The sequence below is a fragment of the Myxocyprinus asiaticus genome, chromosome 50 (assembly GCF_019703515.2).
Source record: "Myxocyprinus asiaticus isolate MX2 ecotype Aquarium Trade chromosome 50, UBuf_Myxa_2, whole genome shotgun sequence".
In the NCBI taxonomy this organism is placed as follows: Eukaryota; Metazoa; Chordata; class Actinopteri; order Cypriniformes; family Catostomidae; genus Myxocyprinus; species Myxocyprinus asiaticus.
In genome coordinates this window covers 11,229,389-11,298,889 of record NC_059393.1, presented here as the reverse complement: position 1 = coordinate 11,298,889, position 69,501 = coordinate 11,229,389, and the positions used below count along the sequence as shown (strand labels likewise).

General features: G+C 40.4%; 2 protein-coding genes and 1 pseudogene across 3 annotated transcripts; 2 read left to right on the top strand and 1 right to left on the bottom strand.

Annotated features, from left to right (window-relative positions):
* The first annotated feature begins 11,659 nt into the window (after positions 1 to 11,659).
* LOC127438887 (atrial natriuretic peptide receptor 2-like) lies at positions 11,660 to 30,770 on the top strand. The gene is made up of 24 exons (XM_051694798.1): positions 11,660 to 11,756; positions 11,876 to 11,895; positions 13,072 to 13,168; positions 13,467 to 13,599; positions 14,175 to 14,302; positions 16,965 to 17,065; positions 17,786 to 17,888; positions 18,145 to 18,290; positions 20,748 to 20,820; positions 20,954 to 21,098; positions 21,175 to 21,261; positions 21,535 to 21,678; positions 21,765 to 21,886; positions 22,640 to 22,772; positions 24,515 to 24,563; positions 24,669 to 24,770; positions 24,955 to 25,074; positions 25,278 to 25,371; positions 25,739 to 25,826; positions 25,935 to 26,074; positions 26,814 to 26,966; positions 27,438 to 27,536; positions 28,927 to 29,018; positions 30,191 to 30,770. Exons 1-24 carry the CDS (start codon positions 11,660 to 11,662, stop codon positions 30,299 to 30,301), a joined length of 2,577 nt encoding a protein of 858 aa, XP_051550758.1. The 3' UTR covers positions 30,302 to 30,770.
* A 624-nt stretch (positions 30,771 to 31,394) lies between these two features.
* On the top strand, positions 31,395 to 42,681 carry LOC127438658 (afadin- and alpha-actinin-binding protein-like). 2 transcript variants are annotated; one of them, XM_051694378.1, is made up of 12 exons: positions 31,395 to 31,663; positions 32,337 to 32,495; positions 34,282 to 34,485; positions 37,355 to 37,465; positions 37,576 to 37,711; positions 38,343 to 38,418; positions 38,530 to 38,710; positions 38,805 to 38,943; positions 39,104 to 39,234; positions 41,537 to 41,710; positions 41,824 to 41,935; positions 42,032 to 42,681. In XM_051694378.1, exons 2-12 carry the CDS (start codon positions 32,373 to 32,375, stop codon positions 42,091 to 42,093), a joined length of 1,449 nt encoding a protein of 482 aa, XP_051550338.1. In that variant the 5' UTR covers positions 31,395 to 31,663; positions 32,337 to 32,372; the 3' UTR covers positions 42,094 to 42,681. The 2 variants fall into 2 exon arrangements, with proteins under 2 accessions (XP_051550338.1, XP_051550337.1); XM_051694377.1 differs by having other exon boundaries at positions 38,802 to 38,943; positions 42,032 to 42,677.
* Positions 42,682 to 45,735: 3,054 nt separating this feature from the next.
* On the bottom strand, positions 45,736 to 57,631 carry LOC127438657 (vitellogenin-like; annotated as a pseudogene).
* Positions 57,632 to 69,501: the final 11,870 nt, after the last annotated feature.

The window sequence follows — 69,501 nt, the reverse complement described above, 5'->3', positions numbered from 1 at the left end:
GGCACGATCATATTTGTTTTAGATGACATGTCAATTTAAAAAGAACTTGCATTCTGCGGCTCTTTTTTAGTGCCTCACGCAGTGTGGCCACGGTGTGCCACGTTTTTGAGGCTCCGTGTCAATAAAAAAAAAACATCAACTTTTAAAAGCATAGCTCGAGACACCTGTGTTCTGTTCTGTTTGTTGCGCTCGTCTAGCTTTTTTTAGCACCTCGTACAGGGACACCATGTTTTTTTAGACGCTGTGTCAATTTAAAAAAAAACACAAACTTTTAAAATCGCAATTCGAGACACCTGCGTTCTGTTCTATTCGTTGCGCTGCGTCCAGCTTTGTTAAGAGTCTTGCACAGGAGAGCCACGTTTTTAGACGCTGGGTTAATTAAAAAAAAAACTTTTTAAAGTGTGTCTCAACACACCTGCATTCTGTTCTCTTTGTTGCGTAGCATCTCGATTTTTTTAGTGCCTTGTGTAGGAGCGCCACATTTTTTAAAACGTCATGCCAGTGTCCATGTCTTGATACGCCTGCATTCTGTTCTATTCGTTGCACTGCTTCTAGCTTTTTTTTTATTGCAAGAAAGCGTTCGGTCTAAACGGCCCCCTTCAAGTGCTTTTGCATTTACATTCTTCCAAATGTAAATTAAATTAACTGTATATATAAATTTACTGTATTCTTGGACTAAAATACAAACATATTTAAAAATATATTATGCCACTTTCCGTATGTACAATTTATTATAGACAGAAAAAAAGGAAAATAGTAAATGCCCCCTAAGTGTTAACTAATTCCCCTGATTAACATTTGTAGGGCCCTTGTAGGACCTGCATATTGTACAGGTTATCATTATATCTAAATAACTTCTCCCTATATGCATTGAACCAATAGGCTGAAAAACAAACCAGTATGTCACATTTACAAACTGGTTTCTTCTCTTTATGTCTTTGAATGGCCGGATACACCCCCACCCCATCTCACCTGAGTTCCGCAGGCGTGCTTTTGGAGTTGCGACACAGGTTAATTCCAAGCGTGCCTGCAGCAATATGATGAAACAACTACAGTCTTAGTTCTGATGGTGTATCCTGGGAAACCGGCATTTCCTGTTAACTCTGGCAAAAGTGTTACATACAAGATGCCTCTAAATGACCTGTAGGTTAATTGATCCTCACGTAAAGCGTTTGATCGGCATTGAAATGTCACGTATTTGTGCATAAACAGGATGATTGATACATCCGTTGTGGGCACTATTTCTGCACAGATAAATGTTCACTGCAGAGGGAGAACAGGCTCCAGGCAAACATTGGGATCATGTCACTTCAGCACAGTAAATAGGAAATGTACACATTGCCCATACAAGTGCCTTTTGTTTGAATAGCTTGTACTGATCTAGTGTGATTGATATGTCATGAGTTTCTAGAGGTTTTCAATGGGGTTCAGGTCTGGAGATTGGGCTGGCCATGACAGGTCTTGATTTGGTGGTCATCCATCCACACCTTGATTGAACTCTCTGTGTGGTAGGGAGCATTGTCCTGCTGGAAAAACCAATCCTCAGAGTTGGGGAACATCGTCAGAGCAGAAGGAAGCAAGTTTTCTTCCAGGATAACCTTGTACGTGGCTTGATTCATGCATCCTTCACAAAGATGAATCTGCCCGATTCCAGCCTTGCTGAAACATCCCCAGATCATTCCACCTGGTCATCTAATGGTTAGACGCAGACCTGGAGAGGCCTTCAAGCCACAGTCTCTCGCACCCACTGTGAAATTTGGTGGAGGATCAGTGATGATCTGAGGGTGCTTCAGAAAGGCTAGAATTGGGCAGATTTGCCTCCTGAATTACCTTCAATTATTTGATCATTGTGGTATTGTTCTTGGATTATTTCTCCTAGTTTGTTTGAGCTTGTTTTGTTTTGTTTCATTAAACTCCCAGCAGTTGGGTTCTGTTATCTCCTCTGGTCCTCTTCTTCAATTATATATACAGGTGCATCTCAATAAATTAGAATGTCATGGAAAAGTTCATTTATTTCAGTAATTCAACTCAAATTGTGAAACTCGTGTATTAAATAAATTCAATGCACACAGACTGAAGTAGTTTAAGTCTTTGGTTCTTTTAATTGTGATGATTTTGGCTCACATTTAACAAAAACCCACCAATCCACTATCTCAACAAATTAGAATACATCATAAGACCAATTAAAAAAACATTTTTAGTGAATTGTTGGCCTTCTGGAAAGTATGTTCATTTACTCTATATGTTCTCAATACTTGGTAGGGGCTCCTTTTGCTTTAATTACTGCCTCAATTCGGAGTGGCATGGAGGTGATCAGTTTGTGGCACTGCTGAGGTGGTATGGAAGCCCAGGTTTCTTTGACAGTGGCCTTCAGCTCATCTGCATTTTTTGGTCTCTTGTTTCTCATTTTCCTCTTGACAATACCCCATAGATTCTCTATGGGGTTCAGGTCTGGTGAGTTTGCTGGCCAGTCAAGCACACCAACACCATGGTCATTTAACCAACTTTTGGTGCTTTTGGCAGTGTGGGCAGGTGCCAAATCCTGCTGGAAAATGAAATCAGCATCTTTAAAAAGCTGGTCAGCAGAAGGAAGCATGAAGTGCCCCAAAATTTCTTGGTAAACGGGTGCAGTGACTTTGGTTTTCAAAAAACACAATGGACCAACACCAGCAGATGACATTGCACCCCAAGTCATCACAGACTGTGGAAACTTAACACTGGACTTCAAGCAACTTGGGCTATGAGCTTCTCCACCCTTCCTCCAGACTCTAGTACCTTGGTTTCCAGATGAAATACAAAACTTGCTCTCATCTGAAAAGAGGACTTTGGACCACTGGGCAACAGTCCAGTTCTTCTTCTCCTTAGCCCAGGTAAGACGCCTCTGTCATTGTCTGTGGTTCAGGAGTGGCTTAACAAGAGGAATACGACAACTGTAGCCAAATTCCTTGACACGTCTGTGTGTTGTGGCTCTTGATGCCTTGACCCCAGCCTCAGTCCATTCCTTGTGAAGTTCACCCAGATTCTTGAATCGATTTTGCTTGACCATCCTCATAAGGCTGCGGTTCTCTCGGTTGTTGTGCATCTTTTTCTTCCACACTTTTTCCTTCTACTCAACATTCTGTTAACATGCTTGGATACAGCACTCTGTGAACAGCCAGCTTCTTTGGCAATGAATGTTTGTGGCTTACCCTCCTTGTGAAGGGTGTCAATGATTGTCTTCTGGACAACTGTCAGATCAGCAGTCTTCCCCATGATTGTGTAGCCTAGTGAACCAAACTGAGAGACCATTTTGAAGGCTCAGGAAACCTTTGCAGGTGTTTTGAGTTGATTAGCTGATTGGCATGTCACCATATTCTAATTTTTTGAGATAGTGGATTGGTGGGTTTTTGTTAAATGTGAGCCAAAATCATCACAATTAAAAGAACCAAAAACTTAAACTACTTCAGTCTGTGTGCATTGAATTTATTAATACACGAGTTTCACAATTTGAGTTGAATTACTTAAATAAATGAACTTTTCCACGACATTCTAATTTATTGAGATGCACCTGTATATATATATATATATATATATATATATATATATATATATATATATATACATACACACTACTGGTCAAAAGTTTTGAAACACTTATTCTTTATTATAATTATTTTTTTCACATTTTAGAATAATAGTAAAGTCATCAAAACTATGGAATAACATAAATGGAACTATGGGAATTATGTTGTGACTAAACAATATCCAAAATACTTAAAAACTGTGTTATATTTTAGCATCTTCAAAGTAGTCACCCTTTGCCTAGAATTTGCAGACATGTACTCTTGACATTTTCTCAACCAACTTCTTGAGGTATCACCCTGGGATGCTTTTTAAACATTATTGAAGGAGATCCCATCAATGTTGGGCACTTATTGGCTGCTTTTCTTTTTTTTTATTACATTTTAGTTTTATAATGAAATAAATTAATATGGTGGCACAATTATATTTTTGTCTACAAAACTAATTTCAAACATTTAAGCATACGCCTTCAGATCAAAAGATTTTTAAGACCATGAGAAACATTTCAGTCAAGTGTTACAAAACTTTTGACCTGTAGTGTGTGTGTATATATATATATATATATATATATATATATATATATATACAGTTGTGCTCAAAAGTTTGCATACCCTTGGAGAATTGGTAATATACAGGTGCATCTCAATAAATTAGAATATCATGGAAAAGTTCATTTATTTCAGTAATTCAACTCAAATTGTGAAACTCGTGTATTAAATAAATTCAATGCACACAGACTGAAGTAGTTTAAGTTTTTGGTTCTTTTAATTGTGATGATTTTGGCTCACATTTAACAAAAACCCACCAATTCACCATCTCAAAAAATTAGAATATGGTGACATGCCAATCAGCTAATCAACTCAAAACACCTGCAAAGGTTTCCTGAGCCTTCAAAATGGTCTCTCAGTTTGGTTCACTAGGCTACACAATCATGGGGAAGACTGCTGATCTGACAGTTGTCCAGAAGACAATCATTGACACCCTTCACAAGGAGGGTAAGCCACAAACATTCATTGCCAAAGAAGCTGGCTGTTCACAGAGTGTTGTATCCAAGCATGTTAACAGAAAGTTGAGTGGAAGGAAAAAGTGTGGAAGAAAAAGATGCACAACCAACCGAGAGAACCGCAGCCTTATGAGGATTGTCAAGCAAAATCGATTCAAGAATTTGGGTGAACTTCACAAGGAATGGACTGAGGCTGGGGTCAAGGCATCAAGAGCCACCACACACAGACATGTCAAGGAATTTGGCTACAGTTGTCGTATTCCTCTTGTTAAGCCACTCTTGAACCACAGACAACGTCAGAGGCATCTTACCTGGGCTAAGGAGAAGAAGAACTGGACTGTTGCCCAGTGGTCCAAAGTCCTCTTTTCAGATGAGAGCAAGTTTTGTATTTCATTTGGAAACCAAGGTACTAGAGTCTGGAGGAAGGGTGGAGAAGCTCATAGCCCAAGTTGCTTGAAGTCCAGTGTTAAGTTTCCACAGTCTGTGATGACTTGGGGTGCAATGTCATCTGCTGGTGTTGGTCCATTGTGTTTTTTGAAAACCAAAGTCACTGCACCCGTTTACCAAGACATTTTGGAGCACTTCATGCTTCCTTCTGCTGACCAGCTTTTTAAAGATGCTGATTTCATTTTCCAGCAGGATTTGGCACCTGCCCACACTGCCAAAAGCACCAAAAGTTGGTTAAATGACCATGGTGTTGGTGTGCTTGACTGGCCAGCAAACTCACCAGACCTGAACCCCATAGAGAATCTATGGGGTATTGTCAAGAGGAAAATGAGAAACAAGAGACCAAAAAATGCAGATGAGCTGAAGGCCACTGTCAAAGAAACCTGGGCTTCCATACCACCTCAGCAGTGCCACAAACTGATCACCTCCATGCCATGCCGAATTGAGGCAGTAATTAAAGCAAAAGGAGCCCCTACCAAGTATTGAGTACATATACAGTAAATGAACATACTTTCCAGAAGGCCAACAATTCACTAAAAACATTTTTTTATTGGTCTTATGATGTATTCTAATTTTTTGAGATAGTGAATTGGTGGGTTTTTGTTAAATGTGAGCCAAAATCATCACAATTAAAAGAACCAAAGACTTAAACTACTTCAGTCTGTGTGCATTGAATTTATTTAATACACGAGTTTCACAATTTGAGTTGAATTACTGAAATAAATGAACTTTTCCACGACATTCTAATTTATTGAGATGCACCTGTATGTACCATTTTTAAAGAAAACATGAGTGAGCAGGCAAAACACATTTCTTTTATTTCTCATGGGATTCATATTCAATTTTAGGTTATAACAGAATCATAACACAAAACATGGCAACAAAGAAAGAAATGACGCCTGTTTAAAAGTCTGCATACCCTTAGTTCTTAATACTGTGTATTGCCACCTTTAGCATCAATGACAGCATGCAGTCTTTTGTAATAGTTGTCTATGAGGCCCCAAATGGTGGTATAGCTGCCCATTCGTCTTGGAAAAATGCCTCCAGGTCATGCAAAGTCTTTGGTCGTCTTGCATGAACCGCACATTTGAGATCTCCCCAGAGTGGCTCGATGATATTAAGGTCAGGAGACTGTGATGGCCACTCCAGAACCTTCACCTTTTTCTGCTGTAACCACTGGAGGGTCAACTTGGCCTTGTGCTTAGGGTCATTGTCGTGCTGGAAAGTCCAAGAGCGTCCCATGCGCAGCTTTCGTGCAGAAGAATGCAAATTGTCTGCCAGTATTTTCTGATAACATGCTGCATTCATCTTGCCATCAATTTTCACAAGATTCCCCATGCCTTTAGAGCTCACACACCCCCAAAACATCAGTGAGCCATCACCGTGCTTCACAGTGGGGATGGTATTCTTTTCACTATAAGCCTTGTTGACCCCTCTCCAAACATAGCGCTTATGGTTGTGACCATAAAGCTCTATTTTGGTCTCGTCACTCCAAATTACAGTGTGCCAGAAGCTGTGAGGCGTGTCAAGGTGTTGTCAGGCATATTGTAACCGGGCTTTTTTGTTGCATTGGCGCAGTAAAGGCTTCTTTCTGGCAACTCGACCATGCAGCTCATTTTTGTTCAAGTATCGTCATATTGTGCTCCTTGAAACAACCACACCGTCTTTTTCCATTGCAGCCTGTATTTCTCCTGAGGTTACCTGTGGGTTTTTCTTTGTATCCCGAACAATTCTTCTGGCAGTTATGCCAGACCTTGGTCAGACTGATCTCTGATCTTGGCTTGGTATCAAGAGATCCCCGAATTTTCCACTTCTTAATAAGTGATTGAACAGTACTGACTGGCATTTTCAAGGCTTTGGATATCTTTTTATATCCTTTTCCATCTTTATAAAGTTCCATTACCTTGTTACGCAGGTCTTTTGACAGTTCTTTTCTGCTCCCCATGGCTCAGTATCTAGCCTGTTCAGTGCATCCACATGAGAGTTAACGAACTCATTGATTATTTATACAGAGACACTAATTGCAGTTTTAAAAGCCACAGGTGTGGGAAATTAACCTTTAATTGCCATTGAAACCTGTGTTTGTCACCTTGTGTGTCTGTAACAAGGCCAAACATTCAAGGGTATGTAATCTTTTGATCAGGGCCATTTGGGTGATTTCTGTTATCATTATAATTTAAAAAGGAGCCATACAACTATGTGATAATAAATGGCTTCATATGATCACTATCCTTAAATAAAATATTTTTTTTTTTTGCATGATCAGTCATATTTTCAAAATCAATGCCAAAATTTGTGCCATATATATATATATATATATATATATATACTGTGTGTGTGTGTGTATATATATATATATATATATATATATATATATATATATATATATATATATATACATTTTTTTTATATAAAAGGAGTACTTATCTGTGAAGCATTTTTTTACCCATTTTCTTTTCCATTTCTCAGTCAGTAATATTTGTAAACATTACAAAATATGACCATTTTAGTTCTGTTTTAAAGCTGAAGGTGGTTAATATTTGTATTAAAATAGCAGAGCTAGCCTATAATGTTAAACTCTTTATATATGTGTAACTGTATAAAGGGAAATTAAGGTTACGGATGAGCCTGTATTTTTTTTTCCCTAGGGAACAAGTCACTCAATCTGAAACTTTTTTTTTTGTAAACTCTCACTCCTCTTATATTTAATCTCACAAATGCTCTGTAAATCCGTGCACTATAATTTAAATGTAGTAAAGTTTCCTATAAAAACACAGATGGGAGTGAATAAGGTCCCTGTTTGTTGTAAAGTTTTTCATCATCTGAAACTCAATTGCATGTAAACACCTTTTTCAGTGTTTGTATTGGCTTATCCAATGTTCGCAAGTGTTGTGGGTTTCTTGTGCACTTGGGTTTCTTTTTTTTTATTTTCTTTTTTTAAAACAGATTTTTGATTATTATCAGCTTATTGCTGTGCATGTAAACAGGCTCACTGTCATCTCAGTCAAATTCTCTCTCTGACAGTGGTAACAATTCAATAGATGGAGATTAAATTTACAACCCCAATACTGAAAAATTTGGAAAATGCTTATAAAACAAAAAGGAGTGATTTGTAAATTCTGTTCACCCTGTGCTATATCAAATCACATCACTTTTTATTGTCACACAACCATATACACAAGTGCAATAGTGTGTGAAATTCTTGGGTGCAGTTCCGAGCAACATAGCAGTCATGAGAGTGATGAGACATATACCAATTTACAATAAACTTCAGATTTACACAACACAATTTAAAATCTAATATACACATAATTACACACAACACAATATACAAATAATAATGTACAATGTACAGTATACAATACACACAATATAGAATACACATTATACAATAAAAAATAGTATATATAGTATATATCAAATGTACAGTAGGTTGTATTGTACTGTATTGACATTCAGGCTGTCGGTTGATAGTCAGTTGCCAGAGTGTTGTTAAGAGAGAATATAATTTATGACTGTCCAGTGTGAGATAATAAGATTAATAAAGTGCAGTGCAGATGTAGTATATTGATCGTGAGAGATCAAGAGTTCAAAAGTCTGATTGCTTGGGGGAAGAAGCTGTCATGAAGTCGGCTGGTGCGGGTCCTGATGCTGCGATACCGCCTGCCTGATGGTAGCAGTAAGAGCAGCCCATGGCTCGGGTGGCTGGAGTCTCTGATGATCCTCCGAGCATTTTTCACACACCGCCTGGTATATATGTCCTGGAGGAAGGGAAGCTCACCTCCGATGATGTGTCTGGCAGTTCACACCACCCATTGCAGGGCTTTGCGGTTGTGGGCGGTGCTATTGCCGTACCAGGCGGAGATGCAGCCAGTCAGGATGCTCTCTACAGTGCTGGTGTAGAACCGTGTGAGGATGTGGCAGTTCATTCCAAACTTCCTCAGCCGTCTCAGGAAGAAGAAGCGCTGATGAGCCTTCTTCACAACGACTTCAGTGTGGATGGACCATGTGAGTTCCTCAGTGATGTGGACACCCAGGAACTTGAAGCTTCTGACTCTCTCCACTGGTGCTCCATTGATGGTGATGGGGCTGTGTTCTCTTTCTCTTCTCCTGAAGTCCACCACAAGCTCCTTTGTCTTGCTGACGTTGAGGGAGAGGTTGTGCTCCAGACACCAGCGTGTCAGAGTGTGCACCTCCTCTCTGTAGGCTGTTTCCTCATTGTCAGTGATCAGACCTACCACCGTCGTATCATCAGCAAACTTAATGATGGCATTGGAGCTACTGTATGTGTTGCCACACAGTTATGTGTGTACAGGGAATACAGGAGTGGGCTGAGAACATAGCCCTGTGGGGCTCCAGTGTTGAGGGTCAGTGATGAGGATATGTTACTGCCCATTCTAACCACCTGGCATCTGCTTGACAGGAAGTCCAGGATCCAGCTGCACAGCGAGCTGTTTAAGCCCAGAGCCCGGAGTTTCCTATCAAGCTTGGAGGGCACTATGGTGTTGAATGCTGAGCTGTAGTCTACAAACAGCATTCTTACATAAGTGTTCCTTTTTTCCAGGTGGGAGAAAGCAGTGTGTAGTGTAGATGCAATGGCATCATCAGTGGAGCAGTTGTTGCGGTAAGCAAACTGCAATGGGTCCAGTGAGGGAGGCAGCACAGAGCAGATGTAATTTCTGATTAGTCTCTCAAAGCATTTGCTGATGATGGGGGTCAGAGCAACAGGACGCCAGTCATTTAAGCAAGTGATTTTGGTTTGCTTTGGTACAGGCACAATGGTGGACGTTTTGAAGCATGTGGGGACCACAGACAAGGAGAGGGATAGGTTGAAAATGTCCGTTAAAAACACCATCCAGTTGGTTCGCGCACACTCTGATGACATGGCCCGGAATGCCGTCTGGACCCGCGGCTTTGCGGATATTCACCCGTCAGAAGGATCGGGTTACATCCGCTACAGAGACGGAGAGTGAACCAACCTCTATAGCTTCGGCCGCGAGAGCTCTCTCTGCGAGGGCGGTGTTATTTCCCTCAAAACGAGCATAAAAAGTATTTAGCTCATCCGGGAGAGAGGCAGCGGTGTTCACGGCGGAGTTTTTATTCCCTTTAAAGTCCATGATGATATTAATTCCCTGCCACATGCTTCTAGAGTTGGCAGTGTTAAACTGTCCTTCAATCTTGTTCCTGTACTGGTGTTTTGCTGCTCTGATAGTTTTGCAGAGGGCATAACTGGCTTGTTATGCTCCTCCACGTTCCCGGAATTAAAAGCAGAGGTCCGCGCATCAAGTGCTGTGCAAACATCGCTATTAATCCAAGGTTTCTGGTTCGGGTAGATCCATATTGTTTTGGTCAGAACAACATCCTCTATGCACTTTCTGATGAAACATGTTACGCTATCAGCATAAAGCTCGATGTCATCATCAGAGGCGGACCGGAACATCTCCCAGTCCGTGTGATCAAAACAGTCTTGTAGCATAGAGTCTGATTGGTCCGACCAGCACTGGATCGTTCTGAGGGTGGGTGCTTCCTGTTTCAGTTTCTGCCTGTAAGCGGGAAGAAGCAGAATGGAAGAGTGGTCCGATTTGCCAAATGTTGGGCGGGTGAGGGATTTGTAGCCATCCCGGAAGGGAGAGTAGCAATGGTCCAAAACCCGGTCCCCTCGTGTGTTGAAACTGATGTGTTGGCGGTATTTTGGTGAGACTGATTTGAGATTGACTTTGTTAAAGTCCCCGGTCACAATGAACGTGGCCTCAGGGTGTGCAGTTTCACATTGTAAGCACTACAACAACACATTATTTGGCCTTGTGAATTTAACTATTTTTTCTTTTTTAAATATACACTCATTCCAAATCAGATGACATGCTCCAAAAAATTTGGGACAGTTGAGTGTTTACCAGTGTTGCATCACCATTTCTCCTAATAACACTTATTATGCGTTTGGGCACTGAAGACACAAGTTTGTTTTGTTAAGCAAGCGGAACATTATGCAGGTCTTCAGCTGTACAATTGTACGGGGCTTTCCTTGCCATATTTTGCGCTTCATAATGTGCCACACATTCTCAATTAGAGACAGGTCAGGACTGCAGGCAGGTCAATCTAGCACCCGCACTCTGTTTACGCAGCCATGCACATGTAATCCGTGCAGTATGTGTTTTGCCGTTTTCCTACTGGAAAACCACTTCAAAGAGCACGTGATCTCAGATTCCCTCAAACGTCACTGTTATAAAAACCATCATTCATCTGTAATGGATATCATGATGTGGGCTCCAGAATCCTTCGGTAAACCTTTGTCAGTAACACTATTCACTGCTGAATCCACAGATGCAATTTAAGGCTTTACTGTGCAAAGGAGAAGCTATACATCAACACTGTCCAGAAGCGCCACTGACTTCTCTGGGCTCGGGCTCATCTGAGATGGAAAGTGGAACAGTGGAATCATATTTTGTGATCCGTCGAGTCCACACTTAAAATAGTTTTTGGAAAAAACACAAGTCACTTTCTGTTATCAGCATCAGGTCCAAAAGCCAGTGTCTGTCATGGTATGGGGGTGTCAGTGCCCATGGCATGGGTAACTTGCACATCTGTGAGGACACCATTAATACAGAAAGGATATGTACAAATCTTGGAGCGCCATATATTGTCATCTAGATGCCGTCTTTCCAGGGACGTCCCTGCATTTTGCAGCAGGAAAATGGCAAACCACATAATGCCGAATTACAAGTGCATGGTTGTGTAAGCGGAGAGTGTGGGTGCTAAATTGACCTGCCTGCAGTCCTGCCCCATCTCCAATTGAGAATGTGTATACAGTATATCAAGAATCAGTGATTTGTTTTTGCATTTCTATGTACTGTCAACATTCTGTAGGTTTCAAGTGGAGGCTGAAGGTGAGTTGGATCTCCTTGGGAGAGTGGCAGGGCAGAAAGTCATCATGTTCATGATTAGAGAGGGCTCTCTGGCTGATTGAATAATTAGGGGGCTATTGAAGCCACAAGGAAAGAAGAAAAAAAAATAGAGGACAAGAGGCAGCCCCCTCTTATCAAATCAGTCTGCACAGGGCATCCAAACGGACAAGCAGGACAATATGAGTCTGTGTGAAGCCTGGGTTGTTTCTTTCCTAATGGTAGGCACAAACGTTTCTGATTTTATATTAAGTTAATGAAAATTGTAATTATTCGATTTCAATATTGTTTTTACCACTTTGAAGGCTTTTGGTTAAAATTGTTGGTGTTTTTTTGTGTAAGATGTAATGTTTTATGGGGATAGAAATAGTATAAGTAATCAATTCCTCGTCAGCTTTCATGCCAAGAAAGTGTCTGTAAATGGACTGTATCGGACAGTGTCGTGCTTTGCTTTTGTGACTATGTCAAAAACACTTGTCAGCAGTCAGAATAAGGCAAGCCTTAATTGGTGAGCAAAGCTTTGAGAGTATCAACAGACCTGAATTCACCAAAATGATGGATGTATGAGTTTGATTTTTACTTACAAAGGTGTACCATGGTATTACCATGCTTTTTGGACATGGTACCATGGTAATATAATGTTTTATTTGAACACACCATGATAAAACCATGGTATTCACTAAAGTACTTAGGAGTGCCATGTAAATACCATGGTAAATACCAATCAGTGCCATGGTATATCTTAAAGAACCATAGTAGTACCATCATTATGCAAGGGTACGGCCACAGTACTTTTTTGTAAGGGTTCCTTTGCTTCTCCTGGCTGGCCCCTTCACTTCCAATGTAAGTGCCTTACTGCAACCAAGTTTTTTGCTTAAAAAAAAAAAAAAAAAAGGGACGAGTCGAAAGTATTTCTTGTGATAATCAACATTATGTCACAAATGCTGTTGATTAAGATAAACTTGTTGTTTTGAGCCCCAAAAATTTCTATAATATTATGTGCTGCCAAACATAAAGGTTGTGGTTTGATTTCGTTTTGAAATTTTTTGGTGGGGGGGGGGTTCAACCTTAGTTTGTTCCTGAGAAACCTCCCTTACAGTATTCAGTTTGTCACCTGGTAAAGCTCATTGCCGACTAACCGAAAATATGAAATGATTCCAGATCCTGATTGTTGAAGGTTGGCATGATCTGGACAACACTGAATATGACTGCTGGCCCATAACAGAGCCAAACGATTACAACATGATCAGCTGTGGCGGTAAGTGCATCTTTTGACTATTGAGTCTAATCAGCTAAGGTCAATTGATTTAATGGCAGTAGAATTTGCATTTTTGGGTGAACTATCCCTTTAAAAATTTAGAAAGAGAGGCTAAAAGGAAGAAAAGGAAAGGGAAGAGAGAATATTTGGTCAAGGTTTAAATTTTGAAACCAACAAATTTATATTTGCATAGGGGGATTTTGTTCAAAAAGATAAACATTTGCTTTGGTAGATTCACTTAGATGTTGGATATTTCCTTTTTCGACTTCCTCAAGGTACGCACATTATGTTTTCACAGGTTTAGAAATGGCTTGGGTTCAACGTCCACCTGAAAAGGTTACTGATGGGGAGGAGTTCAATGTTGCCTATTCTGTTGCTGCTTCCGATTCCTTTTATGAATACGCCGTTAAAAACAAGATTTTCCAGTTCAGGTGAGAGCAACTAACAAAGCTGGCTTTCTCAAGTTTATCATCCCTTGAGCTGTACTATTATTAGGATCCTTACAACACCATCACATTGCAACAATGAAATCCTCTAATTTAAAAATACATACAAAGGGGAGACCGGGCTAGTAGTCCCACTTGTTGCTCCAGTGAACGTGTTGTTTTTTTTTTCATTCAGTTTCTGCCTAGACACCAGTGATAAGAATTACTGGGAACCCAGGGCAACAATGCCACTAAAAGTGACAAAAAGGCCATCAAATTTAAAATGTGGGAGCAAAAAATGCCCCTTACATTGAACATAGTTGCACCGTGAACCTACTTGCTTCAAAGGGACTTTGTATGTGTCTACTGACACATTCTTCAAATAATTGCTAGCCCTGATCTCCCCTGCATGGAATATACTTACATATGTACAGAACCTGCATACAATCTACAAATATTCTGCACTTTCACCCCCAATATAGCACATTCTGGATTTCTGCTTGGATGTAATATGTTCACAGTGAATGTAGGAATCCTGTTTTACATAACAGTGGTTACAGTTTACATTTCTCCCATTGCAGCAACGCCTCAGATGCTAAAAGATTCTGCCTCGAGCACGAGTGTCCCGCTAACTGGAACAATGCCAACGAGCACAACTGCTGCGTGTACCACGCCAACATTCACTCCTGTCCCCTTGCACTCATGGTTAGTATTATTGTGCCAGTGTGAATCCTACAACCAATACTATCTTATTTAATCACATGCATTGGCGCTTTAAAAATAAAAAGTAGGATAAACATGATATATTTTGGCACAACATCAAAGGCCACGTAATGACAGTACTGCAGTGTAGTATATTGACCAATGACTGTCTTTATATCTGCCCTGTGGCGATTGCGTGTAGTAGTATGAGTACATTTAAATGAATTTGAGCATTTCTAATAAATGATATACTTTAGCATCATATTTGCTTAAAGGTGCAGTATGTAAGATTCAGAAACCCTTGTTATTAATGACACCTTTGACCATTAAGTGAACTGCAGCCAGCTGCCTGTTGCTCGTGATCACGCGCACACACTCCATAGGGACACGAGCATCGACCAAAACAATGACGTAACGTACAAAGAGACTGAACGTGATTCACCGGCATCATGCTGACAGATGAGGCAGCATAATTAAAATGAACACAGTTATGATTGTTTTACTACAAACTTTGAGACTGTGTATTATATTTGACTCTCCAGTGCTGGAACAGGGCTAAAACAAAGTGTGGATATAGGTCTGACTATGCGAGACTGTAGTTTGAAGTAATCACTTTTCTTTGCATGATACATTGACTGCATTTATACGATAGCCTATGTCGGCGTTAGCTAGCTAGCCAGCTTTATCAATAGCTGTTAGCTCAATTTGGTGGATGATGACAGTAGCTGTTTATAACTGTACATTATAAATATGTTGACACAATTCAGTATTGATGTGATTCCATCACAACTGTCATTTTGATATATCGATGCGCTATTGTTTTATAATAATAGAATGTATATATTTTCTGTATAACCAAGTTACGTTACACTAATGAATGGGTCTTTTTGCATTATCTTGAACATTGTCTAGCATTCATTTCATGTGTTATTGTAGTTTACCTTGCTGAATAATTACAGATTAACATTGACATTAACCTGACATTTAGCATAAAGAGAAGATCGTTTAAATTATTTTAAAGTTACAAAGCAAGGTAGCTTGCAATTCGTCAGCGTTAGCAGGCAAGATCAAGTTAGCTAAAATTACACAGATCAATCCTTATGGCACTATATTTCACATGCTTTGCAGTTATGTAAGCTTACCTGTCCAATAAGAAGAACGCCTATTCAGGGTCGGCTTTCATCCCCAAAACCGAACGAATGTCCCTCCAGGAATCAAATGCCCTGCCGATGTTCACTCTAGTTTTCGCTTGACCACGATCATGTTCCCGCTTAGCCAGATGGGATTCAGTAGATAAATGTTTTTTTGGTTTTTTTTTTGGTTTAGATTGTGTAGGAGTCAGTGTTGTGCTGGGAGCCGGACGTTTTCTGGATTCCATCTCTAAGATAACTTTACCTAGTGTTGCAGACTGTCTGTTGATGCTGTTATGACGCACATAAACGTCACATCCTTTGGATTTTCCTGGCAAAAGCGACCCGCTCCCTTCGCATGAAAATCAGTCAACAGGCTTTAATAGGCAACCTAGGAAGTCCGGGAAGGGCTCAATTTTAAGTTGTGTTACAAGCCGTTCACACATTGGCAAAAAAAATATATTGAAAAATTTTATATATTGCACCTTCAAAATGTGTAGATTTTTTTTTTTTTTTTTTTTTTAAGGAATGTCCTCAAAAGGGAAAAGTAGTTTATAATTTTATAACTATTTATTATTATTATTAGAAAATGCAAAAAGTTTTCTTTTAGGGGCAGGGTTTGAGTTGGTCTTTAATAATTACAGTCAGCCTCATTTTATACCACCCAATAGTGGTTAAATGTGTTTGTGTTTACATATTTAGCTATAGTTTGGGGAAAAAACTGTAAAAATCAATTCATAAAAAAGCAAATACTATTTTAATAGAATTTTTTAATATAAAGTTTTTTTTTAAGGGAGTAGGTTAGCTCTACACAAAAAGTCTTTGGTATGTGCCCATGTAAAATCTTAGTAAATGTGTGGGTCAGGTTTTATTTACATTGTTGTAACCAAATGATGACTAAGTGAACATTGAAAAATGCCAAAAAGAGGTTTGTGTGAGTGTCAGGTTTAGGGGTAATATCATTAGCTCTGAATCAAAACAATAGAAATCAAAAAGAAAAAAGTCCCCAACTTAGCTGCTTTTCCACCATCAGGCTGAACAGTTCTGAGCACAGTACGGAACAGTTATAGCAGCATTTCCACAACTCGGTGTGGCACGGCACAACTATAAACCGTTCTCGGACCAGAATTCTCGGCATGGCTAACCTTACACAACCGTTCCAAACCGTACTGGTGGAATGGCTTTAGTAACCTACGTGGCGACTCATGATAGTCAATTTGCCAATGCCAAGGTAATATATAGTTCTTTGAGTTGTTTCTAGAAAAAAAAACAAAAAAAAACATTAGAAAAACTAATATATGTGTGTGTGTGTGTGTGGGGGGGGGGTGGATGTGGAAGCTAATCAGTGAAAGTGGGCCAGCCTTGATGAGCACTTTTCCAGGTTCCACTTTAACTAGTTTTATACAGTACATTTCAGTGTTGTAACCTGTTATTATAATTTGTACATGATGTTTGACAGTGAATATTAGTCGTGATTGCTCCATAACTTATTTAACCTTTTAAAACAGTATGAGTGATTATATTTTTCTGTTTAGAGAGGTGGAGGGATTTGTGGTCCTTGGATTCCAGACGATGGTGAAATTGTAACCCACACTGTCTCTAAAGCGGGCAAGATGAGCCAACTGCTCTGGACTTCAAAGGTTACAAGCAAAGCAATATAGTCAAATTCTTGTTTCACTTTCTAAGAAAAACATTCTGGCAATTATGACTAGTGGTGCTTTCTAAGGCCAGCATCACTTTTATTATAGGGTAGAGATTTGTTCTAATCGCACAACTTGTCCTGCACCATTTGTGCTATGGACATGTGCTACATCATCAAATCATGTGACTTAGTGAGCAGAGGTGAGCTCTTCTTTTTCTAAATTAATTGAACTTATAATTTTACCTGGCTGATGATAAAATGATAGAAACATCCCATATACTTATGGTATATTGAAGGATGTGCCCAAGCCCCTCTAGAGACCAGAATAGACCTTATTCATACTAGCGCCATCAATGATTTTTAATGGGAATGACAATGAGTCTGTGAGGGGCAGACTTAAAGTCTCTTCAATGGGCTGTACACCTAACAACCACATAGCAATGTCCTGACAACCAACCAAGACAACATGTTATCATGGTGGAGGTTTTTGCACAGGCAATCACCATTCACATTTTGTTTTTCTTCAGAAGATAATATAACTGATATTTGACTGTTGTGGCTATTATAATGCCTCTACAATGTAATTCGTTTGTATAATGTATTTAACAATAATATTAATAAAAAAAGCAAATTAATAATGGTATTTTTCAAATCAAGATAAAGGTATGGAAGGAAATAATGGCATTTTTTAATGGTAATTTTGATTCTTCTTATACAGGTGGTACTGGTCCATTTAGGAGTTACATCTGTCATTGCTCATATTAAAGTGGGACAGATGCATGCAGCATTAGAGTCAAAGGTGCTGGTAGTCAGCGCTCAAGGTTAGTAGTCTATTGTTTGTTATATACATTATATACATATATATTTTTGCGAAAAAGATAACTTATAATTAGTACATCAGGAATATAGGTGTTGGACAAAATATACCTATGTAAAACAAAGTGTTTGGTTAAATAATGTTATTTAGATATTGCAATACTAGTCCATGAAATCATTCGTGTTTTCTCAAAAGAGAACAGAATTAACATTGTTTGTCTTGGGTTGCACTTTCAATTGCGTGTGTGTGTTTTGTGTCAGTGTGTGGAGATGCTATGTGCGAGCTGGAGGAGAGCTGTCTGACGTGTCCCGCTGACTGTGGGGTCTGTCCTATGGCCACATCCATCAAAGTGGCCATTGGTCTTCCTGTGGCCTTGTTCTGCAGTGGCTTCATCTTAACATTAGTGGTGAGACTGCCTGCACAATACTTGACAGATATTTGCTAATATGACTCAGTAAAAGGATACATCAAGGATTTGTTTAGGTATTTCACAACTGGAGGAGGATTGAGCTTTCAAATTTTCAACAGATACAGCATTTGCACACTTAAAGTGATAGTTCACCCTAAAATTTTAATTCTGGTATAATTAACTCACTCCACGTCATTCCAAACTTTCAGTCTTCCGTGGAATACCAAAAGTAGTCCATACAAAGAAACCTAAATTGAACTCGTTATTCACTTCATATCTTGCTTGACAGCTGTGGTCACCATTCACTTTCATTGTATGGAAAAGAGCAGCTTGGACATTCTGCTATAAATTGCTCCTTTAGTGGAGTTTAGCTCCAATCCACAGAGGAAAGAAATTGTATTTTATATTGTTACAATCAATATAGTTATATTGATTTTGAAAGTGTGGCTTAAGTGTCCAAATATTTTGTGGCTACATGTGAATATGATCCCTTTTGGTTTTACAGGAATGTTCTGGGTTCAATACAAGTTAAGCTCAATCAACAGCATTTGTGGCTTAGGCTTATGCTGATTACCACAAAAACAATTTTCATTTGTTTCTCCTTCTCTCTCTTTAAAAAAGCAAATATCTAGATTTCAGTGAGGCACTTACAATGGAAGTGAATGGGGCCAATCTGTAAATGTTAAAAAGTATAGCCACAAGACATAAACAAGATAAATGTAAACATTTTAGTGTTATAAAATAACTTACTAACCTTTTCTGTGTAAAGTTACTTAGCCAGTTTTACAACTTCGTTGCCATGACGATGTAATGTCAACAAACCCTAAAATGACTGTAAAAATTACAATTTAAACAACTTTAATGCTCAAATTATACGTTTTACATTATACAATTATACAAGTTTTAACAGAAGATTTAATGTAACTGCATTTATAAAATTATTTCGCTTCACATTTCTGCTTTTAACCTCCCGAGACCCCCGCATGACTGCTGTGTGCATTTTTCATTTCACTTTTTGATTTGTAACTAGTAGCACCTAATAAACAAGCAAAAAAATTTATAAAATAAAAAATACAAATTCTAGAGCAAATAGTTTTCCTAAAAATTGATGTCCACATATGTGGACAGCGGGACTAAATTGTGAAATTTTAAGTAATACCAAGCTATAGCAAGTCAGATTTTTATTTATCAAATAGTTTATTATGTGTCCAGGATTGTTGGTTATCCATGTTTTTGAGACGTTATAGACATTACAGCTGATTTTCTATAAAGCTGAATTAATAATTCTGATTAAAAGTATTGGCCAGCATCATCAAATCACTGTCAACTATGTTAAAATTAAATTTTGCATTTTAGAATTCTGAACTATGTACTGATTATCATTGTCCCAAACATGCTGAATGGTCCAAACATCATCTGCAGCCTGAAACTGAACTTTTGGTTGGATTTTAGGAGTGAATGCACTTAGCTGCATAGAAAACTATAGGATGCACCCTTGCTCCCTTGCTCCCGATTTAGTGAATGACTTTTCTGTCTGCACTGGTTTCAGAACAGTTAGAAATCCACCTTATTTTCATCCTAACTCCATATAAAGCTTCTGAAAGCAACATTTTTCAGCTTTTGCATGAACACATTTATTCTCAATGTGAAAATGCATAGTAAATATATAGGAATGCCTTTACTTAATGTTAATGTTAATAAATAGAACAGTATTGTACAGTGCTAATTTTTTTATATTAAAATGAAACAATGTTAATATTGAAACATATTCAAAATAACTAACATGTTTTTTCAACTTTTGAGGGAACGCAGTCCTAATTTCCACATATGTGGACTTCATGTTTATCAGTGCGCTGACGCACGAAAAATTAATGGATTTTTTAAAGTGACATATCAAAAGAAAACAGAGATGCTACTCCTTTCAACCAAATAGGTTTCAATGAAAAAACTTAAAGAGGTTTCTTACCAGAGGCACTTTTGTTGGTGCTGTGCCTGTTGCAGCGCTTCCTGGAAATCAACATCATGCTGTTATGTCACATGACGCAGTGCTTCAGAAGTTTAATCCTTAAATTACAGTGTAGAGTCTTGCGAACAGTATTCAGTCGGTTTTAATTCATTTAAATGATGCGTTGCGTATAGCAAAGCCAAAATACAACGTCCACACATGTGGACGCGGGGGTCGCACGAGGTTAAACCTCCAAAAATTGGCCACATTCACTTCCATTGTAAGTGCCTCACTGTAACATCGATTTTTGCTTTTTTTAAGAAAATGAGGGACGAGTTGAAATGATTTTTTGTGGTAATCAACATAATGCCATAAATGCTGTCAGTTGAGCTTAACTTCTATTGAACCCGGAAATTCCTTTAAGGGGAAGAGGAAGTTTTACACAAATCACGTTATTATAAAACTTTTTTCATTAAGAATTTATGAATTACATTACTTACTTTTCCCAGTGGCTGCAATACCAAAAGCAAAAAATGTTCTGGGATGAGAGCTGGATCATCAACTATAATAATATCTTGTTTGGTAAGAGGTTTTATACTCAAGTCTTAAAATATGTGACCATTGAATGAAAATCCCTATATCAGCCATCAGTGAAAGACATAACTTTAGTAATCAATACAGAATAAAAGTTTAAACCATGTTGAAATCTTTTCAGGTAAAGTGTGCTATACAGGTTTTTGTAGCACCACAAGCCTTCAGACAGTAAAAAGGAACTCCGGTGTAAGTAGAATCACAGATGTAACCGTATGCACTGCAGTAAATACCAACTTCAAACGACGCTTCATTCAGGCTGGCATCTAGTGAGTGTCTCCCAGCAATTGTTATACTACATCTTCAATGTCTTCAGTGACTAATACCCCTACATTATTTTGACAGTGATGGAAGGACTGTAGCTGTGAAACACATACAGAAGAAACACTTCACTCTTACCAAAATAATCAGAAAAGAGGTGAAAGAGGTCAGGTGAGTAGCTGAACCCACATTTAAAACCACCATCAATTCTTCATTTATTGGGGCAACAAGTGACTGGCAGGTTATTGTGAATTAAGTGGGATAATTGAACCACAAATCAAGATACATTTTTGGCTACGGAATAAGCAATTAAGCTCCGTTCCATGTATATGATTAGTGGTCCCTAAAAGTGGTCTCCCTCAACATGTATATTAGATTTGTTAGTAATATTGGCCACGTTAAGTTGCTTTTAAAGTTTTTTTACAGAGACATTTTTCATACTAGGGAGCTAGACCACCCAAACATCTCCAAGTTTATTGGAGGCTGCATTGAAGTCCCCTTCCTGAGCATCATCACTGAGTACTGTCCAAAGGGAAGCCTGGCAGATGTGTTGTTGAATGAGGATGTCCCCATCAATTGGGGTTTTCGGTAAATCTGTTTTGAGGTATTTTGGGAAAGCTCTTTTTGATATTTTTTTCAGAAATAATATGGATTTTGTGTGTATGCCTCTACAGATTATCTTTTGCTACTGATATTGCCCGTGGGATGGCTTACCTGCACCAGCACAAAATGTTCCATGGCCGTCTTCACTCTCGTAATTGTGTAATTGATGACCGGTGGGTCTGCAAAATATCAGGTAAAAAAAATAAAAAATCTGCAGTTTTATGGTGTCAGATGCATCTGCATCTGATACATGGATATGAGATTTTTTCATTGAAATTAAGATTTTAGGTTCAAATGTATATTAATGTATAAGTGTAAACGTGTACTTTAGGTGCTGTGATTGGCCACCATTTCTCTTATGTATTTCCCCATAATTTTTAGTCACCTTTTTGCCTTCATTTTAATGAAGTTTCAAATGTTAGCTCAGGAGGAGCTTGCCTGCCAATCATATCCCAAGGATAGAAAAGGGCTGCTTCCCATCCCACCACTCCCCATCTCCACCTTTATATTTCAAAATGCCTATATCAATCATTATTGTCTTTCTATTTCTTGTTTTAGTCATATATTCTAGATGGGGGGGGGGGGTCCTGTTCTCGAGCCCCTTGAGCCCGCAAAATCTGTTTACTTTAATGCACTCCAGGACTATATAACCCAGTGAACTTGTGAAATGGTCCTGTGGGGTGAATTTTTAACAATTCAAAATTCCATGTAGTATCTAATATGGTCGCAAAAATTGCATGTATAGTAATTATAAAAAAATTAGCAAAATGCTGTTTAAAATTTTTTTTGATTTTTGTTTTTGATATAGTATGGCATTACACAATGTCAACTTCCCCAAAGTATTTCATGTAAAATAACCACATGCATTGCAACATACAGTATGTGAAAAAATCAGTTCTATTTTTGTTCCTCAAGGAGAATTAACACATATTGTTCCATCATACAGATTATGGGCTAATGGTCTACAGAAAGGAGGACTTTGAAGATTTCCATTGTCAAAATGACTATCGCATTTACAGTGCCCCTGAAGTTCTGCTAGGAATCAGCACTAGTTGCACAGCCGCATCTGATGTGTACAGGTGGGGGCAATACTTGAACTCTATGAACCTCATCACACTCGGAAAGCTAAATTTCTTCTTATCTGTTCTTCTCATCTATGGATGCGCAGTGTTGTATATACTTTATGCACTCGCCTCAAAGTTTTTGGACACTTTAAAGCCACACTAAAAAATGCATGTATTTGCATCATATAACAAAATATCAAACCAAGTGCCACATAGGTAAAAGAAATATAGCACAAACACACTTTTCAATCTCAATTGAACTGGGGTATAAGTTCAGAAGAATACTCAAGCAGAGACTATTTAGCAGAGACGGGCCACTTCTTTTAAAATGAATGAGAAAAATTGGAATGCCCAACGGCCAATAGATGCAGAAAGGAAGTCCTGTCCTAAAGGTAAAAGAGCCAATCTCCTTTTAGATACAGACATCGTCTGCCAATCATCTCGAGAACGGGCATGCGCATTAGCTATACAAACCGGGAAAATTTAGTTTTTTAGAATGATGTGAGGTAAAGAAGCACAATTTATGGTACCTGTGTTGTCAGATTTTACTGCTGATTTTAAATACAGTATGTTCTTTGATCGTAATCTTGACCAACCATTTGGAGATTTCAGTCTCTCCCCATTCAAGAAGATGAATAAAGAGCTTCACTGTCATACCGCTTGTTTATATAGAAAATATCTGCCTGGGAGTGTTCCAAAGATGGCCGCTGAGTGACCTGACTTGCTAAAAAGACGGCATATCAGGAAAAAGTTGTATAGAATCACCACATAATGACGTGGTTGCTTCAGCAATTGTGTTTTCATGTTACATTTGCATTTTATGACACTATCGGTTAGGTTTAGGTACAAGGTTTAGGGTAGGGAGGTCGGTTTTGTTGATTTAAAACTCAATAGAGCATTAATCATAACCTCATCTCTTAATGTGAAAACTGAACTTGCTTTTAGCACCACACAGTGGACATTTCACATCGGAACTACAACAAAACGTGTATTGAACCACGTAATGTAATTTTCAAGAGATCAGGCCAGAGACTATTTAGCAGAGATGGCCACTACTATTTAAACGAATTGGAGAAATTGGAACGCCCAACCAAGAAGCTCTAGAGCCCATCGGTCAATGGATGTAGAAAGGCAATCCTGCCTTACAGGTAAAAGAGCCACTCACAGATATTACCTGTCAATCAGCTTGAGAAAGCAAATGCGCATTAGCAATGCAAATTGGGAAATGTTTTTTAGTGTCATATGAGGTAAAGAAGCACAATTTATTATTCCAGTATTCTCAAATTTTATTGCTAATTTAAAATATGCTATTTGATCGTAATCTTGACCAACTGTTTTTGAGATTTCAGTGTTTCCCCATTCAAGTAGATAGGAGCTGCACTGTCATGACAGGAAATAGCCTCCTGAGAGCATTCCAAAGATGGCCGACAGTGGACTGACTTGCTAGAAAGACTTTGATCAGGCTCATTATACCTGTGGTTACTAGGGACATTTCTGAACTTGAGGGGAACTTCAGTAACTCCATAATAATTACCTCGGGACCAGTTGATTATAAGTAATTGCAAAATTACTCAGATAAGTGAAGATAGTTTTGAGAAAAGGTCTAGCATAATTTGTATGCTACTTGGTTTGATAATTCGATATCTTAATGCAATGACATTTGACAATTTAAAGTGTGCCTTAAGTGTCCAATTACTTTTTGGTGCCATTGTTTTTGCATCCCAGAGCAACATTTGCCTTCTCTTCCCTATCTGAAGCTACTCTATTATCTTGGTGGAAATCGCCACTCGCAGTGACCTAAATTCGGTAAGTATACAAGGACCAGGAAGACAGATTTTGGACTTTTCAGGCAGTTTTTTTAATATGAGAGGATGATAAGAAGTGCAATTATTGTCACATGAGCAGGAACAGGCCAACTCAGTCAAGGTTGATGTCACGTGGCGTCCATCTCTTCCCAAACTCAAGGCTGGGAAATCAGATGACGATTGCCCAGATCTAGACGATTACTGTGAGGTTTGTAACTGATGGATGGTTCTTATTTGCTCTTGAGTGGTATTTATATAAGTACATTTCCTTTTCAAGACCCTTGATTGCTTTCTCGATCTGCTCTTGATAACAGTGTTTATTGTGTTTGGTTAAACAATGAGAACTTTCGACAATTGAAAGCACTCAGTGTTCATAGTCAAATTCTACACAGCTAATAAAGAGATGCTGGTCACACAATCTCACCATGAGGCCAACGTTTGAGCAGGTGAAGAAGATTCTTGATAAAATGAACCCACACAAAGTCAGCCCGGTGGATATGATGATGAACCTGGTATGTGTAATATCTTATCAAGAGTTTCTATATTCCAGTGATTTGTTTTACAGTTTATTGAAATACAAAGTATGGTCGCCCTTATCCCAAGCCCAACAAACTGACACAGATTGCACAGTGAATGAAACTGTTACTTTATATAATGGCATTTCACATAACTATTGATTGTAACTGTTGCTTTTTTGCTTGATTATGTTTTCTAGATGGAAAAGTACAGTAAACATTTGGAAACCATTGTAGCTGACAGAACTCAAGATCTTCTGCAGGAGAAGCAGAAGACAGACCGTTTACTCTACAGTATGAATAAAGCATATATGAAATTACATGCTCAAGCAACCAGAAATATTTTGATTGCATCATAGAGCCACAGTTTTATAATTTACTTTAAGGAAATCAATGTACAAACGGCTTACTTAAATTTGTCTTTAAATATTTAGCTGGGAAAGGTGAAATGGCACACATAACCTTTAAGACAACTTTCAGTAACATGAACCATCATCCTTATGCTTCCCCCTACTGAATATTTAAAGTAGCTAATTTTAAAAACCTCTGTTCTAGATTGCTTGTACTGTCATGGTTAGATTCCAGGATGAGATATGGTTAAAATACAGAATACATGTACATATTGGTATTAGTATTAGTATACCATTTCTATTTGTTTCAGGCATGTTACCGAAACCAGTAGCGGATGATCTTCGTCAGGGTTGCACAGCAGAGGCCCAGAGTTACTCCAATGCCACAGTATATTTCAGGCAAGTAAAATATATCAAAGTAATCTGGTCTTCAACAGGATTTTCTTCAGTTGGCTCACTAATTTTTGTTGACTTTTGTAAAACATTTTGTCTTATTCAATTGGCCAGTGACATAGTGGGCTTCACCCAGCTCTCTGGGTCCAGCACCCCTCACCAAGTTGTGGATTTCCTCAACAAACTTTACACCACATTTGATGACATCATCGACAACTATGATGTTTATAAAGTGGAAACTATTGGAGATGCTTGTGAGTTTGGTTGCAGAAATCCTGCACTGTGTGCCATAAAAAGTGCATTAAAGGAATAGTTCACCCAAAAATGAAAATTCTCCTATAATTTACTCACCCTCTTGCCATCCCAGATGTGTATGACTTTCTTTCTTCTGCAGCACACAAATTTAGATTTTTAGAAGAATATTTCAGCTCTGTAGTTCAATACAATCAAAGTGAATGGGTGCCAAAATTTTGACACTCTAAAAATCACATAAAGGCATCAATAAAGTAATCCATATGACTCCAGTGGTTAAATCCATATCTTCTGAAGTGATATTTTAAGTCCATTTTTGCTTGAGATTCTTCTCCCTGCCCAGTAGGGAGCGTATGCATGCAGAGGGTGAATCACCAAAAACACAAGAAAAAGTGAAAGTAAAGTCTGACTGAGCAGTGAGGAGAATTTTTAAAGTAAAAATTTACTTAAATATTGATCTGTTTCTCACCGACACCTATCAAATGTCTTCTGGAGACATATGGATTACTTTAATGCTGACTTGTGTGATTTTTGGAGCATCAAAATTTTGGCACCCATTCACTTGCATTGTATGGACCCAAAGAGTTGAGAAATTCTTCTAAAAATCTTCATTTGTGTTCTGCTGAAGACAGAAAGTCATACACATCTGGGATGGCATAAGGGTGATTAAATGATGAGAGAAGTTACATTTTTGGGTGAACCATTCCTTTAAAACTCAATTACAACCCTCTTCCTCCTCAGATATGGTCGTCTCAGGAGTACCAAAAGAGAACGGGATCAACCATGCTGGGGAAATCGCCAGTATGGCACTGGATTTGATCAGCGTTTGCCATACCTTTAAAATCCCACACAAGCCCACCACACAGCTGAAGATACGAGCTGGCATTCACTCAGGTCAGCATGGCTTCCATGAAAGACCACATAAAATTAATTTAAGTTTTGTGTCTTTTAGTCCATTTCTGTTAACTTTTAAGCCATCTATATGATTGCGTACTCCTAAAAGTTGATGAAAATAACTTTTAGTAATATGTATTTAAAATTAAAGTCTTTCACTACCGGGAAGACAGACCAAAAATATTGATGACTCATCCTAAACGGCACAGATTTTTGTCCAGTCAAATGCTATCTAAAATTAGAAAGTCCCTTCCCCTATTACCACCTGCAACTGACTAGCTAAAAGCTAATTATCAAGCAATAACATGGGGTCTTTAATGATCTGTCCCTTAAACTTATCTCCAAACTGACTATAATCAATACTAAGAACCTTTGTGTACCATGTTTAACAATTATTGTCCATTGTTTTGGACAAGACTTGGCAGCATACTGTATTTTGTCTGTTTTTTGTTGTTGTTTTTTCTTACACAGGCCCTGTAGTGGCTGGTGTGGTCGGCACAAAAATGCCACGATACTGCTTATTTGGTGACACTGTGAACACAGCCTCTCGTATGGAGTCCACCAGTGAAGGTATTATTTGAGCGAGTTGTTTACACAGTGTCAATTAGTAACTGATCTTGGCTGGCAAGTCTGGCAATGGAATCCTGTAAATATTTGTCTTTGAGCACTGTTTTATTCAACATGATCTGATGGGAAGTCTACATACCAAAAGTTCCGGGACTCTAACATCGACCCTATTCTGCCGAGTTGCTGACAAGTGCCATCTCCCATCAGATATTTTTTGCATCAAGTAAAATGTTTACCTTTTCATTTGGCGCTAATGATAGTGTGTTGGGCAAGCAACCCCAGAGGCACAGGTTCTGGTGGAAACCAGGAAGTAATCACTTTCACCTAAGGAATGATGAGCGTGGTTCAAATTTGCATTTTTCCTATAAGATTACATTTTTACTCCACTGGTGGTTAGGTTTAGGGCAGATGATTAATCCAATATGCATTCCCGTTGACTGCATTACATCATTTACAACTAAAAACAACTTGCTTTTGGTGCCACTCTGTGGACATTTCACCTGGAAACTGGAGCTCACATGAGTCCCTGCATTCAACAACACTTCCAGTTTCGACCACTGGGGGCAGTGGTTTGAATATCAAACAGCACAGACCGATTTAAGTTGAAGAAATTTTAACCTTCTGTCGCCCATTTCACAATCAAATCAGTATGGTTTTGTTAGCTATGATGGGATAAAACAGATTCAACAATCAGTTTTTGTTGGATTTCTTGCCTTCAGACTCGCAAACAATAAAACAGGTGAAGTTGGAGGGGTCCGGGCCATAGGGACCAGAATATCATAGACTTGAAGGTGGTCTCTTTTGACTTGGACCAGAAAGCAACCACCCAAAACATTGTAGTAACCGCCTAGCAACACTCTTATCTACCAATCAGAACACCCTTGCTAGTATAGAGTTTAGTTTTTGTAATGCAAATACGGGACGTTTCCCCATAGAGCATTTTTAATATGCCGCTTCAATGCGGAACGCAACAATATTCCCCAATATTTCATTGTCTGCTAAAATACGGGACAATTGGTGTCCAGTGCGGAATGTCTTCATTTTGGCCAAAATAGCATAACAACATAAAATCTACTCTGAACACCATAGCAACTCATAGTAACACCTTGGCAACCACCCATAACACCCTGACTTTGTGGTAGCAAACTCTGCATGCGCAAGCACCACTCAAATTTTCTTCTGAAAGTGAAAAAATAAAACAAAAAAAAGTGTTTTAACTGATAAATCTAAGATTTATCTGTGATAAATCTTTGTAAATAATAATAAAAAAATTCCCATTTTTTATAATCAGTTTACTCAACAAGTTTGTCACTTCTATCCCTTGCCCTATGCTTTCTATTTTTTTTTTTTTTTTTTTTTACATATTTTACAAATAATTATGCTACACTTTTAGCTTTAAAGATCCAGTGCAGTGGATCTACAGCAGCCCTGCTGCACACACTTGGAGGATATGTCCTGACATGCCGTGGGTCTCTCAATGTGAAGGTAAGACGTTCAGTGTTGATACAGCACTTGGGTATATACAAGAATTGAAAAGGAGCCACCCATATAGCTATTCTTTGCTATTGTTGGACTGTTGTAAATTTGGCAAAGCAAAATATTTTAGTTCACTCACCATGGTTGCCATGGATAACTGACATATTCTTACAAAGCCTGACAAAATTATTAATGTGACTAATAGAAAAAACAACAAATAAAGCTCTATTGTTGCACTACATTTGTAAAATAATAGATTAGATATAAAAACATCAGGCATTTAACAATATGTACTTAAGTAATTCTGTTGTGGAGCAGGCTGTTATTAGATGTGCTTGTGAGTGGTGCTGTTATTTTTTTTAAACTGATCAGACTTACAAATTGCACATGGAAGGCAATTAAACGATTAAGAATTTAAAAGCTTACAACTTACATTGAAGGAGGGACCCGGGCCATATATAGGGATCGGAATCGGAAACCAGACCACCCTAGCAGCCACCTACCAATTCCCTAGTAACTAACTATAGCAACAGCATAACAACATGCTAAAACATTAAGAACACCTAGTTCCCTGGCAACCATCCACAACCACCAAGCAACTTTTGCACAAGCAAGCACCAGTCACATTTTCTTCAGAAAATGAAAATATCTGAAATAAAATGTTACAAAACTTTAATCAGATGAGTTAAATAATCACTTCTTAACTAAATAACAACTAATAGATTTTCGCTCGAGTAATTGCCTCATTGAGAATTAACAAAGTCTGATTTGCACATCCTCATTATTTTGAAAAAGTCTTGAATTCTTAAACAGATCTGCTGTGTTTTAGACCCTTGTACCAAATCGATCAATAACTGATCTTTTTCTTACGGAGATGATGGTATATACACAAGAGAATAGAGGCCTGAGGATTAAAGGCCCCAGGAGACTGAACGCAAGACCTAAACTCAGCTGGGCCATGTCTCAATTAGGGCTCGGCCTCAGCTGGCTTTTGTGTTTCCACTTAAATGATGTCTGTTCATTATGCACAAGCAAAAACACACCTCTTCTCTTATTCTCTCTTGCTCCCTCTACCCCCCCACCCCCACCACCCCCTCTCTCTTTTGTTGGATATTGTCCTACAGAGCATTAAGTTCAGGAGGAGATTTACTGATTGTGATTTTTTTGTTTTTGTTTATCAGGGTAAAGGTGAAATGACAACTTGGTGGCTGGAGGCGAAAAGGAGCCCTGGCACAGACCCTCTGTTTCAGGAAGATGAGCTTCTGGGTCTTCCTATCCCTGTTAGCAATTAACTTCTCTACTGCGGTCAAAAACGAGCACAGTTTTGATTGAAAATGTCACAAATAAATAGACATATTTTAATACCGTCATTTAGCAGTTATGGTTACTGACTTTGTTCAATTGTATAACTGATGTATGTGTAGTATTAAATTTTAATATTGCTGCTCTCATTGTTACAGTCATTTTGTGTAGACAAACATATTGTAAGAATCTGCTGTATGCTGTCTTACATGTCATGGTTTTAGTCATGTGAAAGTGTTTATAGAGACAAAAAGGGCAACTTTGAAAATGTTTGTGGTAAGCACTTTAGCTTCATAGAAAAATATTTGCTGCACATGTAATTTGTCATAAGTAAAAATCTGTTTTATATGTATACTGTATATTCTTATAAAAATTCAGTTTATTCTGTATGTGAAATGTTCTTTGCATCTGCATCTGTTATGACAATGCCCATTGGTGGATTCTGCAAGAGTGCTTGAATTAAAGGCATCGTTCACCCAAAAATTAAAATTCTCTCATTATTTACTCACCAACTTACCATCCCAGATGTATATGATTTTCTTTCTTTTGCAGAACACAAATGAAGATTTTTAGAAGAATATTTCAGCTCTGTAGGTCCATACAATGCAAGTTTATTTATGCAACTTTAAAGCTCCAAAAATCACAAAGTCAGCAAAAAGTAATCCATACAACTCCAGTGGTTTAATCCATGTCTTCTGAAGCAATATGATAGGTGTGGGTGAGAAATAGATCAATATTTAAGTCCTTTTTAAAATGTAAATTCTTCTCCCTGCCCAGTAGGTGGCGATATGCATGAAGAATGTGGATCACCATAAACACAATTAGAAGAATATGAAAGTGAAAGTGGACATTTATTGTAAAAAAAAAAAAAAAAATTGGATTTAAATATTGATCTGTTTCTCACCCACACTTATCATATCCCTTCAGAAGACATGACTTTAAACACTGGAGTCGTAAGGATTACTTTTTGTTGACTTTGTGTGATTTTTGGTCCTTCAAAGTTCTAGCCACCATTCACTTGCATTGTGAGGACCTACAGAGATGAAATGTTAATTTGTGTTCTGCAAAAGTAAGAAAGTCACACCCTTGGGATTGCATGAGGGTGAGTAAATGATGACAGCATTTTTATTTTTGGGTGAACTGTTCCTTTAATAAAAGGGAGACAGACAATAACACGCCTTCGCATTCGTTGCATGGCAACGTATTTGCTTGCGACCGTTCAAGATAGAGCTGCGCAGAACGCATCTGCGTCAGTGTAACTATGTGCTATAAAGACGCTTTTTTTCGCAGACGTCCCAGGAAAAATGTTTCAGTTTGTGCCGAATGTTGGTAAATGAGAGCGCCAAAACCTCGTAAGTAATATTTAATGCCAGAAGATGCACAGTAAGTGAAATGCTGCTGGTTTTCATGTTACAGCCCTCGACATTTGAGACTATTATGCTATCACCAAATCATATTATATATTTAAATATCGCTTTATCGCTATATGTCGCTATATATAATATTTATGTAAATATAATTTACATTGATATATGTAATTGTTGTTAATTTGGTACATTTTTAGTCTGCTTTGTATTCAACACTTGTTATAGAGTCACTGTTTGGTAGCTATCACTGTGCAAATTGATCTATGAAGATAAAGCAAATTACTGACAGTCTATGGACACTGATGTGTATGTGTATGTTTATTAATATATCATAGTTGAGGGGTGTTTCATTTGCATGCACAATATTATAGAAGTCATGCAGACATAGGTGGCATAAGTAAAAGATTTTACTCTGGTGCTCCACTTAACCAGAGTCTTGGGAGAAGGGAAGGTTATTAGACTCAGAATAACACTGGAAAGTTATTTTAAGGATAGGTAACCTCATTTAGATCAGTATTCACATACACACTAAACCATAACCTCATGCACAAAGTAATCTTGTGAACCATCTTCCCTGTAACATTTTTATCATCATGCAATATTGCATGCATTACATATTTTTAATTATTACTGTAAATGACATTGGGTATGTTTCCAGTTCTTTTTCCAGGAAATATAGGCAATATTGTCTAAAATGTCTCCGTCAAGGCTGTACACTCCATCTGTGGCACCTCCTCTGCCCTTATGTAATTTCAACATCTCAAGCAACTTCTGCACAGAAGAGAATATCTCTGAGTGCATTCTGTACATCAATCAGGTAGGTGTTATATTTGTCTGCAGCTTGCCTTGGGTGAAAATAGAAACCTGGAAGAATTGTTTAGAGCATTGGTTTGACTGTGAACATTGTCTTATCATCGGTCAGCAAGTTTAGTTGTCTGTAGTTTTCTAAAAAATATATTTAATCTTTGCTCCCACTAAAAATTGAGTCACAGAGGAAGGATTTTTTAGTGGAGTCTTGCAACAGTTAAAAATGCACTCCTCCTTAAATGTTAAAATGTGTGGCTCATCTCTATGGTCCAGTTTGTCCCTGCAAATATGCTGTAATTACACTACAAATAAATACACAATTCCTTTGAGATGAGAGTGAATGCAAATGGAAGGGTTTCTCCAGGCATTATAAATCTACTTACTCTTTGTTCAACCCCAATCCCGAAAAAGTTGGGACAGTATGAAAAATGCTAATAAACAAAAAGGAGTGATTTGTAATTTATATTCACCCTTTGCTATATTGAAAGCACTACAACTACACATTATATGAAGTTTTACCTTGTGAATCTCATTGTTTTTTTGAAAATGTACGATAATTTCAAATCAGATGATTGCTAAACGCTCCAAAAAAAGTGTTGAGACAGGGGCAATTTAAGACTAATAACAATTTGCCGAGTTGAAATAACAAGGCGATGTGAAACAGGAGATGTTAAACAGGTGAGGCAATCGTGTCATAGCATATAAGGAGCCTCCAAAAACAGCATAGTCCTTCAAGAGCAAGGATCGTTCGAGACTTGTCAATTTGCCAACAGATGCTTCAGCAAATAATCCAGCACTTTGAGAATAATGTTCCCCAAAGACAAATTGGAAGGATTTTGGGCATTTCACCCTCTATAGTGCACAATATAGTTAAAAGATTCAAGGAATCTGGTCAAATCTTGGTGCGTAAAGGGCAAGACAAACACCACTTCTGAATGTGCATGATCTCTGATCCCTCAGACATCACTGTCTTAAAAAACATCATTCATCTGTAGTGGATATCATGAACATGGGCTTGGGATAACTTTAGTAAACCATTGTTAGTCAACACCATTCGCCGCTGCATCCACAGATGCAAATTAAGACTTTACTATGTAAAGGAGAAGCCCTACATCAACACTGTCCAGAAGTGCTGAAAAATAAAGCTGTCTTGTTCTCCGGGCCAAAGTGGAAAAGCTAATGTCTGTATGGGCCAGGGGTGTTTCAGTTCCCATGGCATGGGTAGCTCACACATCTGTGAGAACAACATGAATGCAGACAGGTATGCACAAATTTTAGAGCAGCATATACTGCGATCCAGCACCGTCTTTTCCAGGGATGTCCCTGCATTTTCCAGCAGGACAACTTCAAACCACATACTGCCCAGATTACAGGTGCATGGCTGTGTAAGCAGAGAGTGTGGGTGTTAGATTGGCCTGCCTGCAGTTCTGACCTGTCTCCAATTGAGAATGTGTTGTGCATTATTAAGTACACCATCTAGCAATGAAGACCCCATAAAATTGTGCAGCTGAAGACCTGCATAATGCATGAATGGGGGAAAATTCCACTTTCTAAACTTAACAAACTTGTGTCTTCAGTGCCCAAATGCTTAATAAGTGTTATTAGAAGAGAAATGGTGATAATAAAAATAATAATTATAATAATAATAATTCACAGGGTAAAACATCATTTAATGTGTAGTTGTAGAGCTTTCAATATAGCAAAGGGTGATTATAATTTACAAATCACTCATTTTTGTTTTTATTAGCATTTTTCATGCTGTCCTAACTTTTCCGGAAATGGGGTTGTATTAACAGGAGCTGTCGTCCCTGGGCTTTCCATCGATCTTCTGTAACTCAGATGGCACCCATGATCTGGATGCTGTTGTTACACTAAACAACATATATGACCTGCTGCAGCTGCACCGTCGAGCTATTGGAATGATGGAGGAGCTGGAGGTAGAACAGCTCAAGTCCAGCAGTGACCTTCACTTCCAGCATCTCACAAACTCTAGGCTGAAGGTTTGGCTTTTTATTGTTTATGTAAGACAGTCAATATGTATTGAATTTAGGGTTGTCAATCGATTAATTTTTCAAATCAAATTAATTACATGATATGGCAATTAATTAATCGAATTAAAGTGATAGTTCACCCAAAAATGAAAATTCTCTTATCATTTACTCAGCCTCATGCCATCCCATGCCATATTTTAGAAGAATATCTCAGCTCTGTAGGTCCATACAATGCAAGTGAATGGTGATCAGACATTTGTAGCTCCAAAAATAACATAAAGCAAGCACAGAAGTAATCCATTTGACTCCAGTGGTTAAATCCACATCTTCAGAAGCAGTATAATAGGTGTGGGAGAGAAACAGAGAAGATTAATTCCTTTTTTTTTCTCTAAATCTCCACTATCACTTTTACATCTTAAAGTCACATGTGGTGCCTGTTTAGTTTCCCTTTCTCATCTGAAAGTGAAAGTTAAAGTGGAGATTTAGAGTAAAAATTTAGTTATTTTTATTTTTTTTATTTTTTGTTACTGATTTTTACTTTTTTGCTTGTTCTGTTTCTCACCCACACCTACATATTGCTTCTAATTATATGGATCTTTCATTTTTAGGTGAACTATCCATTTAATCGCAATTATTGAATTTATCAAATTAATCGCATTTATAAATATTTGCTGAGAAAGGCCTTCAAATAACAACAATTCATTAATGATAATAATTCAATAAGAAATAATAATACGAAATATACAATGATTAAATAATTATAAATAGTTATATTTAAAGGATTATAAATATTATATACAGGATATTATATATATAATAATTTGGATAATTAAAATGCATTACATTATTGTGGCAGATGAGTAAAGCATTGAAAAGACAATAAAAAAAGGCTTCACTTTTTCCACATTTTGTTATGTTACAGCCTTATTCCTAAATGGATTAAATTCATTATTTTCCTCAAAATTCTACACACAATACCCCATAATGACAACGTAAAAGAAGTTTGTTTGAAATCTTTGCAAATTGATTAAAAATAAAAAACGAAAAAAAAAAATCACATGTACATGTATTCACAGCCTTTGCCATGACACTCAAAATTGAGCTCAGGTGCATCCTGTTTCCACTGATCATCCTTGAGATGTTTCTACAACTTGATTGGAGTCCACCTGTGGTAAATTCAGTTGATTGGACATGATTTGGAAAGGCACACACCTGTCTATATAAGGTCCCTCAGTTAACAGTGCATGTCAGAGCACAAACCAAGCCATGAAGTCCAAGGAATTGTCTGTAGACCTCCGAGACAGGATTGTATCGAGGCACAGATCTGGGGAAGGGTACAGAAAAATTTCTGCAGCGTTGAAGGTCCCAATGAGCACAGTGGCCTCCATCATCCGTAAATGGAAGAAGTTTGGAACCACCAGGACTCTTCCTAGAGCTGGCCGCCCGGTCAAACTGAGCGATCGGGGGAGAAGGGCCTTAGTCAGGGAGGTGACCAAGAACCCGATGGCCACTCTGACAGAGCGCCAGCATTTCTCTGTGGAGAGAGGAGAACCTTCCAGAAGAAAAACCTTCTCTACAGCACTCCACCAATCAGGCCTGTATGATAGAGTGGCCAGACGGAAGCCACTCCTCAGTAAAGGCACATGACAGCCCGCCTGGAGTTTGCCAAAAGGCACCTGAAGGACTCTCAGACCATGAGAAACAAAGATTGAACTCTTTGGCCTGAATGGCAAGCGTCATGTCTGGAGGAAACCAGGCACCGCTCATCACCTGGCCAATACCATCCCTACAGTGAAGCATGGTGGTGGCAGCATCATGCTGTGGGAATGTTTTTCAGCGGCAGGAACTGGGAGACTAGTCAGGATCAAGGGAAAGATGAATGCAGCAATGTACAGAGACATCCTTGATGAAAACCTGCTCCAGAGCGCTCTAGACCTCAGACTGGGGCGAAGGTTCATCTTCCAACAGGACAACGACCCTAAGCACACAGCCTAGATAACAAAGGAGTGGCTACGGGACAACTCTGTGAATGTCCTTGAGTGGCCCAGCCAGAGCCCAGACTTGAACCCGATTGAACATCTCTGGAGAGATCTGAAAATGGCTGTGCACCAACGCTCCCCATCCAACCTGATGGAGCTTGAGAGGTCCTGCAAAGAAGAATGGGAGAAACTGCCCAAAAATAGGTGTGCCAAGCTTGTAGCATCATACTCAAAAAGACTTGAGGCTGTAATTGGTGCCAAAGGTGCTTCAATAAAGTATTGAGCAAAGGCCGTGAATACTTATGTACATGTGATTTTTTTTTCTTTCTTCCGTTTTTTATTTTTAATAAATTTGCAAAGATTTCAAACAAACTTCTTTCACGTTGTCATTATGGGGTATTGTTTGTAGAATTTTGAGGAAAATAATGAATTTTATCCATTTTGGAATAAGGCTGTAACATAAAATGTGGAAAAATTGAAGCACTGTGAATACTTTCTGGATGCACTGTATTTCCATATTATTGAACATAAGCCTATCATTGGACTACAGTCCACAGCATTCCATTTTGCAATTGAATTCAGTAATCTGTCTGAGATAAATGTATTATTAACGTGTTTTTCAAAGGACTATTTCATATTAATGCCTGGGCATTCTTAATTGCGTAAAACTTTTTAACACATAATTTTTTATTAAATTAATCACACTGAATTAATGCATTAAATCGACAGCCCTAATAATAATTAAAAAGAATAGCATGTTACACTCTAGGACATATCAACTGTCCAAAAGGATTTCACTCACGCTTTTGTGCAATCTCATGTCCAATATGAACATTTATATTTTCACTATTATAAAGCTGAAGTGTGATTTGGATATTATAATTTTCAATGTTTTGCAGGACCAGCTTGAACTTTCAAAAAAGGAAAATATGCGCTTGCACGAGAAAGAGCGTCAGCTCAAAACAAATATAAAAACTTTGCAAAACAGCCTTAAAGATGCCAAAGAAGAGGTATGAAAAATGAATGGGAATTGCTTTGATGTAGGTCATCATGTATAGTTTTTCAGTTCACTTTTAATCTCAATCTTTTGTCAAATCAAATATGGTTTGTCCTTTAATAGGTACAAAGGCTGCAGGGTATCATTGCGAGCCGTGCCACACAATACAACCACGATATTAAGAGAAGAGAAAGGGAGCACAACAGAGTGAAGGAACGCCTCAGTCAGCTACTCATTGCCAAAAAGGATAAGAAACAAGGTAATATGTGTCACATAAACATCTCTTAGTAATATAGCATGTAATTTAACATGTAAATGTATTGTTACAATTATGACAAGTGAGTTCATTTTAATTGAATCATGTTTTATTTTTGGTTTGATTAGTAGGACATTTAGTTTATAAATTAAGAAAACGAATAAACTAATAAAATGCCTATGTTTATGCCAAGATGCAGTCAAAACCAGCTATTGGTAAAGTGTGTAATTTCTGTGCGACTAACATCACCAATTGGAATTGTAAAAATGATGTCTGTTTTCATTTAGGTTTCTCAAACACCTTCCATTCAACCATCTCAACGTCTTCCATTGTTCACACAAACAGATAGTCCCACCCCATATCCATACCATTAGTTGTGGCAGTGTTGCTATGTCAGGCTAGTCGGGTTGCTCAAACAAATAGTGTTTTGATAGCACCACTGAGCCATAGTGTTTAGACTTCACAAGATGTATAGTTGCCATACATTAAGCTGAGATAGGAGAAAGTATGTTACATTGAAAAACATTACACACTTCAAGTTCACTTCATTGTTTAATTTAGTGCTGCCCTGAAGGATATTTTAAATTTTCACTCATTAATTAGCCTAATATGCTCATGTGCATGTCTTTGTCAGGAATGGAAGTTTTGAATTATGTTGGAAGGCCAGATGGGAGGAGATGTCTTTGGAAAACTGGAAAAACTGAAGCCAGGTACAAGGCATCAGTGCTTTTGGAATTCTTCTGAATTCTTTAATCAAATAATTGTTACATAAGGCAAATCTTTGGGTTGAACATTCTTTATGTTTATTTGTTTTTTTCCAGACATGAAGGAGAAATGTACAGAACTCTTCTGAATGAATTTGATAATCGACAGAGGGAGCTGATGTTGGAAAACATTGAGCTGAAGAAAGTTCTTCAGCAGATGAAACGAGAGATGGTGGGAGTTTTAAATTCAAAGAGGAATTGCCAAAAGGAAGAGAAACAGAGCAATAAAGTAGATCAGGTTAGTCTCCCACAATGGTTTTGTATGACTGCAAAATGCATACCAAAGAAAATAAATCAAAGCATGATTGATTTTTCTCTTATATACCCAGCAGACAAACTCAGATGATGAGGAGAACTCTTTGAAAGGACCTTCTGGGATGTCCTGTGATTATGCTCGGGAGAAACTCACCAACAGCATTCGTCAGCAGTGGAGGAAACTGAAACACCATGTTGAGAAACTGGACAGCCAAGGTACAGAGATGCATATAAAAAATCCAAAAAATAAAGTATTTTTTATTCATGTTAAAGCACAAACTCACAGACAAGGTGCCTTCACTGTGTATCGGTCTTTAAGAAGAACATAAAGACAAGGCCAGGCTGTCATTTGATCAAATGCAATTTTGTGTTGCAGCATCCTTGGTGCAAGCTGGAGACAGTGAGAAGGTGATCTCCAAACATCTCCACGAGGAGGAGATAGAGAGGCTAAAATTAGAACTTCAGCAGTGCAAAGAATTCATTCAGACTCAGCAGCAGCTTCTGCAAGTAAGTAGAGCACAATTTCTCACAAAACAGTCTTGCTGTATCTGAATCATTAAGTCTGTAAGTAGAGTGCCCTGAAAAGTATCAACATTAAAAAATAAAAATCCACTTTTGAAATTTGAGGCCTTAAGAAGTATTAAATATTATACAATAAAGGTTTTAAATATTGCTTATGGAGGTCTTAAAGTCTGGGAATGGAAAGACAGGAGATGAAATTAAATTGCTTTGGATTGGTTGATTTACTTTTTTACAGTAAATAGTTTTTTTTTTTTTACTGTATTTTAGTTCATGCATTACACATTTTGAATACACTTTGCCACAGTTACTAGTAGGTCCAAATGATGGTTCAACTGATTTCAGAGCAAATTCATAAATATAAGTAAGGGATAATGTACAGTCAGCCGGTTGGGTGATCTGGTCTTGTATCACCCTGAAGGTGTTTATTTTGCGATAACAATGGGTTGACTGTACATTATCCCGCTTATTACACGGCTACAAACCAAATAAATAAATACATGGACATAAGATATAGATTTGCATTTAAGTTATGTAAATTGAGAAGAAAGAAATCGCTGAACAGCTTGAATCAACCTCTGGTTTATGTGTCGGAGTTCTGTTGGTATTTATTTTGTGAAAATGACCATCTGACTCCTCAATATTCAGCCTGTTACAAGACCACTTGCCAAATAAACAAATAAATGGACAAGAAACATTGATTTGCGCTGAAATTATGTAATTTTGTGAGAAGAAAGAAATCGTTTAACAGCTTGAATCAACTTGTGGTTTTTGCATCTGAGTTCTGTCGGTGTTTACTTTGTAAAAATTACCTTCTGACTTCTTATTATTCAGTCTATTACAAGACTACTAGCCAAATAAATAAATAAATAAATGCACATGAAACATTGACTTGAGTTGAAAGTATTTTATTAGCTTACTTGTAAAGATCGCACATTTATCCAAGAAGCAGGAGAGACAGCTCGCAGAACCTGAATGAGCGGTCTGATACGTCTAAATCCCCTGATGTTGTTACAGAGCAATATTTGACCGCTGGATGTCGCCTTTGACCAATCAGAATCAAGTATTCCAAAGAGCCGTGTAATAAAGATGTTTACTGAATGTCATCAAATATCAAGGCATATATTTTTACCTATGTTGCCCAGTCCTAACCAAGAGAACATGAACATTGCTTTGTTTTTACAGTAGGTCTGCAACTAATGATTATTTTGATAATCAACTAATCAAATGATTATTAGAACGATTATTAGACTATTTTGCCAATTATTGCAATGAATAATCATTAGCTCTCACATAAGTGTATTTTTTCACTTGTTCATACATCTGCCAGTGCAGTAAAGACAAAATATACTTTAAAATATAAAGTCTTAATATCTTATATGTTGCTTTTCACATAAATGTAACTTGTTTTAAGAATTTTTAGATATTTTAAAATATTAAAATATGTTAAATATTATATTCAACATTCTCCAATAACAATTTTTCCTTCAGTAGGATAGCTCCTAAAGTAAATGTATGCAAGGAGGTTTAGATGTTTATATTGGAAAACAAATAAAAAACATGCTATTCTCACCTTTTTGTTAACTATGATCCATCTTTAACTCACAAAAAAAAAACCTCTCTTCTTAATAGATCTGCATATTGCTGATTTTCTTTACGATAAGATACACACCGTGACACATACAGTATATTATGATTCACTACGTCGCGAGCCATCGTGTTATAATCTAGCTGCAGCAAGTGTGTGCGAGGGACGAGTGTCTCAGTGTGAGAGGGTTTATCAGCCGGGAGAAGTTTGAAACTCTGTTTTTCACGCGACTCATATAAGCGGCTCTGATCGCACAGAGAAATACCAGAGTTTGTGCTTATTTACACAACTGCTTCCTTATTATTTAAACTTTAATAAAGGGTGCATTTAAGATATAATGCCGGGGTGTTTCGTTTTTAGACGCTCTGGAAGGCAAGTTTTGCTCAAGTGGAACGCCAGGTAAGGTTCCACTTAATTTCACATCAGGACGACACTGCTTCTGTATTTACTTTTTATGTATTTTTGTATTATAATTCCCTCATACTTTGCGATCTAAATCACCTTTGCGTCTGGACCGTTAGCTCTCTTCATTCAGGCGCAAGTGGCATTGCTGCTCTCGTGTGCCATCATAAGTGTTTCAAATGATCTCATGTTGCACTAAATAAGATCAAAGGACTATTCACAACAAAAAATGTTGTTGACAATTTTTTATTGTCGACGTTGTCGATAACGTCGATTAATCGTTTCAGCCCTATTTTACAGCAACAGCTCAACACACCCTGTGATGAGGAGACTGCAGCTGTCCTCAATGATTGCTACATGCTGGAAGAGAAGGAACGCTTAAAAGAGGAGTGGAGAGTTTTTGAAGAACAGAGGAAAAACTTTGAAATGGAAAGAAGAAATTTCACAGAGGCTGCCATCAGATTGGGCCATGAGGTTCTGACACAAGATAATAATTTATGAACTTCTTAATTCTGAGCAGTGTCATTGATTTAACTGCAGCTGTTCAAGTAAAAAAACAAACAAACAAAAAACATTATTTATTTCAGAGAAAATCTTTTGAGGATGATCGTGCAGTATGGCTCAAACATCAATTTCTAAACACAACATTTGCAGACCAGATGAAACCACAAAGTCAGATATCTTATGAATTATTCAAGTGTGAGTGTTTTGTCTGTACTTTTTTAATAGCTTACAACATTTAATTCTTTTTTTAAATAAAAATACACTTAAAAAAAATGCTTTCTGATTTTGCAGACTCTACTCATGAAGAGAAACACATGCCAATGTCTGCTAAAGTGAGCAAATCTCATCTTTAGTCTTTCCAATCCATGGAACCCCTTGCAGATGATCCTGGATTTTTATCCGGCACCAGATGAGAGATTCCTTGAGCCAGTGTGAATGAGAAGCTTCCAAGTCCATCATTATCTTTATAAAGAACATTCAAAATACGGACCTGAATATTAAACCAATGATAATATAATAGATAATATGTTGTATTCACGTTCAGCAGTATTGTACATTTTATTTTGTTTTTTATTTATTTATTTGTTACTAAATATGAAATACAGTCTCATCCAACAACATCTGTAAGTAATAATGCATTTGACTACATCAAATACTATATGGTTTAAGCATGGGTCCATTTTATTTTTTATTGTGCATTCGCCTTTGAGCTTAAATTTTACGTATTTTATCTTTTATAATTTAAGCAGTTAATTAACATACCACCATAATTCTTTACATAATCTCCAAAACCTTGATTTCTTTGTTGCATGTGGATAAGCTTAATATCGTACAACTAATTTAAAAATAAACTTATTTTATATTTAAAACATACTCAATAAGGAATAAGCTTCAAATATATAAAATGCCAAACTTAACTGGAACTTGTATTAGGATGCTTTAAGATTTATTCAAATAAAGATAGAAAGTATAGCTCATGCAATCTCAAGACTGGATTCGAACTCTGTGTCGAGACAGTATTTTTATGTTCTTGGTCTTGTCATGGACTCGGGAACATTTGGATTCCGCCACATCACGGACTCGAACAAATGTTAATTCCAGTGACCTGTCGAGTCCCACCACTCAAATAAATATTGCGGGTTCAATACAAGTTAAGCTCAGTTGACAGCATTTGTGCCATAATGTTGATTACCACAAAAATAAATTTTGACTCTTCCTTTTCTTTAAAAAAAGCAAAAATCGAGGTTACAGTGAGACTCTTACAATGGAAGTGAATGTGGCCATATTTTGGAGGGTTTAAAGGCAGAAATGTGAAGCTTGTCATTTTATAAAAGCACTACACAATGAACCAGGATTGATGCAGGAACTGCGCTCGGCAACCAACCTCACTCTCCGGGCGACGAAGGTCACGGCACAGTCTCTCGGGTAGGCGATGTCCACCCAGGTGATCCAGGAGCGCCACCTCTGGCTCAGCTTGGTTGAGATGCGTGAGGCTGACAAGGCACGGTTCCTTGATGCCCCCATCTCCCAGGTTGGCCTATTCGTCGAGGACTTTTCCCAGCAGTTCTCGGCGGTGAAGCAGCAGATGGAGGCCATACAACACATCCTGCCCCAGCGCAGCTCAAGACCCCGCACCCCATCTGCTCGTCGCCAAGGGCGTCCTCCTGCAACTACAGCACCGGCTCCGCCGCAGCCTGCCCCCGAGCCCAGCGCAGGAAGCAGACGCAACCCGTCTCACGGCCGGCCGCCAGGAACCCGAGGAAGGCATCGAAGCACACTTGAGATGGGCGACCCAGGGGCAAGGAGACCTACTTCTCCAGAGCTGGTGAGCAGACCACTCCATCCCCCGGTGGAGGGCCGGGAGGAGAATCTTTTTTTTCATTTTCATTTTTGCTGCATGTCCAAGAGGCTGCGGTACCCAAAATTTCAACAAAAGAGCGGTTTTCTTGTTCCCTGGGTCACATGTTCGGTGTGCACGGCCGTTGTCACAACCACCGTCCACTGTCCCATATTTGCAGGTATGGCGCTCCAGCGGCGGTCCCCCCGCCCCTGTGCGCCCAGCTGTGGCACAAACATGCTCACACAGGATTGGGTCTGGTGGATTACAGGGACAAGACTCCTCCTCCCCCCTCTTCGGCCAATCTTATGGTGGGCGGCAGGAGCCAGGTAAGTGCTTCGATGTCCCTGGAGTCAGCACGGCCACGGGGCTTGAATCCCCTCGACATGGCACCTCGAGCTCCGCCCCGCCGCGAGGCCCCACCCGCCAGTACGTCTGATGTGATCATTCCCTTGGTCCCCCTCGCCTGGAGTTTGGGCGCGTGGCTCGCGCTTTCCAACCCATCGTGGTGGTTGACCTGGACCGTCTGACTCGGCTATGCGATTCAGTTCGCCAGGTGCCCGCCCAGGGTGAAGGGCGAGAACGCCGCTACCTTGCGTGCGGAGATCGCTACCCTTCTGCGCAAGGGCGCGATAGAGCCTGTCCCTCCAGCTGAGATGAAGAAAGGGTTCTACAGCCCTTACTTCATCGTACCAAAGAAAGGCGGTGGGTTGCGACCAATCCTGGACCTGCGAGTACTAAACCGGGCTTTGCACAGACTCCCGTTCAAGATGCTGACGCAAAAATGCATTCTAGCGAGCGTCTGGCATCAAGATTGGTTCGCGGCAGTAGACCTGAAGGACGCATACTTTCACGTCTCGGTCTTACCTCAACACAGACCCTTCCTGTGGTTTGCCTTCGAAGGCCAGGCATACCATTACAGGGTCCTCCCCTTCGGCCTGTCCCTGTCCCCTCGCATCTTCACGAAGGTCGCAGAGGCTGCCCTTGCCCCGCTAAGGGAAGTGGGCATCCGCATCCTCAATTATCTCGATGACTGGCTAATCCTAGCTGACTCTCGAGAGTTGCTGTGTTCACACAGGGACCTCGTGCTCCGGCACCTCAGCCGACTGGGTCTTTGGGTCAACTGGGAAAGGAGCAAACTCTCCCCGGTTCAGAGCATCTCGGTTTGGAGTTGGACCCAGTCTCGATGACAAAGCGCCTCACGAACGAGCACGCACAGTCGGTGCTGAACTGTCTGAAGGCGTTCAGACGGAGAACAGCGGTTCCACTGAAACTTTTTCAGAGGCTCCTGGGGCATATGGCATCCTCAGCGGCGGCCACACCGCTCGGGTTGATGCATATGAGACCGCTTCAGCACTGGCTTCAGACTCGATTCCTGAGATGGGCATGGCGCCGCGGGACACATCGCATGGCCATCACGCCGATCTGTCACCGCCTCTTCAGCCCTTGGACTGACCATGCATTTCTACGAGCAAGGGTTCCTCTAGAGCAGGTCTCCAGGCGCATTGTCGTGGTTACAACAGACGCCTCCAAGACGGGCTGGGACGCCATAGGCAATGGGTACACAGCCCCCGGCTCCTGGACTGGCCCGCGGCTGCGTTGGCACATCAACTGCCTAGAGTTGTTGGCAGTACTGCTCGCCCTGCGGAGGTTTCGGCTGTTGATCCAGGGCAAGCACGTGTTGGTCCAGACAGACAACACAGCATCGGTAGCATACATCAACCCCCAAAGCGGTCTACGCTCCCATTGCATGTCACAACTCACTCGCCGTCTCCTCCTCTGGAGTCAGCAGTGCCTCAAGTCACTACGAGCCACTCACATCCTGGGCGACCTCAACACCGCAGCGGAAGTGCTGTCACATCAGGTTATCCTCAGGGGAGAGTGGAGACTCCACCATCAGGTGGTCCAGCTGACCTGTTTGCTTCCCGGGAATCTTCCGACTGCCCGCTTTGGTACGCCCTGACCGAGGCACCCCTCGATATAGATGCACTGGCACTCAGCTGGGCCCCTGGACTAAGCAAATATACATTTCCCCAGTGAGCCTACTTGCACAGACCCTGTGCAAGGTCAGGAAGGACGAGGAGCAGATCATCCTAGTAGCACCCTACTGGCCCACCCAGACGTGATTCTCGAATCTCACGCTTCTCGCGACAGCCCCCCCCCCCCGACGAATTCCCCTGAGGAAGGACCTTCTTTCTCAGGGATGGGGCACCATCTGGCACCCACGACCAGACCTCTGGAATCTCCACATCTGGCTCCTGGACGGGACACGGAAGACCTAAGTGGCCTACCACCCGTGGTGGAAGACACGATCACTCAGGCTAGGGCTCCCTCTATGAGGCGCCTGTATGCCTTGAAGTGGCGTCTGTTCGCTAAGTGGTGTTCTTCCCGACGCGAAGACCCATAGAAATGCGCAGTCGGATCAGTGCTTTCCTTCATGCAGGAGAGGGGCGGCTGTCCCCTTCCACCTTGAAGGTGTATATAGCTGCTATTTTGATTCATCACGATGCAGTAGATGGTAAGTATTTGAGGAAGCACGACTTGATCATCAGGTTCCTGAGAGGCGCTAGGAGGTTGAATCCCTCCAGACTGCACCTCGTCCCCTCATGGGACCTCTCTGTAGTCCTTCGGGATCTACAGGGAGCTCCCTTTGAGCCCTTGGAGTCAGCTGAGCTTAAGGCACTCTCTTTGAAGACTGCCCTCCTGACTGCGCTTACTTCCATCAAAAGGGTAGGGGACCTGCAGGCGTTCTCTGTCAGCGAATCGTGCCTGGAGTTCGGTCCGGGTTACTCTCACTTGATCCTGAGACCCCGACCGGGCTATGTGCCCAAGGTTCCCAAGACTCCTTTTAGGGATCAGGTGGTGAACCTGCAAGCGCTGCCCCAGGAGGAGGCAGACCCAGCCCTGACGTTGCTGTGTCCGGTGCGTGCTTTACGCATCTATTTGGATCGCACGCAGAGTTTTAGAGTCTCTGAGCAGCTCTTTGTCTGATTTGGTGGACAGCAGAAAGGAAACGCTGTCTCCAAGCAGAGTATCGCCCACTGGCTCATTGACGCCATAACTATGGCATATCATGCCCAGGATATGCCGCCCCCAGTAGGGCTACAGGCCCATTCTACCAGGGGTGTAGCGGCCTCCTGGGCCTTGACCAGGGGCGCCTCTCTAACAGACATTTGCAGAGCAGCGGGCTGGGCAACACCCAACACCTTTGTGAGGTTCTACAATCTCCGGGTTGAACTGGTCTCGTCCCGTGTATTGGTAGGCACGAGCAGGTAAGTTCCGGGACAACTGGCTGGGTGTACCGCTTGCGCATAGGTGAAGACGTGCGCTCTTGACTCCCAGTCGTGTTCACAGACTGTGATCCCTGGATGACTTTCCTCCTTAGCCCTCTAGCAGTTGAGTTTGCGGAGAAACTCGCTGACTGGCCCAGTACGGGCGCTAATGAGCCCCTGTACTGAGGTAGGTGCTCCACATGTGCTGGTTCCTCGAAGGCGACCCCATGTGATATCTTCCAAAAAATCGTTTCCCTGGCAGCAAACTGCGTCTTCCTTGGGCAGAGGCCCCTCTGCCCCCGGTCGCCATGCTCTGTAGAAACTCCTCCCCCTTCGGGTAGGACCTACCATGGGACCTCTCCACATGACATACTTCCGACAAGACTCGATAAGACTATGATGTATTCCACTCAAAATACCCCCCCTTTTGGGCGGGGTGTGGTCTCCGTGGTGTCTTCCCCTTGGGAGGAACACCCCCCGACGCAGACACTTATGGCTCCCAGTCAGTTAACAAATTCCACTCTTTTTGGGGATAAAAGAGAGGGAAAAGAGGCCTCGGCTGGGCTAGCCTGTCCCTGTAGTTGGGCAGTCGACTTGTTCCTGATGGATAAGAGCGTTGGGGGAGGTTACGTGATGACCTGGTGCATTGGCTACGAAGCACACAGCAGACTGCCCGTCACACACCGCCAGTTCACATAACACAGTTCAGCTAGTTGTGGCATTTTGTATAGGGACCCCTAGGGTTACTACATCGACACAACGTCAAGTGAGTGACAGATAGGGAATGTCCTGGTTACTTTCATAACCTCCGTTCCCTGATGGAGGGAATGAAATGTTGTGTCCCTCTTGCCACAACGCTGAACTACTCGCTGAAATGGCCGGGACCTGGTCTCGGCTCCTCAGCATAAAACCTGAATGAGTGGTTGCATACCAGCTCCTTTTATACCCATATGTCCGGGGGAGTGGCATGCAAATTCCACTCACCAATTCTCATTGGCCTTTTTTTAAAAAAGCAGAAGTGTTTGGGGCTCCCAAGAGTGACCCCTAGTGTCACTACATCGACACAACGTCTCGTTTCTTCCATCAGGGAATAGAGGTTATGAAAGTAACCAGGACGTTTCGCTTGTTTTTTTTAAAAAATTTTATAATCAATATTATGCCACAAATGCTGTTGAATGAGCTTAACCCAAAATTATTACTTGTGCTAGCATGAACTGTACATGTACATACTGAGCATTCCAATTTACTTTAAAAAAAAAAAAATCCCTGTGACATCAGCAATAATGACGTGTATCCTATATTTCTGTCGGCTGTGTAGAATCAGAACTAGTGATTTACCGATTCATGAATGAATGATACTTTTGAGTCGGTTCTCTTTAGTGAATCGGCCAAACTGGTTAACAAAATAGTCTAAATCAATTCACAAATCAGTATGATTCATACTGACTGCTCTCTCACTGAAATATTTGAAGCGGTTTCTCACTCAGTGAAACAATATTGGGATACTTAAAGGTGCTGTAAGCAATTTTAGCTTTCTGAAGCTTTCAAGTGACTGAGCTGTTGAATTAGCCACACCTCTTCATTTCAAAACCCCACCCGCCAAAGATAATTTTGAGACCAAAACCGAGCAAAAGAGCAGCATTGTTTGTTCCTGTGGCTGTCAAATTCAACAGTGGCACAAAGGTGCCCTCAGCTGACAAACATTATGAATTATAGTCTCAATGATTCGCGTCAAATACATTTTTGTTTGTTGTTCACAAAGTCTACAGCTGTCACAGAGACCAGTGAGATATATCAGGATGCTTATTTTTTAATATCTTTAAGGGAGTGCATTGCATATTTTTCCATAAAAAAATCGCTTACGGCAGTGGATCTTTACCTACAATCAGTTGAAACAAATCCAATTGATTGCTAGTGACAAATTAGGTCTTAACCTGGATGTGCATCTTTTGAATGACAACTACATTTTCCAACAACAAAAAAAAGTATCAAAACACTAGTACAAAAAAGCAGAAATACTGAAATACCATTGCATTACCATGTTTTTTGAACATGAACATTGGAGTACGATGTAATGCCATGGTACATGAATATGCTGATCATTTAGTATTACCACAGTATACAATGTCATGGTATTCTGATAGCGTCACTGTACAGTGCCATATCAGGCTACTTTTTGAAAAGTAATTTTGAGAAATTTTAATAAGTGTTGTGCCATTTTTAAAATGCTTTCAATCGATATTTAATGATTTTTTTTCAGTTACACGACTGTCAGCAGGTATTTTGGCAGAAGTTTGCATGACCAAAACATTGTAATACGTATTGATTGTTCTTGCAAGCTATGGTAGTGTCCAGCGTTTTTTCTTTTCTCTTCATAATAGTTGAAAGTTAGTAGTGGTAAAACATTGGAAGTGGCCCTGGTTGGTAGGTTAGCTAGCTACATTTGTGATAGGGGCTATTAGGATGTATGTTCTTTAATTTGTAAACAGTCATGAAAGTGCAAAACATGACTGGTTAATTTAAGGTGAAATAATAGTTATATCGTCATCATTAGGTCACATGCCTGTCTGTGTAACCTATTTAAACAATTATGTTTTTAAAAATGTTTGAAGGCTCTTTACTAGCTGTATTAAACAGTTAAAAATCCTACATAATGGGGATTGCTGGACCTTACTGTAAAGTGAAGCAATTCACATGTTCATACATTTACAGGAAATTTATTAATGTTACATCACTATGGTAACACATTCAATAAACTGTCAAAACAACAATCAATACCACATCAAAACTGCTAACAATGCTTGTAGGACATGTAGAATCTGATTCTTAATTAGTTATTGATTCTAGTAGTAGTTCTGGGTTCTGAAGAGTGTCTATATCAATATGAATAGAAAAAGTTCCATCTGGATTGATGGGAACAGCAACGGGGAGACGAACAGCCATCCTTGACAGTGTCATCTAGAGCAGCAGGTACAAAAATAATTAGTTGTTTTTTTTTTTCTTATATCTATTATAAATAATTTAAAGACAAACTATTGGCGTCTGACCTCTGGAATCCTAGCAATGATATTCAGGGTCCTCTGGGTTGGCAAGGCCACGGTCAGATCAACTTCTTTCTCACTGTTCGTGGCTCTTTCAAGCTTGAATCCAGCCCGGAGAGCTGCCATAGTGATGTGCTTAGACAGCCTAAGTGATGCCCAAGAGAAGAGGAAATAATTAACACTATTTTCCATTTTAACATATCAAAAACATTTCTTGTGAGGTGTTTGATGAACTATACATTTTAGCATAGGTGGTTAATATTATTGGAAGCCTCTCCCATTCCAACTCTAGACGGACAGCAGGGAATTCTCCAAGAACACCGGCCTCAGCTTTAGCAGTAACAGCATATTGTTGACACTCTGGACCCCAAGCAAACTTGGCCTAAAAAAGTATGTTTGTGCTTAATGGTAATGAAGTCAGTTTGCTTTAATATGAAGAAAAACATACTTTTATTTTGTTTTAGAATCACAAGAGTTCCAGTCTTACAGTGACTTTGTGTTTGCTTAGCAGGACACCATCAGCACAAATCTTCAAGTTGTCGTTTTCAGCAATTGAGGAAATGATGAGCTGCACTCTTGCAGTTGGCTTGTCAAAGTATGCAGCAAGTTGGTAGCCCAGCAGCTTTTGATCAACTCTTACGGCACGGGCAATGATAGCAAAAACAGGTGGAATAGAATTCCCAAGGAACTTAGCCTGAAAACATGAACAATAACCATTGAACCAGGACATTTAGCTGTTCACCGAAGTTCACCTTTGGGTTTTGTGTTATTATGAACAAAATGTATACATTTAATAAAACAAATTGATTCACCTGTTTCCTAATAGCCTCAAAGCTTGATCCAGTGCTTCCACTGCTAACTGCCTTTGAGGCTCCATGGGGTGCCATGTACTGCAGGCAAAGTAAAGTTTTTATTTTCAAGCATTTCAAGATAAATAATAGAAACCAGACAAATTAAATATAGTAAAAATCTTAACTATATATATATATATATATATATATATACACACACACACACACTACCGGTCAAAAGTTTTGACTGAAATGTTTCTCATGATCTTAAACATCTTTGATCTGAAGGCGTATGCTTAAATGTTTATATATAATATAAAATATAATTGTGCCACCATATTAATTTATTTCATTATAAAACTAAAATTTAATAATAATAAAAAAAAGTTTTTTAAATTGATGACTTAGACCAATAATAAAGAAAAGCAGCCAATAAGTGCCCAACATAGATGGGAACTCCTTCAGTACTGTTTAAAAAGCATCCCAGGGTGATACCTCAAGAAGTTGGTTGAGAAATGTCACGAGTACATGTCTGCAAATTCTAGGCAAATTGTGACTACTTTGAAGATGCTAAAATATAACACAGTTTTGATTTATTTTGGATTTTGTTTAGTCACAACATAATTCCCATAGTTCCATTTATGTTATTCCATAGTTTTGATGACTTTACTATTATTCTAAAAGTGAAAAAGAAATTATAATAAAGAATGAGTATTTCGAAACTTTTGACTGGTAGTGTATGTATATATATATATATATATATATATATATATATATATATATATATATATATATATATAAAATTACCCGATCTTTGTGGAATTTCCTGAAGGGCTCAATCATGGTGGCAGTCTGTAAATCAATACAAAATAACTCAGTGCAATCAGAATACTTCATGAAGATATTTATGATACAAATACTGGCTGTCACCAACAAGCAACAATCTGTGTCCTCACCTTAGTTATGCGAGAGCTGGACATGGAGGAGCTTGAACTGCTGGATCTGTTGATGCGGCTTCTGCGGCTGCTGCGGCTACTGCTGCTTTCAGAAGAGACAGGAACTTCTTTTGCTTCAGTCTCCAGGATTTCCCTCAGTTTCATCAGGATGCTCTTTCCCTCTGGAGTGTCCTCATCAACAAGATTGATTTGCTTAAGAAGCCTCTCAGCAGCTCTAGGGCCAACTTGAACCTCAAGCTCGAGTTTTTCAACTGCAGGACCTTCACCTGAAGCCAGAATGACAAACCATTAGCATTATATTTTTATAACTTTATATAACTTTAAATTTGTCTTTAAGAATACCTCTTGCTACTGAAACATGGACTGAGTGCTGTCCAATTATGTAGAACAGAGGAGCATTCTCAATAAAAGCAGCATTGTGTGAATGCACCTCAATGCATCCCTTGATTTCAATATATGGGACAGCAAGACAGAAGGTCTTGTGGAATGGAGTAGCAGCTCTCACAGCTGGCATATCAGGATCAGTGTTCTCAGAGGACTGTAAAAATTAAGTAAAAAGAAAAATTAATTAACGTAAAAAATGCCAATTTATAACTTTAAGTAGTCAACATTTTTCCACATCTCCACCTCCATGTGTGTGTTTAAAGCTTACACGGTCACCAGCATAGGGCGTCTTTTGCATGGACAATTCAGGTACCAAGGAAACAATTCTCTCTGCAGAGGGATCTTCAATGTTTCTGACCACAGCAATAGTCTCAAAGCTTTCGGAACAAGAACAGGATAGGATACAAGACCACAGGAGTTGGCATTTTTTAACCTTTTTAATCTTTCAGAAACCTTTCGGATCCTCCAGAAATTCACTTAAAATGTTTGCTACATCAATAGAATTTACATTGCATTACCTCATAGTAATAATATGTTCAGGAACCTCAACAGGCAGAGCCTCCACCTTGTAATTGCCCTTGAGAATATCTGCTCTTGCAACCACTTTTCCAGGGACAATTGTGTGGATCTTTCCTTTGGCCATAACAGCAGCTTGAATCCAGGCAGTGTTAACTCCCATCACAGCAAAGGTCTGCAGAGCAATACTGGAGGAAGAATTAGGGAGATTATGTTTGTTGTACACATTTTTTATCATATCTTTTACATGTGTCAGTGAAAGTGTACCTTGGTTTAACTTCTGCTCGGATTTGAACATCAGTCCTCTTCAACTGTTCAAGAGTGATGGTCTCAGGCTGCTCAGGGAGAGGAGGTGTAATGGTAGCCTGAACTAAAAGGATGAACAGAACAATATCAAAGTAAGGAGTGACCCTGTTATAACTGCAGAAGACTAATGCAGAATGAAAAATTCAAGGAAAAAAACTCACTATTGACAGATGCAGCAGCAACTGCAGCAGTGTAGAAACTGAACTCCATGGGCACACCAACTGCTGTTGGAAAGATACGACGCACTTCAGCTGCTAGCAGAGGTTTGGCATACTGCACTGCAATTCCTTCCTGCAAAGCTTTCAGGGCCTCCTTCAACAGTTCACGTGGTTTGGGTCCAGTGGCAATCTGGGAATAGTTTTCATTTAACAGTCATCTAATTTTGAGAACTGCTAATGTGGGAGAAAACATTAAGTATAATACAATACCGGTATTGCTTGTTCAATGATGGTTTTGTCAATGTTGACAAAAGCCACTTCCTGTCCAAGCAATTTGATGTAGACTGAAGCCAAAGATTGATTGGTTGGCAGAGCCTTCCAGTTTGTGAGCTTGAGGGAAAAAAACAGAGAAATTATATGTATTTTACCTAAGTCATATTTTTAAAACGACTTAAAATTAATCAATAAAGTGGAAATCATAACTTACTGCTCTTAGGGTGCGCTTTATCTTGGTGATACGGTCAACACTTTCATCTGCTGCTGGAGATTGCAAAAGAGCCTCCTGGATACCTTCAGTTCTTACACCAATCTGTTTGAGAGAAACCATAAAGTGAAGACTATTAAAAAAATTAAGACAATAAATCAGTTTGTTGAAAAACATCCCCTTTTTGGTGACCCACCTCAAGAACATCAGCAGCAGCTCCAGCAATGTAGGCACGTGCTTTTGCTACTACAGCTCTAGGCAGGATGGTGGCAGCATCATTGATCATGTAGGCACTACCAGCAGCTCCAATCATAAGAGGAGCTTTACAGGTAAAGAGATATTGATGCCATTAAATTCTTTAATTAATCAGCAGAATTTAATTCTAGGAGATTTTTTAAACATTTTAAGAAGCATTCACTTTGCCCTCTCTTAAATGACTTCTGAAAATCAGCAAGACTTACTATGATAGATGTCCAGCTGAAGGGCTCTGCTGAAGCGGTAGCTAAGCCTGTCCAACATGGGGCTCAAGAGCTTTATGGCAACATTAGCTGCACCAGCACTGAAATGGATACACATAATCACATTAGGCTTGTGCTTATGTAAAGTGATAAAGAAAACATTTGTAAAATGATTTGCTGTTCTTACACAGTTGCCATATCAGGAGCAGTGATTCTGGTCAATGACTTGATGTGGGAATAGGCAAAGCTTGCAACCTGCATGTTAGTCTCAATCCTTAATGCACCAGCAAGACCGGAGATGAGAGCCACTGAGGGTCTGGTCTCAAACAATACAATACAAGCAACCATACGCACTTCAGGGTGGAGAGCCCTGTCCAGTAGGAGCTGCAGGGCCATTGGCTGAACCTGAAGTAGGAAACAAGACTAGTTGAATATCTGAAGAAAACATGCACAAACATTTTAACATTTTTAATTCCTACAGCATAATATCTGACACTTACCAATTTGGGCTCTTTTTTGGCAATGTTCCTCATGGCCATGATGGCATCAACCTGGACTCTAATGGGCAGAGAAGCACCTGCAGTTTTCAGTCCTGGCAGGTGTTTTATGATAGTTTTAAAACTAGCAGGGTGACCAGCATTGCCCAGAACTTTCAGGGCCAAAGTAATTTCATGAATATCATTCTTGGCAATGGCTTCTGCTGAAATGTCATGGAGGGGCTGAGGAGTGTGATGCACATATACAGTAATTAGAAAGTACAGTAAAACAAACTAATCCCTAACAGAAATGTTTGGAATGGATTAGGCATTTACCCTGAGGAGCTCTGCAGGGCAAGTAGGAACTTCAACACAGTACTTGGCAATCATAGAACCATATCCAAGCATGACAACTTCACGCAGAGCTGGGATTGTAGCAATTTTCTCATGCATTGCCAGACTCTGTTCAAAAAGATATGAAAATGATTAGTTTGTTGTAGACAAAATTTGAAGAACTGCACTTTGAGTAGAGTAAGATGTACCCACAGCAGTCAACTGGATGGTGTCCAAATCAGCTGTGACCATTTGCAGAGCAACCACAAGTGCCTGAATGAACTCAACAATGGTACATTCACCAGCCAGGAATTTCTCCTTGATGAATTTTAGAATTACTGGTGTACCAACAGCAGGAAGAGCATCCAAAAGCCAGTGCCTAACAGATGAATATTTTTTGGTTAAAAAAATAGAAGCATTACTTTTTATCAGTATTGCTTTCAACTGTCCAACACTTTACCTGTAAACGGGTTTGTCCTTGAACTGAGCCCAGATGGCCTCAACATTCTCCAAGGTGGCAAAACGCAGGAGCTGGACGAGCTGAACGTACTTAAGTGGAGCATCATCATGGACCATGGCCACATTGTGTTCAACCAGGTGCTTTAAGACCTCCACAATCTAGAAGGCATCAGACCAATGTTCAAATGAAGTCTTGACAGTTCAACAGATACAACTGTAGAAGTTACCTGTAATATTTTCCCTTTAAATCAAGGGTTTAAACTTATTTAAGGTAAATTACTTGAATGAAACAATTAATTGAACCTGGGCTGGTGCATCACTGATCCTCAGGAGTTGGATTGGAGTCTGAAGAATCTCAGATGCGAACTCATATTGCAGGGATCCACGGGCCAGATAATCAGATTTGATGGGAACAATTGGGGTCTTCTCAAGTTCAACAAAAGCCAAGGTTTGTCTGAAACAGAAAAAAAAAATTATTTCTCAACTTTCACTTGATAAAATATTAAATTGTGTAATCAATATTGATTATTAATTTTTTCTAATGGAAATTAAAGAGGGTAAATCATACTTTGCTTCCATCTGGGCAGCACCATGGATCTCATTGAAGGGTGAGTACTGATACAGTTCCACAGCTGTTGCCTCTGAGATCAGTACACCATTGGCAGCTGGTTTCATGATGTAGTTGTAAGTTGCTGCTTCAACCAAACTCTTGACCCTCTGTTAAGAACAGATAAGAAAGATAAGAAAAGTACTGTGAGTACCCATTTTCCATATATTGAGCAAACCTCTATTTTCTTAGCTGTCTATTGCATTACCTTGGTGCATTCAACACACTTCTCAGTGTACGTTAAGCCAATGTCCTTCATGATTCTCTCCTTGCAGTGGCTCAGATCCTTAGACTTGGTGACAATAATGTGGTTGGCCTTTGGATCCTCATTGATGATATAGTGGGTCCTACACACTCCCTGAACTCCAGCCTTAGAGAACAAGTAGAAAAGTGAGATTGCAGATCTTTTTAATAGATGAAATTTGTACTTAAATCACTTTCTCACCTCTTGCAGTTCATAGATGTTCTGGGTCTTCTTTAGGTTGAGCTGAAAGATGTTGAGGATTCCTCTGTGCAAGTTCATGACAGTAGGGGAGACTCCTGCAGGGGCAAATACCTTTCCAACCACACCATTAGCATACTCAAACTTGATGGGAATCTGGAGTTCAGCTGCCAGTGCTGAAGTGAGCTTAGTGGCTGGAACAAAAGAATCCTTGGGCCAGATGCCACTGTACTCATAGAGCAGAGGATCCAGGAGCTGCAAGGGAGCATTTGCATTTTAATCGATGATTGTTGCTTTTAAAAGCTGGTGCTAGCTAGCACGTTTAGTATTGTCTCACAGTGGAACACCTACAATTGCTTCAGAGCTTAGTAGGATTTACCTTCATCAGGAAGGTATTCTCTGTCACAGCACTGAGGAGAACCTTGCTGCTGACTTTTACACCAGCTCTTGCCAGACCTTCATGAGGGAGACCGCCCAAAAGCAGAGCCTCATACTTGTACACGTAGGTTTTATCAAGGGCAAACTCAGGAACTGAAGAGAGTTGAGTTAATTAATTCCTGTTTTTTATTTTATTTGATTTTGTATTATTATTAGGTAATTAAGTGCTTAATTACTTTTGCTAAGCATTAATGCAATATTTGGTAACACTTTATTTTGATGGTCCCAAGTAGATATTTAACTGACTATAAGTGACTTATCAACTGGCTTTCTATAGCTAGTAAACAGTGTTTCAACAAACATTCAGTAGACTTTCAGTAGCCTGTATATAGATCTCTATTAATGACCTACTTACATTATTGTTGAGAACATCAGTTCATTAAAAGGTCATTAATAAAGATCTATATTCAGGCTACTGAAAGTGTACTGAATGTTTGTTGAAACACTGTTTACTAGCTATAGCAAGTCAGTTGATAAGTCACTTGATAAGCCACTTATAGTCAGTTAAATATCTACTTGGGACCATCAAAATAAAGTGTTACCCAATATTTTAAAGCAACATTTTAAATTGAAATAAAAACAATAGCAAAATCATATTACTTACCAAGGTTGATCTGTTGACTTGCTAAAAGAAACAAATAAGACAATATAATTTAGATTTCAAGAGATGTAATTTGTTCTTATGGGAAATCACCCTTAAATACAAAGCAAAAATTCTCAGTCTGACTTACCCACAAGGGCTACCGTCAGGGCAAGCACAACAGCTCTCATTGCTGATGGTTTGTGAAGAACTTGACAGAGAGACAGATCTTTTATAGTTCTTTTTCTGACAAAATATTAATTCTTTAATGAATTATTAACAGATGTCTTTACGTGATTGAAAATGTGTGAGACAACAGTTTTCGTTGGTCAGCTGTTTTGTACATAGATTTAAATGAGAAGTTAGGTTACCCTGGCCTGTCATCATGTCATCCTCGAGGCCAATGTCCACAGTGAAACACTGATTGTTTGTTTTCATATCTGAGAAGGTTATTCAAGCAAAAAAGTTTTACTTTGTCAAAGGTTTCACTTTTTCAGTGTATTCATATTTATAAATCATATAGAAGACCTTTTCAGATTTAACTTATACATGGCTAAGGTTTATCTATACAATAAACAGAACCAGAATACTTTTTGATTTTTCTTAATTGTATGCCGTAGCATTAGGATTAATCTTAACTGGAATTAAAGAGACTAGCTAATTAGAATGTGGTGTCCACATACTGAACTTTTGTCCATGTAGTCTATGTTGACAGACTTGATTTTAGGTTAGGTTACCCTGGCCAATAACGTATCATCAAAAACATTTTGTTAAAGTCTCTATTAGTTTATTTATTTTACTAAAAGAAGGAGAATGTAACAGTTGATGATCTTTGCTACTAGACCATGTGTCAGTTGGAATTTTACAATTATTAATGCTAGTCATTTTTCATTAAATAGGTAAGCATGTTTAAAAAAGATTAATAAATTAAAAAATTCAGGGGAGATAACACATTTAATCAAATCAAAATCAAATCACTTTTATTGTCACACAACCATATACACAAATGCAATAGTGGGTGAAAGTCTTGGGTGCAGTTCCGAGCAACATAGCAGTCATGACAGTGATGAGACATATACCAAATTACAATAAACATCAGATTTACACAACACAATTTACATATCTAAAATACACATAATTACACACAACACAATATACAAATAATAATATACAATGTACAGTATACAATACACACAATATAGAATACACATACACACAATATAGAATACACATTATACAATAAATATAGTATATATAGTATATATAAAATATACAGTAGGTTGTATTGTACTGTATTGACATTCAGGCTGTCGGTTGATAGTCAGTTGCCAGTGTGTTGTTAAGAGAGAATATAATTTATGACTGTCCAGTGTGAGATAATAAGATTAATAAAGTGCAGTGCAGATGTAGTATATTGATCGTGAGAGATCAAGAGTTCAAAAGTCTGATTGCTTGAGGGAAGAAGCTGTCATGAAGTCGGCTGATGCGGGTCCTGATGCTGCGATACCGCCTGGTATATATGGCCTGGAGGGAGGGAAGCTCACCTTCGATGATGTGTCTGGCAGTTCGCACCACCCTTTGCAGAAATACAGTACATACTATACTATTATATTGTTTAGTTTTTCCTTTCCCTGTTCCTGGAGGCACACCAACAGTACACATTTCAGTGGGCATTTTCCAAACTGCATTTTTGCACCCTTGAAGGGCACTTCGGGAAGGGGACGCAACTCGAAGAGTCGTTCCAAACAAAAGAAAGAAAGCATATTTTTTCACAAAGGGCCCTTTAACAAGACATTTAGTGAAGGGTATGTTCAAACTGTAATGTCATGCTCTCTTTAGAGAGCCCATATTAAGAGCTTTGTCCTTTGTAGTGAGTATGGCATAGGGATGATCACTTTCAATTGGAATTTGCCCAGTGTCTCCTTAATCTAACACACCTGATTCAACACATCAGCTCCTTAGAAGAGTAATAGAAGACCTGAAATGTGTGAGATCAGGAAGACAACCAAAACAATAACTGTTTTGTGCCTGAAGGGACTGAGTTGAGGAACACTGAAACAGAACCCACTTATAGAACCCACTAATCCACTTCACTTACCCTAAACTTATCCCTAACCACTTCTCAACAGTGTTGTATAAAGTATCCATTCATCATACTTAAGTAAAAGTAAAGATACCTTCATGAAAATTGACTCAAGTAAAAGTAGCTCATGTGAAAAATACTTAAATATTAAAGTAACTTATTTTACATTAATTTAAGTATCAAAAGTACAAGTAAATCGTATAAATTACGGAACAGCTAATTAAACCCATGGCAACTTATTTGATTGCCGGTGCTCATCATTTACTCACCCTCATGCCATCCCAGATTCTGCTGAACACAAACAAATATTATTATAAGAATATCTCATCCCTTTTGGTCCATACAATGCAAGTGAATGGTGACCAGAACTTTGAAGCTCCAAAAAAGGAGATAAAGGCAACATTAAAGTAATCCATCAGACTCCAGTGGTTTAATCAATGTCTTCTGAAGAGATCCAAGTGGTTTTGGGCAAGAACAGACCAAAATATAACTCCCTTTTTACTCTACATGTTACCATTGCAGTCTTCAGGCACGATCATGATTTCATGCTCAAAATTTATAGTTGAAAAGGATTTATATTTTGGTCTGTTTCTCACCCAAAACCAACTGGATCGCTTCAGAAGACACTGATGAAATCGTATGGTCGTATGGATTACTTTTATGCACCCTTAGTTTGCTTTTTTAGAGCTTCAATTGTCTGGCCACCATTCACTTACACTGAAAGCACCTACAGAACAGAGAAAGTCATACATATCTTGGACTGAATGAGGATGCAAAAACGATGAGAGAATTTTCATTTTTGAGTGAACTCTCCCTTTAATGAAGCATTCAAGACACACCAGAATGATCATATTTTTGAGATTAGTGGACAGGAACACCACCATAAAGTCGTAAATCCAGTGAGATTTTCTTGAAGTGCCAATTTTCTGAGATGGTGGCATGTCAATTTAAGAAGCTTGGCAAGAATCGAGCAAACTGGTGACTGTACAGTTTAGACTGAGTGCATTTTTGTCCTATTGATGAAGAATAAAGCTTTCCAAAAATATGCTTTTTCAGAAAGTGAAAAAGATGAAAAATTGCGAACTGGGCCCATTCTGTCCATCTAAAATCACTTGAACGCTCATTACATTGAAACTACAACTTCTGAACTTGTAAGTACGAACTTTCCTGGAGGACTTGGACACAGTTTAAACCACAACATAACTGAAATAGTGTTTATATTGACTATGTGTTAAACGTATGTGGATTAGACATAATATGAAACAGTCCATAACAAAGTGTAACATTGAAGGAGGAAGCTGAGTTATTTTTATTGACCAGAACAGAGACTTGTGGAGAGCTCTTTTTTCATTTGGGCCAATTAGTAACCACCCAGAACACCCTAGCAACTGCATGGTAATGTGCTAAAAACACAGTTAAAACAACTTAACAACAGCATGGCAACAACCTGACAACCACATACTGTAACAATGAGCCAAAACACACAGCAGATCACCTTGACAACTGCATAGCAAGCCCCAGCAACCATACAGAACACCCTAGTAAACACATAGCTTACTGTAGCATCAATGCCCCCTTTTCTGATATTAAGATAAGTTTCTGGTGATCGGATCACATGTGGTCAGCAGCGCTAAATACAGACCTAAATGGAGTCTAAAACGTTTTGTGATCGGAGAACTTCACAGATCTTTTTCAGTGTGTCTGATATCAACATGCAGGGACACTTATGAGAAGCATGAACATCTGCAGCTAAGGTTAATACAACTAATCCACTAAAATTACAGATACTAATTATACCGAAATTTTGCTTTTGTGCTTAGATTAAATTTCAGCTGCATCAGGGAGAAGCAGTTTTTTCACACTTTCTTTGTCTTTTCAGACTTTGTTGCATTTTATTATCATGCAGGAACAAACAGCCCAAGACATCTACCATATCGTCAAGCACAACATACAGCCTATATATATATATATACACCGATCAGCCACAACATTATAAGCACCTGCCTAATATTGTGTAGGTCCCCCTCGTGCCGCATCTCAGAACAGCATTCTGAGATGCTATTCTTCTCACCACATTTGTACAGAGCAGTTATCTGAGTGTGCCTGTTCCTTAGCTGGTCTTTGAAAATACTGCAGTGCTAGCCACACAGCTGTCTTCTCAAGGATGTGATGTGCCGAGACTCACTCTGCCACACACCCCTCACTCTCAGGTGTCTCCAAACACCTCCCCAGTGCTGCTAGAAGGCATCTGTTGTCACAACCTCCCTCCTTGCATGGAGGACACCCATGGGCATTATACCATTACACCATAATGATATCAATAATCCAGCTAATCATAGTTACTTCTTCAATCACACATTAATGTAGGTTTATAGTGGGTCAGCCTACCTGTGTACTTCAGAACCGCATCAGCATTACATGATTTTAAATCAAGTAATCAGAGTTAAAAACCCATCTCTTCTCCTTAGCCTTTAATCAATCTTAGAGACATATTCTGTATTATGTTATTTCTTTCTTTTACTTTTGCCCTTTATTGTGTATATTTGTTGTGCAGCACATGGGTCCACTGTTTTAATTTTGCTTTTACATTTTGCATTAAATTTACATTGACAAATTACTCAGTCTTTTTATCACACTATTATCAGCTTTCTCTTTTCCTGAGTTTCTCAAACAAAATGACACACATGTTTACCAGACCACAAACATAGTTTGCCTGATTCAGCTAAACTTTCATGCTGGAGATGCCCAATGCATGAAATAGTTAGTGTTACTGTTGCTCCATGCTCTTTCTCAGCACAATGGTGTAAGTACTGCATAATAGCACATATAGTGTAGTACTGCATAATAGTGCAGAATCAGGGCCGGCCATGGCATAAGCGACATAGGCGGTTGCCTAGGGTGCAAAACGACATGGGGGCGCCACACTTTTTGTCAGAAGTGTGCCCTCTCCTGACGACTATGCGCCCCTCTATCTCTGTGTCAACTTTAATTTATACCTTCCTTTCATTACTGATAAATGGTTTCATAGGGTGACCATACGTTGTATTTTCGTGGACATGTCCTCTTTTTCAGACATGAAAAAAGCGTCCAGCCGGAATAGTAAAATTGGCTAAAAAATGTTTATATTTGTCTTCATATTGATGTGCTCTCTACAGTTAGGACTATCATATAACCTGTGTGTTTGATTCTGTGCATCAGTTCATATGTGTTTACATGTCTTTATGTGATTATTCTGTTTGAGAGCAGTAGAGCGCACACTCTTCAAAGTACTTTTTTTACACATTCTCTCTAACGCTTGCCCGTTATATGTGAGCTTGTGAAAAAGATCGACAGATTGCACTGCAGCTAGAAAAATCAATAAGGTAAGTACACTTTGAAAAGTATGTTCCCCAACTCTGCAAAATATTAAATAGTACACCCACTTCATCAGATTCGCGCTTGCCACACATTGTAATTTTTAAATGAGAATGTTGACTATATTCAGATACAGTACGAATCAGGGAAATTTTAACTAATATGACTGATAAAATTAGATCATTATAGACATTTTACAACTGGGTCCGTCGTATAATTGTAGTCCAACCTATGTGACCTGTAAAGCTGGCACTTGCGTGTCAATGGCAAAAAATTAAATAAAATAAAATCAGACAAAACTACTCGTACTGAATGTGGCAATCACAAAATGTCAGCCAAAGGAGCATTTGTCATTAAAATCTACAGGGAAGTACCTGGGCACTGCAGGAGGACTACAGAGAGGTGCAGACTGGCCATTGGGAGCATAGGGAAACAAATAATCAATAAACATAATAAGGTTGCTAACATTAATGACTTTAGGGACCTGGGTAGCTCAGTGGTAAAAGACGCTGGCTACCAGCCCTGGAGTTCGCTAGTTCAAATCCCAGGGTATGTTGAGTGACTCCAGCCAGGTCTCCCAAGAAACCAAATTGGCCCGGTTGCTAGGGAGGGTAGAGTCACATGGGATAACCTCATCGTGGTCGCTATAATGTGGTTCGTTCTCGGTGGGGCGCGTGGTGAGTTGAGCGTGGATGCCGTGAAGCCTCCACATGCGCTATGTCTCCGTGGCAACATGCTCAACAAGCCACTTGATAAGATGCGCAGGTTGGCGGTCTCAGACACGGAGGCTGCTGGGATTTGTCCTCCACCACACGGATTGAGGCAAATCACTACGTGACCACGAGGACTTAAAAATGCATAGGGAATTGGGCATTCCAAATTGGGTAAAAAAATAAAATAAAACATTAATGACTTCACCAAAGCTTGAAACCCCCCTGGACTTGAGTTATTAATGAATAGATGGGAGGAGTTGGGGTGGTGGAGGGATGCTGGAGGAATCGTCACAGCATGGATGTAAGCAGTTGTTTATATATGCTTGCTCTGGTGATGTGATTTGTCGGATTAAATGAACATGCTCCTCCTGAACTTTGTTATGAAACTCCATATTACCTAAAAGAAGAGCTCTGAATAATCACAAAATGACAAATAACTGCAAGTTACAACAAATACAATAACAGCAGCATAAATAATATCGGCAAACAAAAAAGCTATGAGCAGACATTGTCATTTGCATAATTTATTCATACTGCAAAGCATTACTGGGAACTGGATCACAGATTCTTATCACAGTATTATAAGACACAGATTGCACACTTTGCTCACACCTCAGAAATAATGCTCACACCTCACAGGAATGCAGGAAATAAGTCATACAAAATATGACTGTGCCTCTTTGAGTCATTGAGGTTTACTTTGTTGAAAGGATGGCAAAAACAGTGCTTGTCAAAGCATTGGGCTTGTCACGTTCTCTCAAGTATAATCTAAGGAAGGAATTCAGACACTGCTGATATAAAGACGCAACAAACTCATACTCACTCAGAGTGAAAATATGAGCAATTAATCTGCAAAATAACCAAACTATTCTATCTGCTCAGCTCTTAGAGGTATGTTTATACTTTACATGGTTTAAATATTTCCACACACAGACTGGTAAGACAAAATTTCATTTGTTTACATGTTGTCATATCAACACTGTGTAGAGAAAAACATTCGGCAAAATTCAAATAACTTTCAAAAGTTCATTTTGAAGTAGCAAAATTAAATGGAAGGAATGATGAATCTGCACTCAAAAATGGGATAAATCTCACATCAATTTATTTATACAGAGGCCCCAAAAGAGTAAAAAACGTCATGGTTACTGGTGTAACCTCTGTTCCCTGATGGAGGGAACGAGACGTCGGTGTCGATGTAGTGACACTAGGGGTCACTCTTGGGAGCCCGAGACACCTCTGGTCTTTGATAAAAAGCCAATGAAAATTGGCGAGTGGTATTTGCATGCCACTCCCCCGAACATACGGGTATAAAAGGAGCTGGTATGCAACCACTCATTCAGGTTTTACGCTGTGGAGCCGATATAAGGTCCGGCCATTTCAGCGGGTAGTTCAGCGTTGTGGCAGGAGGGACCAACGTCTCGTTCCCTCCATCAGGGAATGGAGGTTACACCAGTAACCATGACGTTCCCTATCTGTCACTCACTCGACGTTGGTGTCGATGTAGTGACACTAGGGGTCCCTATACAAAACGCCACAAGGCTGAACTGTGTTACATGAACTAGCGGTGTGTGGTGGGCAGACTTGCTGTGTGCCTCATAGCCAGCACACCAGGTCGACACGTAACCTCCCCAACACAGTTATGAGTGTCAAACGGCCCTTTTTGGGGACAAGTCGACTACCCAGAGATAGAGACAGGCTTAACCCAGTCGTGGCCTCTTTCCCCTTCTCTTTTTCCACTCCCTAAAAGAGAAGGGGGATTATCCGACTGGGCCGCCAGGTCTAGTCGGGGGTGTCCCTCCCAAGGGGAGGACACCGCGGAGACCACACCTCACCCCAAGAGAGGGGGGATATTTAAGTGGAAGAATACAATCACCTGGTCTTTCCAACCATGTGGAGAGCCTTCAAGGTAGATCCTGCCCAATGGGGGAGGAGTTACTACAACATGGAGACTGGGACAGAGGGGCTCTGCCCAAGAAAGACACAGTTTGCCAGCAGGGAAATGAATTAGCAGAAGATATAGATCGCATGGGGTTAGCCTTACAGGGAACCGCCACATGCGGAGCACCTACCCCAGAACCGGGCTCTTAGCGCGTGTACTGGGTCGGCAGCGAGTCTCTCCAAAAACTCGACTGCCACAGGGCTCGGAGGAAGTCAAGCAGGGAACAACTTTTGTGAACACTACTGGGAATTAACAGCGCATGTCTTCAGCTCAAAAGGAGGTGGAAGGCGCTATGTGCAAGCGATACACCCGGCCGGCTATCCCGGGCTTATCCGCTTGTGTTGCGTGCCACTACCTGGGACGAAACCGGTTCCACCCGGAGGTTGTAGAACCTTGCAAAGGTGTTGGGTGTTGCCCAGCCCACTGCTCTGCAAATGTCTGTTAGAGAGGCACCTCTGGCCAGGGCCCAAGAAGCTGCTACACCACGGGTAGAATGGGCTCGTAGCCCTACTGGGGGCGGCATATTTTGGGAAAGATATGCCATAGTTATGGCATCAATGAGCCAGTGGGCGATCCTCTGCTTGGAGACAGCGCTTCCTTTCCACTGTACACCAAAGCAGACAAAGAGCTGCTCAGAGATTCTAAAGCTCTGTGTGCAATCCAAATAGATGCTTAAAGCGTGCACCAGACACAGCAACGACAGGGCTGGGTCTGCCTCCTCCTGGGGCAGCGCTTGTAGGTTCACCACCTGGTCCCTAGAAGGAGTGGTGGGAACCTTGGGCACATAGCCCGGTCGGGGTCTCAGGATCACGTGAGAATAGCCCAGACCGAACTCCAGGCACGTTTCGCTGACAGAGAACGCTTGCAGGTCACCTACCCTCTTGATGGAAGTGAGCGCAGTCAGGAGGGCAGTCTTCAAGGAGAGTGCCTTAAGCTCGGCTGACTGCAAAGCTCAAAGGGGGCTCTCTGTAGACCCTGAAAAACTACACAGGTCCGATGAGGGAACGAGGTGCGGCCTGGAGGGATTCAGCCTCCTGGCGCCTCTTAGGAACCTGATGATCAGATCATGCTTCCCTAAGGACTTACCGTCGACTGCGTCGTGGTGTGCTGCTATGGCAGCAACGTACACCTTCAAGGTGGAAGGGGACAGCCTCCCTTCCAACCTCTCTTGCAGGAAAGAAAGCACTGACCTGACTGTGCATCTCTGGGGTCTTCCTGAGGGAAAGAACACCACTTAGCGAACAGACGCCACTTAAAGGCATACAGGCGCCTCGTAGGGGGAGCCCTAGCCTGAGTGAACGTGTCTACCATCGCAGGTGGGAGACAGCTTAGGTCTTCCGCGTCCCATCCAGGGGTCAGACATGGAGATTCCAGAGGTCTGGGCACGGGTGCCGGATGGTGCCCCTTCCCTGAGAAAAAAGGTCCTTTCTCAGAGCGGGAGCGCAGACCGCCTTGGTGGTTGACATATGCTACCGCTGCCGTGCTGTCTGTCCGAACTAGCATGTGCTTGCCCTGGATCAATGGCCGGAACCTCCGCAGGGTGAGCAGAATTGCCAGTAACTCGAGGCAGTTGATGTGCCAACGCAGCCGTGGACCCATCCAGAGGCCGGCGGCTGTGTGCCCGTTGCCAACAGCGCCCCAGCCCGTTTTGGGGCGCCTGGAGACCAGTTCTAGGGGAACATCTGCTCGCAGAAACGAGAGGTCGGTCCAAGGGCTGAAAAGACGGTGACAGACCGACGTAATGACCACGCGGTGTGTCCCGTGGCACCATGCCCGTCTCGGGACTCGAGTCTGGAGCCAATGCTGAAGCGGCCTCATATGCATCAACCCAAGCGGGGTGTCCACCGCTGAGGATGCCATATGCCCCAGGAGCCTCTGAAAGAGTTTCAGTGGAACCGCCGTTTTCTGTTTGAACGCCTTCAAACAGGCCAGCACCGACTGGGCACGCTTCGTAAGGTGCGCCATCAAGGAGACTGAGTCCAACTCCAAACCGAGAAAAGAGATGCTCTGAACCGGGAGGAGCTTGCTCTTTTCCCAGTTGACCCGAAGCCCTAGTTGGATGAGGTGTGAGAGCACGAGGTCCCTGTGTGCGCATAACACATCTCGAGATAGTTGAGAATGCGAATGCCCACCTCCCTTAACGGGGCAAGGGCAGCCTCTGCGATCTTCGTAAAGACGCGAGGAGATAGGGACAGGCCGAAAGGGAGGACTTTGTACCGATACGCCTGACCCTCGAACGCGAACCGCAGGAAAGGTCTGTGTCGAGGAAGGATCGAAATGTGAAAGTACGCATCCTTCGGGTCTACCGCCGTGAACCAATCTTGATACCGGACGCTCGCTAGAATGCGTCTTTGCGTCAGCATCTCAAACGGGAGTCTCTGTAAAGCCCGGTTCAGTACTCGCAGGTCCAAGATTGGCCGCAACCCACCGCCTTTTTTTGGTACAATGAAGTAGGGGCTGTAAAACCCTTTCTTCATCTCGGCTGGAGGGACAGGTTCTATCGCATCCTTCCGTAGGAGGGTAGCGATCTCCGCGCAAGGTAGCAGCATTTTCGTCTTTCACCAAGGTGAAGTGGACACCGCTGGACCTGGGCGGATGCCCGGCGAAGTGAATCGTGCAGCCGAGTCGGACGGTCCGGACCAGCCCTCGTGACGGACTGGAAAGCGCAAGCCATGCATCCAAGTTCTTTGGGGGACCAAAGGGACCGTGCCGAGTCTGAGGACATCGAATTGTGTGCCTCATAGCCAGCACACCTGGCTGTCATGTACCTCCCCCAACGCTCCTATGAGCATCATACGGTCCAACGCACCTCGGGGACAAGTCGACCGCCCAAAATGGGGACAGGCCGCCCCAGCTGTGGCCTCTTCTCTTTTTTTCTCCCCAAAAAAGAATGGAAATCGTTCAGCTGGGGGCCATAAATGTCCGCGTTGGGGGGGTGTCCATTCCCAAGGGGAAGACACCGTGGAGACCACATCCTCATGATGTCAGTGTCGCATGTAGAGAAGTCCCCATGGTAGGTCCTACCCAGAGGGGACGGAGCTCTACAAACACAGCGACCGGTGGCAGAAGGAAACTCTGCCCAAGGAAGACGTGGGTTTACCAACAGGGAAACCGTCTAGCAGAAGATACATCACACAAGGTTACAAACAGGCAACCAGCGCATGTGGAGCACCTACCCCATTACAGGACCTAATAGCACACGTACTGGGCCGGCATCGAGTTTCTCCATGAACTCGCCTGCCACAGGGCTAAGGAGGAAGACATCCAGGGTCCACGAACTCGTGAACATGGCTGGGGGGTAACAAGCACACGTCTTCCCCACCAGGAGGGGAAAGGCGCTATACGCAAGTGGTACACTCAGCCAGTTGTCCTGCCAACTTACCTGTTTGTACCTGACAACACACGGGATGAACCGGCTCATCCCGGAGATTGAGGAACCTCGTGACGATATTGGGTGTTGCACAGCCCGCTACTCTACTGATGTCTGCCAAAGAGGTGCCATTGGTCGGATGGAGTGTGCCTGAAGCCCCAAGGGGGTGGCACATCCTGGGCGTGGTATGCCAAAGCAATGGCATCAACGACCCAGTGGGCGATCCTCTGTTTGGAGGCAGCACTCCCATTCCGCTGTCCTCCGAAGCAGACAAAGAGCTGCTCAGAGCCTCTATAGCTCTGTGTGCGATCCAAGTAGATTTGCAAAGCATGCACCAGACACAGCAACGAAAAGGCTGAGTCTGCCCCCTTCTGGGGCAGCTTCGCTTGCAGGTTCACTACCTGATCCCTAAATGGGGTCATGGAAAACTTGGGCATATAGCTCGGTCGGGGCCTCAGGACCACGTGAGAGTATTCCGGACCAAACTCCAGGCACGTGTCACTGACAGAGTATGCCTGCAGGTACCCTACCCTCTTGATGGATGTGAGCTCAGTCAGGAGGGCAGTCTTCAAGAGACTGACTTTAGCTCAACTGACTCCAGGGCTCAAACAGGGCTCCCCACAGGACCACGGAGAGATCCCATGAGGGAATGAGGCACGGTCTGGGAGGATTGAACCTCCTCGCGCTTTTAAGGAACATGATGATCAGGTCGTGCTTCCCTAAATACTAATCATCAATTGCATTGTGGTGTGCCGCCACAGCGG

What these genes read in the sequence shown, in the direction of transcription:
- LOC127438887 (XM_051694798.1), top strand. Translation starts at nt 11,660, where the DNA reads ATGCCGTCTTTCCAGGGACGTCCCTGCATTTTGCAGCAGGAAAATGGC. An exon ending in TCCCCTTGCACTCATGGTTA is followed by an intron (nt 14,303 to 16,964) that starts GTATTATTGTGC and finishes CTGTTTAGAGAG; the next exon opens with GTGGAGGGATTTGTGGTCCT. An exon ending in CCCATCAATTGGGGTTTTCG is followed by an intron (nt 21,679 to 21,764) that starts GTAAATCTGTTT and finishes ATGCCTCTACAG; the next exon opens with ATTATCTTTTGCTACTGATA.
- LOC127438658 (XM_051694377.1), top strand. Translation starts at nt 32,373, where the DNA reads ATGTCTCCGTCAAGGCTGTACACTCCATCTGTGGCACCTCCTCTGCCC. An exon ending in CAAAAAGGATAAGAAACAAG is followed by an intron (nt 37,712 to 38,342) that starts GTAATATGTGTC and finishes TGTCTTTGTCAG; the next exon opens with GAATGGAAGTTTTGAATTAT. An exon ending in ACTGGAAAAACTGAAGCCAG is followed by an intron (nt 38,419 to 38,529) that starts GTACAAGGCATC and finishes GTTTTTTTCCAG; the next exon opens with ACATGAAGGAGAAATGTACA.